Source organism: Pan paniscus, chromosome 11 (assembly GCF_029289425.2).
Source record: "Pan paniscus chromosome 11, NHGRI_mPanPan1-v2.0_pri, whole genome shotgun sequence".
In the NCBI taxonomy this organism is placed as follows: domain Eukaryota; kingdom Metazoa; phylum Chordata; class Mammalia; order Primates; family Hominidae; genus Pan; species Pan paniscus.
Window position 1 is genome coordinate 45,218,151 of NC_073260.2, and position 72,089 is coordinate 45,290,239.

Genomic DNA, 72,089 nt, shown 5'->3' on the forward strand with positions numbered 1-72,089 from the left:
AAAACAGCTTTCCAAAATGTGTATGTCAATTTACACGACCACATACTTGACAATTTACATTCCCAATACATGCTAGCCAACACAGATATTATTCAACTTCTGTAAACTTTGCTAATGGTTCTCAGCTCCATCAGGTCATTTAAGGACTTCTCTACACTGTTTATTCTAGTTAGCCATTCGTCTAATCTTTTTTCAAGGGTTTTAACTTATTTGCGATGGGTTCGAACATCCTCCTTTAGCTCAGAGAAGTTTGTTATTACTGATCATCTGAAGCCTTCTTCTCTCAACTTGTCAAAGTCATTCTCCAGCCAGCTTTGCTCCATTGCTGGCAAGGAACTGCGTTCCTTTGGAGGAGAGGAGGTGCTCTAGTTTTTTGAATTTTCAGCTTTTCTGCTTTGGTTTCTCCCCATCTTTGTGGTTTTATCTACCTTTGGTCTTTGATGATGGTGACATACAGATGGGGTTTTTGTGTGTATGTCCTTTCTGTTTGTTAGTTTTCCTTCTAACAGTCAGGACCCTCAGCTGCAAGTCTGTTGGAGTTTGCTGGAGGTTCACTCCAGACCCTGTTTGCCTGGGTATCACCAGCAGAGGCTGCAGAACAGCAAATACTGCAGAACAGCAAATGTTGCTGTCTGATCGTTCCTCTAGAAGCTTCATCTCAGAGGGGCACCCGACTGTATGAGGTGTTGGTCAACCCCTACTGGGAGGTTCCTCCCAGTTAGACTACTCGGGGGTCAGGGACCCACTTGAGGAGGCAGTCTGTCCGTTCTCAGATCTCAAACTCCATGCTGGGAGAACCACTACTCTCTTCAAAGCTGTCAGACAGGGACTTTTAAGTCTGCAGAAGTTTCTGCTGCCTTTTGTTCAGCTATGCCCTGCCCCCAGAGGTGGAGTCTACAGAGGCAGGCAGGCCTCCTTGAGCTTCGGTGGGCTGCACCCAGTTAGAGCTTCCCGGCCGCTTTGTTTACCTACTCAAGCCTCAGCAATGGCAGATGCCCCTCCCCAAGCCTCATTGCTGCCTTGCAGTTTGATCTCATACTGTTGTGCTAGCAGTAAGCGAGGCTCTGTGGGCGTGGGACCCTCCAAGCCATGTGCGGGATATAATCTCCTGGTGTGCCATTTTCTAAGACCATTAGAAAAGCACAGTATTAGGGTGGGAGTGTCCCAATTTTTCCAGGTGCCGTCTGTCACAGCTTCCCTTGGCTAGGAAAGGGAATTCCCTGACCCCTTGTGCTTCCTTGGTGAGGCAACGCCTCACCCTGCTTCGGCTCACACTCCGTGGGCTGCACTCACTGTCCTGCACCCACTGTCCAAAAAGCCGCAGTGAGATGAACCCAGTACCTCAGTTGGAAATGCAGAAATCACCCATCTTCTGCATCGCTCATACTAGGAGCTGTAGACTGGAGCTGTTCCTATTTGGCCATCTTGGAACCTCTGGCAGTTTCTTACAAAGCTAAACATTCACTTCTCATTTGACCCAGAAATTCCACTTCTAGGTATTTACTCAGGAGAAAGGAAACTTTAAAGACAAATGTTCGGCCGGGCGCAGTGTCTCACACCTTTAATCCCAGCAATTTGGGAGGCTGAGGTGGGCAGATCACCTGAGGTCAGGAGTTCCAGACCAGCCTGACCAACATGGTGAAACCCCGTTTCTACTAAAAATGCAAAAATTAGCCAGGCGTGGTAGTGCATGCCTGTAATCCCAGCTACCAGGGAGGCTGAGGCAGGAGAATCGCCTGAACCCAGGAGGCAGAGGTTGCAGTAAGCCAAGATTATGCCATTGCACTCCAGGCTGGGTAACAAGGGCGAAACTCCGTCTCGGGGGGAAAAAAAAATACTTGAATGTTCATAGAAGCTTTATTCATAGAAGTCCCAAACTGGAAACAAAATGTCCATCACCTGGTAAACAGATAAACTGATATATCTATAGATATGATATCACTTAACAATTTAAAAAAGGTATTGCAGAAAGTCCTCACTTAACATCAATAAGTTCTTGGAAATAACAACTTTAAGTGAAATGACATATAATGAAACCAATTTTACCATAGGCTAATTGATGTATATAAGAGTTAAGTTCCTATGGCATATTTCTGTCATTAAAACATCATGAAATATCTAAATAAAGACCTCAAATACTTCTAATATTAAACATTGAAATAGAAGTGAGCTATACATACATTTGAGAAAGATTAATAAAAACAAGTAAGATCATTATTTACACAACTTTTGGTGAATCAGTAAGTGACAGTGTTCATAGTGGTGGTGGATTGAATCAAAGAATAAATGTTTGCAAAGCAAAAATTATCAGGAGCATCTCCTACGACCACGCAGTTCAAAAACAATCACAAATACAGAGGGCTTGCTGAGAGCTTTCAGACTGTTTTCTTTGATGTCATGCATTTAGGATTATCATATACTTTACAGAAATTCTTTTAACAATAATTTGTATTCACTCATTCATCCACTTTCCAACCTGCTTATTCCAGTTCAGGGTTGCAGGTGGCTGGAACCTATCCCAGCAGCTCAGAGTGCAAGGCGGGAGCCAACTCCAGACAGGATGCTGTCCCATCCTGAGCCACACTCATACACCCAAGCTCACTCACACTGGGACCATGTAGATGTAACAATTAACCTAGCGTGTACATCTTTGGGGATGTGGGAGTAATCCGGAATACTCAGAGAAAATCAATCCAGGCGTGGGGAAAATGTGCAAACATCACACAGACAGTGGCCTCAGCAGGGAATTGATTTTTTTTTTCTCGTCAACATTATAGTAAAACAATGTTCGACAAAATATTATTCTAGGATCTGCTGTACTTTGATACATCATACATGCAACAATATGGATGAACTGCATGATCTATATGCAAAGTGAAAATATCCAGACAGAAAAGATTACATTCTATTGCATTTCTATGATATTCTGGAAAAGGCCACTATAATTATAAGGGCAGAATCCAGATCAGTAGTTGTCAGAGGCTGAGGTGGGAGTGGGGAAATTAACTGCTAAGGACCACTAGGGAACTTCCTGGAGTGATGGCAATGTTCTACATCATGATCGTGGTGGTGGTTACACAACTATACACATTTGTCAAACTGTACACTTAAAATAGTGAATTTTTATATGTAGATTGTATCTTTAAAAGCTGATTTTTAAAAAAGATATTCTTTATCTATCAAAATTACAGAGGCACATATCCTTGGGCCCAACAACTCCACTTCAAGAAACTATTCTTGAATAGTATACCCGTATAGTCTACGGATATACTTGCACATGTAAAAATAATATGTGGGGCTGGGCATGGTGGCTCATGCCTGTAATCCCAACATTTTGGGAGGCCAAGGAGGGGAGATTGCTTGAGCCCAGGAGTTTGAGAGTAGCCTAGGCAACATGGTGAAACTGTCTCTACATAAAATACCAAAAATTAGCCACGTGTGGTGGCTCATGCCTGTATCCCAACTACCCAGGAGGCTGAGGTGGGAGGATCCCTTGAGCTTAGGAGGTCGAGGCTGCAGTGAGCTGTGATCACGCTGTTGTAGGACAAACCAGGTTCTTGTCACACGACCAGGAACGATTAGGCTCACAGACACTTTGAAGGGTGAGGGGGAATGGAATTTATTGGGCAGAAAGGAAAAACAACTCAGTAAAATGAGATGGAGTCCTGCTAACAGGCTCTCCACCTGACTGATTGAATCCCAGGTTACCACATAGGAACAGCAGAGGCCAGGCCCCTCCTGCTACAAACGGTGTTAACTTCCCGAGGCCCCACCCAGTCCTCCCAGTTCGCAGGTGGGCAGTATTCAGAAAGAGTCAGTAGGGCAAAGGGCGGGCTTCATCTGGACCGGCAGTCTGGTTTTTCAGCCTTAAAGGTGGGTGTCGGGGGTCCGAGGGTGGGGGCGTGCCTTGGCTGCCTCCTGTCTCTATCAACGCCACTGCACTCCAGCCTTAAGACTCTGTCTCAAAATAATAATAATAAAGTGTACAAGCTTATCACAGCATTACCTGTGATGCCTCACTAAAGGGGAACTGGGTAGTTAGGATTCGTGGGGATGGGAAGCTCTGCTTTTGCATTTTGAAACGTGAATGGATTCATTACTTTGTAAACAAACAAACAAACAAAAAACAACGAAAAAATCCCCAATATTTTATAGGCAATTGCCTCGGTCTAGGTACGATACTCTGGTGGCTGGGCCAAGGCTGTCCTCACCTCAGGGCAGCTACGAATTTATCACATGACCCCAAGCTGGTGATTTCCCCTTCTCATCTCCACATCTGTGAAAGATTTCCTCATGTTACAGCCTTTCACTTTCAAATCTCAGGGCATGTAGATAGGCTTCTCTTCCGGGACTTTGCATCCTTTGCTCTGAACTCTAGGTTGAGGGCACCGAAGGGCGGGAAGGATGTAACTTCTGTCTTCATTGACCTCGACGGGGCCAGCCCAGGGTGGATGCCTGAGGAGTTATTTGACAAAGTAACCACCAGATGGCAGCATAGCTCTGTTTCCAGGAAGCCGAGTCTAAGCCATAAACTCTCCAATGAGGAAGCTATCAGCCGCCACATAGTAATGGCTATTTGAGTTCTTGAAATGTGACTTGTCCTAATTAAGACTATTTTCCATGATGTGTTTATGACACACACGGTACTTTGAAGACTTCATATAAAAAAACTCATTAATGTTTTAATATTGATTACATATTATAATGATAATATTTTAATATATGGGTTGAGTATCTCTTTTCTATGCTTGGGACCAGAAATGTTTCAAATTTCTGATTTTTTGCGGGGGGTGGGGAGCGGGGGGCTTGACACATTAACATTATACTTACTGGTTGAGCATCCTAATCCCAATATCCAAAATCTGAAATGCTCCAGTGAGCATATCCTTTGAGCATCATGTCAATGCCCATTTTGGGTTTTGGTGCATTTTGAATTTTAGACTTTCAGATTAGGAATACTCAACCTCTATTGGGTTAAATAAAATAAATATATTACAATTATTTTCACCTGCTTTTTATTCTTTTTAACGTAATTACCAGAAAACTTAAACTTACACATGCAGCTCACACTACATTTCTACTGGACAGTGTGCTCTTATAAAACCTTCCAGCAGAACCAGCACAGAGCCAAGGAGCTGATGTGCCTGCCTCTGCTACCAGGTGGAAAGTGACATGGCACATGGATGTCACAGAACTTCTTTACCCTTACAACAGAGCCAGTCCCAGAGGGATGGGTCACAGCAAGGGCCTAGAAAGCAACAAGGGAGCTTCTGACCATCCTGACTGCTCCTCCCCTTAGTTGAGTCTCACAGGCACCCACGTGGGAGAATCAGCCCCCATCAGGAGCTAATAGTGCTGGCCACCATGCAGCACTTTACCTGCATTATCTCACTGGCCCCTCACATCAACCCTATTTCAACAAAGCAACTGAGGATCAGAGAAAGGGAGGTGCTGCCCAAGTTCACCCCGTGAATGAGGAGAAACATGACTATCTGCATCTCCTTTGTTTCTTTCTCTGCATCATACTGCTCTCCTGGAGAGCTCACTGATGGCTCCCAGGAGGCGAAGGGAAGTACCTTCGCAGGTGCCTTCTAATGTACTGGAAATCTGAATCACCAGTTATCTGTGTTCTGTGACCACGGATTGTTTGTGTTTTCTGAAAGACATAAACTGAGTGGCTACTTCTCAGGTGATGCCCACACACTGGACAAGTCTGTGTATGGAATGTGCTGGAGGGAAGGCCAGGGCAGATTAGTGCCTATGCTATGCACTCTTCTTACATTATCTTACTTAATCCACATAGCACTCCTCTAAAGCAGGTGCTGTTATCTCCATTTTACAGCTATGAGGCATAGAGATTTCCATGTAGACAAGAGGAGAGAATGAGATCTTGTGGTCGTGTTGCATTCCAGAAGCTTTCTCTGGTCTTCAGGTTGCAGCATCTCAGTGGTATGAGACTGCTGATAGCACTCTTCTGATAGTGAGTGAGGCTGTGCCTCCCAGAGACCATGAGGGGAAGGACATGGGGTGGGAGTGCTGAGAGTCTACCCCAGACTAACTATGGAAACCCTGAGACAGTCTGAGTGAAAACTGAGGCAAGATGTCCTGCAGGGGCACAGGTGGCCATGTCCTTAGCTCTGACATCATGTCCGAGGATTCCTAATTGCCTATTAAACAGGAAGTAGGCATCTTAGACCCACACTCATGGCCTACACAGTCCAGCTAATGTTCCAGTCTCATCTTCAACTCCCCCTTTTTGTGTACCCAACATGCTGTTAGATGGACTGTTTCCTTTTTCCCATATACACCATCATGCTTACCTGTCCCCTGGTCTTCACCCCCATTATTTTCCCCCTGGGAAATGCCCTCTACCACCCAATCTATCAATAGCCCTCTCCATCTTTGTATGTGCTCAGAATTCCAGGCACAGCCAGGGCACTCATGGGCTAAACATAGCAATGAGGCATATTTGACACATAAGTTTTGTCTAGCACTGTTAGGAGGCTTGAATGTTAGCATAATTAATCTGGAGTGGTAGAGAGAGTCCCTGGCATTGATAACCAAACAAAGGTCTTTGGACAAGGGAGAGACCTTAAAAGCATGGTGTTTTGTTTTATTTTGTTTTTAATTATTTAAGTAACTCAGTTCTCTTGGCATCTTGTGGAGTATGTAACCAAGGTGAGGCAGAAAACTCAAGTAAGCTATTGAAAGACCACAGAATTCAGTGATCCTGAATGATATCTTTGGCATCACAGACTTGGACTCTAGCCAAGCTCTGATGTATACTGACCATGTGGCCTTGGGCAAGTAACTTCCGGTGTGCCAGGCACATACCATAAACATGGCATTTCTCACAACAACCCTTATGGAGTTATATACTATTTTTATCTCCAGTTTACAAATAAAGAAACTGAGATTTAGGGATGTTATATTATTTCTCCAACACTACAAAGCTAGTAAGAGCTGGAGTCAGGAATTCATAGACCATATTTGTGATAGGGATAGCACAGATGCCTAAAGTGCCGAGTCAGGCTATCTAGCACATAGAAAGCCCCAGGTGAGAAAAGATGGGCCCAAACCAGAAAGTGGAAGTACCAAAGGGGAGAAGACCTGGGTTCCATAGACAATGAGGCAGTACAAATAAACAAAACTTTTATCGTTAGTAATAACAGGTACATGCCAATGTACATTTTACAGAGCTCATTCACATTCATTATTCCAGAAGAATCTCCCAAGAGACTTGTGAAGCAGACAGGGCACATAATTTTATCTCCATTTTGCAAGTAAAGAAACTAAGGCATTTCTTGTAGAAGGCAGTGCCATTTCCTGCCTAATGTTTCCCTGAGGCTTTTCCCGTTGCTGTATCAATCAGAACACTTGGGGTTGCAATGAGGTATACCAGACTCTACCTAGCTTAAACAAAAGGGGAGGCTTAGTGGAAAATGGGGATAATTATGCCAAGAGAAAAAAGCCAACCTCAAAATGTTACATACTACATGATTCCATTTATATAAAACTGTTGAAATACTAAAATCATGGAGATGTATATCAGATTAATTGTAACCAGGGATTAGGGATAGGGAAGGAAGGAAGGTAGTTGTGGCTAGAAAAGGTTAGCATAAATGATCCTTCTGATAAAACTGTTTTATATCTTGACTGTGGTGCTGGTCACATAAATCCACACATATGACAAAATCACACAGAACTACACACACACACAAATGTAAAGCTCTTGAGATCTAAATAATAGTGGAGGACTGTATCAATGTCAATTTCCTAGTTGTGATACTGTTCTTACAGTTATACAAGATGTTACTACTGGAAAAAATGGATAAAGGGTATATGTGATCTATCTGTATTATTTCACAGCTGTATGTTAATCTACAGTTATGTTAAAATAAAAAGTTTAAGAAACAACAATACAAAACGTACAAAATACAGGAGAAAAATCTTTGTGACCTTAAGTTAGACAAAGGTTCTTGTTTTTCTTTTTTGTTGTTGTTGTTTTTTTTTTGAGACGGAGTCTCGCTCTGTCGTCCAGGCTGGAGTGCCGTGGCGCAATCTTGGCTCACTGCAAGCTCCGCCTCCCCCAGGTTCACGTCATTCTCCTGCCTCAGCCTTCCGAGTAGCTGGGACTACAGGCGCCTGCCACCACGCCCGGCTAATTTTTTGTATTTTTAGTAGAGACATCGTTTCACCATGTTGGCCAGGCTGGTCTGGAACTTCTGACCTAAGGTGATCCATCAGTCTTGGCCTCTCAAAATGCTGGGATTACAGGCGTGAGCTACAACGCCTGGCCAGGCAAAGGTTTCTTAGATAAAACACCAAAAGCATGATCCATAAAAGAACTAATTGATAAATTAGTCTTCATCAAAATTAAAACTTCTGATTTTCAAAAGACACTGTGCAGACAATGAAAAAGGCTAACCATTGGCTGGAAAGAAATATTTGCAAAGCAGATATCTGATAAAGAACTTATATCCCAAATATAGAAAGAACTCTTTATATAGTTTAACAGTAACAAGAATACTAACAACTTATTTTTAAAGTAAACAAAAGATGTAAGCAAAATTTTAACAAATAAGATATTTGGATGGCAAATAAGCACGTGTATAAAAGCTCAATACAATTATTTATTAGGGAGATGCAAATAAAAACCACAATGGGATACCAGTAAACACCTATTGTAATGGTTAAAATTAAAAACTAACCATATTTTTTGTTGTCAAGGACATAGAGGAACTAGAACTCTGATATACAATTGGTGAGAACTGAAAATGGTACAACCACTTTGGGAAACTGAGGCAGTTTCTTTATAAGTTAAACATATAATTACCATATGATCCAGCCATTCTCCTCTTAGGTATTTACCCAAAATGAAATATATCTCTATATAATACCTGTACACAAATGTTTCTCATAGCTTTATTTGTAACAGCAAACTGAAAACAATCCAAATGTCCATGTAATGGTGAATGGATAGACTGTGCTCTACCCATATAATGGAATACTACTAAGTAAAAACAATAACAGACTATTGATACATGCAGTAACATAGAAACATCTCAGTACAGGCTGGGAAACATCTTCTACATCCTTGACATACAAAATATGGTTAGTCTTTAATTTGAGCCACTCCAATAGGTAAAAGAAGCCCGACTTCCCAGTGTATATTATTCCATTCATACAAAACACTAGAAAATGTCAACTAATCAACAGTTATATAAAACAGAGAAGGGGGCCAGGCGTGGTGACTTACACCTGTAATCTCAACACTTTGGGAGGCCGAGGTGGGTGGATCATCTGAGATCAGGAGTTCGAGACCAGCCTGACTAACATGGTGAAACCCTGTCTCAACCCCATCTCTACTAAAAATACAAAAGTTAGCCAGGCATGGTGGCAGGTGCCTGTAATCCCAGCTACTCAGGAGACTGAGACAGTAGAGTCACTTGAACCTGGGAGGTGGAGGTTGCAGTGAGCCAAGATTGTGCCATTGCACTCCAGCCTGGGCAAGAAGAGTGAAACTCTGTCAAAAAAGAAAAGAAAGAAAGAAAGAAAGGAAAAAGGAAAGGAAAGAAAGAAAGGAGAAAGGAAAGGAAAGGAAGGGGAAGGGAAAGGGAAAGGGAAGGGAAGGGAAGGAAAGGAAAGAGAGAAGTCATTGTCTGGAAACAGTGGACTAGGAGAGAAAGTGTACAAAGGAGTACGGGGAAACTTTTGGAGGTGATAGATATGTTTACTATCTTGACCAGTGATGATTCCATGGATGTGTACATTTTAAATATGTGTGACTTATTGTATGTCAATTATTCCCTAATAAAGCTGATTTCAAAAAATGTGACAGAGTGTCTGTTACACGTATCTCTTTGAGATACGTGAGACAGAATTGAAGAGTTTAACTCATATGTGATTGCAGCACAAGAAGGAAGCATGGGACAGATAAATATTTGAAGATTTGATGGCCAAGATTTACCAAAATCAGTCAAATATATCTACCCACAAGTCCAAGATGCTCTGTGAACCCCAAGCAGGATAAATGCAAAGAAATCCACATATAGGCCCATTATCATCACCTGCTAAAAACCAAAGACAATGATAAAATCTTGAAAGCAGCCAGAAAAAAAAAAAAAAAAAAAAAAGACATAATGCACAGAGAGGCACAGTACAAGAAAAATGTCTGACATTTCACCAGAAGCAGTAGAGGCCGGAAGATAATGGAATGACAGTTTTGAAATGATGAAAGACAAAGATTGTCAGCTTACAATTCTGTATCCAGTGAAAACAGTCTTCAAAAATGAAGGCAAAGTAATGTCAGACTGACAAAAGCTGCTAGAGACAATTTTGTCTCTAGCAGACTGAAACTACACAGAATGATAAAAGAAATCCATTAGGGTGAAGGGCTGAAATGATACCAGGTAGAAACTCAATTCTGCAGGAAGAAATTTGTAAAACACCAGATAAAGTCTTTCTAAAAAACGAAGACTGTTATGTCAGTTGGGTCCCCTAGGAAGCAAATGCTAAGATAGAGTTAGGAGTGCAAGAGGTTTATTGAGGAGGGGAAAGTTAAAAACGAGGGTCAGAATTTGGCAGGGGAAGGCTTCAGACCACGATGTAAACTGAACACCTGTAAAAAGAGTGGAAAAGGAGGCAGAATTTGGCAGGGAGGGCTGACAAAATCTTAGGCAACCCAGTAAGAAGCTTCATAGCAAAGCAAGCCCTTTAGATGTAAACTGAACACCTGTAAAAAGAGTGGAAAAGGAGGCAGAATTTGGCAGGGAGGGCTGACAAAATCTTAGGCAACCCAGTAAGAAGCTTCATAGCAAAGCAAGCCCTTTAGATGTAAACTGAACACCTGTAAAAAGAGTGGAAAAGGAGGCAGAATTTGGCAGGGAGGGCTGACAAAATCTTAGGCAACCCAGTAAGAAGCTTCATAGCAAAGCAAGCCCTTTAGAGGAGTCTTGCATTGTGCCGAAATGGTCAAGCTCTAGTAAGTCTGCCATGCTCATTCATTGGCACAGAAATCATGTCCTCAGTTCTAAAGATGAGGCAGATCCTGAAAGCCCTGCAGCTGGAGGCTCTCAGGCAACTGCACTTGTCACAGGTGAACAGCAAAGTTTTTCTTACGTGGAGTGCTGAACAACACATGTCCCTGGGTGCCTCAACTGTTTAAAGTAAAAATAACAATATAACGTGGGGATTCTGGCATATAGGGTAGTAAAATATATGACAACAAGAGCATAAAGTTTGGGAGGGTAGCAATTGGAAGTACACTGTTGTAAAGTTCTTACATTGCCCACAAAGTAGTATCTTAAAAACAGACAATGATCCTGGCCGTGGTGGCTCACGCCTGTAATCCCAGCACTCTGGGAGGCCGAGGCGGGCGGATCATGAGGTCAGGAGATCGAGACCATCCTGGCTAACATGGTGAAACCCCGTCTCTACTAAAAACACAAAAAATTAGCCGGGCGTGGTGGTGGGCGCCTGTAGTCCCAGCTACTCGGGAGGCTGAGGCACGATAATCGCTTGAACCCGGGGGGAGGAGCTTGCAGTGAGCCAAGATCATGTCACTGCACTCCAGCCTGGGAGAGAGAGCAAGACTCTGTCTCAAAAAAAAAAAAAAAAAAAAAAAAGACGATGATAAGTTAAGGATGTATATCGTGACCTCCAGAGCAGTGGTCCCTAAATATTTTGGTCTCAGGACTCCATTAGATACTTAAAAATTATTCAGGACATAAAGAGCTTCTGTTTAAGTGGGCTAAATCAACAAATACTTACCATATTAGAAATTTAAAAAAATTAAATTGGTGGGGAGGGGGGAGGGGGGAGGGATAGCATTGGGAGATATACCTAATGCTAGATGACGAGTTAGTGGGTGCAGCGCGCCAGCATGGCACATGTATACATATGTAACTAACCTGCACAGTGTGCACATGTACCCTAAAACTTAAAGTATAATAATAAAGAAAAGATAAAAAAATAATAAATAAATAAATTAAAAAAAATAATAAATAACGAAAATAGCTGGGCATGGTGGCTCATACCTGCAACCCCAGAACTTTGGAAGGCTGAGGCAGGAGGATCACTTGAGCCCAGGAGTTCGACACCAGTCTAGCCAACATAGCGAGTCCTCATCTCTATGAAATTTAAAAAATTAGCGAGGTGTGGTGGCGGCGCATGCCTGTGGTCCCAGCTACTTGGAAGGCTGAGGTGGGATGATGGCTTGAACCCAGGACTTAGAGGCTGCAGTGAGCTATGATTACACCACAGCACTCCAGCCTTGGCAACAGAGGGAGACCCTGTCTAAAAAAAAAAAAAAAAAAGAGTAAAATAAAATAGCTAAAATAAAGCTATTGCATGTTAAGATAATATTTTATTTTAAAAAATACATTATTCAAAACAAAAATGGGGAGAAGAGTGGCACTGTTTTATGTATTTGCAAGTCTCTTTAATGTCTCTGGCCTAATAGAAGTAGATTTTCATATCTGCTTCTGCCTTCATTCTGTGCTGATATATATTTATGTTTGTTTGAAGTATATGATGACAAGACAGCCTCATCCAAATTTGTAGTTGGAAAAGGGGGCATTTTAAAACAGCCCTTTTAGGTAATTATGGATATTCATCTTTGACACCACACCAAAATTTAATAAATACTGGTTTCTTAAAGGTTAATTGCACTGTGGCATCTGAATACTAGTCAATACATTTTTCTCATTACATTTAAATCCATTAACTTATTTTTCACATTGAATATATATCTTTACCCACACTTAATTTTGTTTTCTGTTTTTTGTTTTGGTTTACAAATGATACTATTAGACTACTCAAAAGGTAATAGGCAAATCATTTTTATAAAAAGCTGCTCTTTTATTTATTTATTTATTTGAGACAGAGTCTAGCTCTGTAGCCGGGCTGGAATGCAGTGGCATGATCTTGGCTCACTGCAACCTCCGCCTCCCGAGTTCAAGCCATTCTCTTGCCTCAGCCTCCTGAGTAGCTGGGAATACGTGCTGCCACACCCAGCTAATTTCTGTACTTTTTATATTTTTAGTGGAGACTGGGTTTCACCCTGTTGGCCAGGATGGTCTCGCTCCTGACCTCGTGATCCCCTGCCTCGGCCTCCCAAAGTGCTGGGATTACAGGCATGAGCCACTGCTCCTGGCCAGAAAGCTGCTCTTTTTAAAATTCATTAATATTTTAAATTGTCAAATCATAATTGTATACATCTATGGGGTATAATGTGATGTTTTAACATAGGTATACAACATGGAATTATTAAATCAAACAAATTAACATATCATCACTTTATCTTTTTTTTGTGCAGAGACATCTGAAATTTACTGTTATTTTTTATCTATTTGTTTGAGGCAGAGTGTTGCTGTCACCCAGGCTGGAGTGCAGTGGTGCAATTTTGGCTCACTGCAACCTCCACCTCCCTTGTTCAAGCGATTCTCATGCCTCAACCTCCCAAGTAGTAGCTGGGAATACAGGTACGTGCCACCATGCCAAGTTAATTTTTATGTTTTTAGTAGAGATAGGATTTCACCATGTTGGCGAGGCTGGTCTCGAACTCCTGACATCAGGTGATCCTCCTGCCTCGGTCTCTCAAAGTGCTAGTGTGTCTGGAGTTGGTTCCTTCTGGTGGGTTTGTGATCTCACTGACTTAAAGAATGAAGCCACAGACTTTGACGGTGAGTGTTACAGCTCTTAAAGACCGGCAGGGACCCAACGAGTGAGCTGTAGCAAGGTTTATTGTGAAGAGTGAAAGAACAAAGTTTCCACACCACGGAAACAGACCCCCAGGGCATTGCCGCTGCTGGCTGTGGGGAGGGGGCAGCCAGCTTTTATTCCCTTATTTGTCCCCTCCCATGTTCCGTTTTGTCCTATCAGAGCGTCCTTTTTTCAATCCTCCCTGCAATTGGCTACTTTTAGGATCCTGCTGATTGGTGTGTTTTACAGAGTGCTGATTGGTGCGTTTTACAGAGCGCTGATTGGTGCATTTTATAATCCTCTTGCTAACTACAGAGCACTGATTGGTGTGTTTTACAATCCTCTTGTAAGACAGAAAAGTTCTCCAAGTCCACACTCGACCCAGGAAGTCCAGCTGGCTTCGCCTCTCACTGGGATTACAGGTGTGAGCCACTGCACCCAGCCAACTGTGTTGTTTTGAAATATTTAACATATTGTTGACTATAGGCACCCTGTTGGTCAATAGATCACAAAAGTTATTCCTCCTTTTATGAAACTTTCTACCCTTTGATCAATGACTCCTCATTCTCTCCCTCCCACCCCCATCATTCTATTCTCTATTCTGTATGAGTTCTCTTCATTCTATTCTCTATGAGTTCAATTTCATTAGATTCCACAGATAAGTTAGATTACATGGTATTTGCCTTTTTGTGTCTGCCTTATTTCATTTAGCATAATGTCCTCCAGATTCATCCACGTGTCACAAATGACAGCCTTTCTAAGGCTGAATAGTATTCCATTGGGGAATATATATATATAAATAATAATATATAAATGGATAAAGAAAATGTGATATATATATCATATATATGTCATATATATATATCACATTTTCTTTATCCATTCATCTGTTGATGAACACTTGGGTTGTTTCCATAGCTTGGCTCTTATGAATAATGTTATAATGAACATGGGAGTGAAGATATCCCTTTGACATATTGATTTGTTTCTTTGGATGTATACCCAGAAGTGGGATTACTGGGTTTTATGGGAGTTCTATATTTAGTTTTTTGAGGAACCCCCATGCTTGCTGTTTTCCATAATGGCTGTGCTAATTTGCCTTCCGGCTAACAATGTATAAGAGTTTCCTTTTTTCCACATCCTCTTATCCTCTTCAGCACTTTCATCTTTTTGATAATACCCATTCTAACAGGTGTGAGGTGATATCTCATTGTGGTTTTAATTTGCATTTCCCCCCAGTGATAAGTGATGCTGAACATTTTTTCATGTACCTGTTGGCCATTTGTATATCTTCTTTTGAGAAATGTCCTTTTAGGTCCTTTGCTTATTTTTTAAGTGGGTTTCTTTCTTGCTATTGAGTTGAGTACTTTATACATTTTAAATGTTAAACCCCTATCAGATGGGCCCATACATGATTTTGTTACACCATGCAGTGGTCATTTGGAAAATACTGGTTCACTAAAATATGCAGGGCTTTCCAATGTTAACACAATTCTTTTTTTTTTTTTTTTGGTTGAGACAGAGTCTCACATTGTTGCCCAGACTGAAGTGCAGTGGTGCAATCTCGGCTCACCGCAACCTCCACCTCCTGGGTTCAAGTGATTCTCTTGCCTCAGCCTCCCAAGTAGCTGGGATTATAGCACAATTCTTTATATAATATCAAAAATATCATTATCATTGATCTTATCAGCAACATCTTTAAATATTGAGAAGCAGATACAAATTTCCAAAATACTAAATTTTGCTTGAAAGCTCAAATTTTATCATTGGCAACAAATGCTATCAGAATGACAGGCTCATTTTATTAATTTTCGAGAAAACACCTGCCAGATATCCAAGTCTGAATATTCATATTTTTGTCTATCAGTAATTCAAAGAAAAATGGTTTTCCTACATATAAAAAAAATATCAGGTGGGGCACCATGTCTCATGCCTGTAATCTGAGCATTTTGGGGGCCAAGGCAGGAGGATTGCTTAAGCCCAGGAGTTCTGGGCAACATAGTGAGACACTGTCTCTACAAAAAAAAAAAAAAAATTAACCAGTCATGATGGCACACTCCTATAGTTCCAGTTACTTGGAAGGCTGAGGTGGCAGGATCACTTGAGCCCAGGAGGTCAAGGTTGTATTGAGCCATCATCATGCCACTGCACTCTAGCCTGGATGATGAGGGAAGACATTAAAAAAAAAAATCAGTTACCAAAGCTCACAAACTCAAATAATTGCTCAAATGCTTTATGCATGCTTCCCATTTTGTCATACAAAATATTAAAAACTCTTGTATGTAAGGGTGGAGAATTTTTTTAATTAATAAATTTACTACTTCAGCAAGGACATTCTTAAGTAAAAGTGGCGTTGTTTTGATTTTGTTTTTGTTTTTTGAGATAGAGTCTCACTGTGCTGTGGCGTGATTTCAGCTCACTGCAATCTCTGCCACCTGGGTTCAAGCTATTCTCCTGCCTCAGGCTTCCAAGTAGCTGGGATTACAGGTGCCTGCCACCACACCTGGCTAATTTTTGTATTTTTAGTAGAGATGGGGTTTCACGTTGGCCAGGCTAGTCTCAAACTCCTGGCTTCAAGTGATCCACCCACCTTGGCTTCCCAAAGTGCTAGGATTACAGGTGTGAGCCACTGTGCCCGTCCATTTTTTTTTTTTTTGTTTGTTTGTTTTTCTGAGACAGAGTCTCACTCTGTCACCCAGGCTGGAGTGCAGTGGCACGATCTCAGCTTGCTGCAACCTCCACCACCTGGGTTCACGTGATTCTCTTACCCCAGCTTCCCAAGTAGCTGAGACTGCAAGCATGCACCACCACACCCGGATAATTTTTTTGTATTTTTAGTAGAGATGGGGTTTCACCATGTTGCCCAGGCTGGTCTTGAACTCCTGTCCTCAAGTGATCCACCTGCCAAGGATTCCCAAAGTACTGGGATTACAGATGTGAACCACTGTGTCTGGCCAAAGTGGCTTTTTATTTTTATTTTTTAGACAGAGTCTTGCTCTGTCACCAAGGCTGTAGTGCAATGGCGGCATCTTGGCCACCTCACCTGGCTATTTTTTATATTTTTAAGAGAGACGGGGTTTCACCATGTTGGCCAGGCTGGTCTCAAACTCCTGACCTCAAGTGACCTGCCTGCCTCGGCCTCTCAAAGTGCTGTGATTACAAGCATGAGCCACTGCACCTGGACCAAAGTGGCTTTTGAATGATTCTTTGTATGGCAGTGAAGAAAAAAGTGACTACTAGTATAGTTTTGTACTACTGCTTTGATTCATGCTAAATGGGCCAGCAGTGTTACCTATCATTGTTTTTGGAGCATCTGTGCAAAAATTAACACACTGAAAAAAGTAAATAAGATATGAAATATTATAAAAATAATTTTAATATTTTGGATCCCCAAAAGAATCTTAAGGATCCCTGGGAGGTCCATGGACCACACTTTCAGAACTGTTGCTTGTCCCGTAATCAGGCAATGTGCCAGCTTTTTAGTTAGGGTTCTCTTAAACGTCAGTATTTGAATGTCTTTCTCTGGGGCAATTATTTCTACAGTCTCCTGCCAGGGGGAACTGAACTCACTTTACTTGAAGCAGAGTGCAAAAAGCGGTATACCCAGCAACACTGTCAAAAACAGTAGCAATCTAGGTAGCAAACAAATACGAAAGGCCAATGACTCAGCTACCCTGGGGTTGCAGTCCTGGTTGGGGGAAAGCAAGGCACAAGCAGACTAGCCAGAAATTTAACAAGGAGATGTTAAAAATGAGATAGACATAGAGAACCTTGATAGGCTCTCCATACGTCCCAAACTTATTGGAAAGCTGCATACACGTGTAGAAGAGGCCGGAGAGAACTAGAGCTATTCACACATTCCTGGATGACTGCAAGACTGTGCACACATGTAGAAAAGGCCTGAAAGGGCTCAAAAGAAATAAGAGCTAGGGAAGATTTGAAAGCCTAAACTTTGAATGCTTTCTTAGTCCATCTTTTACTTATAACAAAATACCCGAAACCGGATAATTTATAAGAAACAAAATTTATTTTTTACAGTTACAGAGGCTGAGAAGTCCAAGATCAAGGGACCACATCCAGTGAGAGCCTTCTTGCTGGTGGGACTGATATGGTTTGACTGTTTTGTCCCCTATAAATCTCGTTTCATGTGACCTCTGATGTTGGAGGTGGGCCTAGTAGGAGGTGTTTGGGTCATAGGGGTGCATCCCTCATAAATGGCTTGGTGTGTCCTCACAGTAATGAGTGAATTTCAATCTGTGAGTTCACGTGAGATCTGGTTGTTCAAAAGAGACTGGCAGCTCCTCCCTCTCTCTCTTGCTCCTTCCCTTCCCATGCCACACGCTGGCTCCCCCTTCAGCTTCTGCCACGATTGTAAGCTTCTTGAGGCCTCACAGGAGCAGCTGTTGGTGCCATGCTTCATGTACATCCTGCAGAACCATGAACCAAATAAATCTTTTTTCTTTATAAATTACCCACCTTCAAGTATTCCTTCATAGCAACCCCAAAATGGACTAACAGAGGGACTTTCTGTAGAGTTCCAAGGCAACATGGGGTATCACATGGGGAGGAGAATGAGCATGCTAACATGCTTGCACAGGTCTTTTTTCCTCTTCTTATACAGTCACCAGTTCCCCTCCCAAAATAACCCATTAATCCATTTACCCACTAATCCATTAATCTATGAATGGATTAATCCATTCATGAGGACAAAGCCCTCATAATCCAATCACCTCTTAAAGGCCCCACCTCTTAATATTGCTACATTGAGGACTATATTTCAACACAAGTTTTGAAGGAGACAAATATTCAAACCACAGCAAATACATTCTCCAAACCATACACAGATCGATCAGCAAAGAGTGGGGACCTAACTGGCTTGAGATGTTTGAACCAAACCTCTGACTAATCTTTGGCTGACAAAATATGCTGAAACAAGAGTAATTCTAGAAAGCCTCTCTTTAAAAAATGTGAGCGCAGACATTAGCAGCCTCACATTGTAGTGGAGACAAATTCCACAGAATTAGTCCAGACAAGTGTATCATACAAACAGCAACCCCCTTTGGGGCAAATCACAATGTAGCATTCCTATAACATAATGTGTACAATGCCAGTTTTTTTTTGTTTTTTTTTTTGTTTTTGAGACAGAGTCTCACTCTGTTGCCAGGCTGGAGTGCAGTGGTGCAATCTCGGCTCACTGCAACCTCCACCTCCTGGATTCAAGCAATTCTCCTGCCTCAGTCTCCTGAGTAGCTGGGAGTACAGGCGTGCTGGCGCCCGGCTAATTTTTGTATTTTTAGTAGAGATAGGGTTTCACCATGTTGGCCAGGATGGTCTCTATCTCTTGACCTCATGATCCACCCGCCTCAGCCTCCCAAAGTGCTGGGATTATAGGCATGAGCCACTGCACCTGGCCAGCAGTGTGTTCTTTACTTAGGAAACAAGTCAACAGAAATCATCTTTGAGTAATCCCAAACAATAGATTTAGCAAAGACTATTTTAAATATATTTCAAAGAAAAGAGATAACATTTAAATAAAGTAATAAATGATTACAAGTAGGGTTTATTACAGGCATGCATGGCTGTTTCAATATTTGAAAATCAATCAATCTAAACTACCATGTGGATAGGCTAAGAAAAATCACATTTTGTTTTGTTTTTCTTCCCAAGATGGTGGATTGGAAACAGTGTCAGCATGACTCTCCCACTTGGAAAGACAAAATGGTGAGTAGAAATTCATACTGTGAACTTTTTTCTAAGAAGCAATGCAGGAACTGAACAGAAAAACAGAAACCATAGACCCTTTGAAAGAAGCAGCAGGCTGCAGCCTACACCCACTGTGAGCCAGGTGAAAAATTGTAAGTCCTCAGAGTGTGACGGGGGAGAGACTGCCTCCAGGATATACATCCCCACCAGGTAACCTGGCAATTCAGCCCACAGGGGAAGGCCTTAACCATACCCAGCACTGGAACTAATATAGGGAGTGGTGGGGTAATATAAAAGTAGGAGCAGCAGCAAGCAGAGCCTTGCATGCATTCCTAGTCTCCAGCACAGACCGAGGGAAGCCACTCCTGATTCTACGTCACAGAGGGCCTCATGGAAGTCAACTAGCTCAGGCAGAGGTTGCAGGTTGAAAGAAGCTCCCAACTGAAATTCATATAATCTTGAGTGGGGATGAACTCCCTTGACCAGAACCAGTGGGTGAGTAAGAAGTGTGCTGCAGCCACAGGCACAGGAACCGGGCACTCTTGCTTTGCAGGTAGATTGGGAGGGGGCATGGCCTGAACACTGGTTCCTGTCTCCACAGGGAAGGCTTATGGCCTAGGGCAGTTTTGAGTTCTGAGCTTACACGGCCTGGAATTTAGCTAGTGGCTGCTAGTGAACACTACAGGTGAGAGACCTGCCTTGCCAAGTGCATGAGAGCTGGGTGAGGCTTGTGAACTCTTTTATGTGGCAGAGGCAGCTATGTTCCTTCCTGAAACATTACCCCAGTGGCCAGAGAAATGCCCCCTAAACCCCTCAGGAGCCTCTGCTTGCCCTGCACATGGAGAGCCAAAGCATGGACCTGCCTAACCCAGCCCCTACCTGGCTTTGCCCCTACACCAGCCCTGGTAGTTTACTACAAGGGACAGCAACTTTTGGGAGCCCTATGGCCATTGCCTGAGAATCCAGAGTACCTCTCTGGGGTAACATAAGGCAATTAACATAAAGCAAAGCAGTTAATCCCACCACTTCTACTGTAGCTGGTGCTCTATTGCAAGTACCACCTCCTGGCTGGAGGCCAACTGATACATTATAGCATCGTTGGGTAGAATAACACTGTGCCCAGGAAAGAGAAAACTTGTGCATGACCTCAGCTATCACCATCACCTGCACCACCCTGGCTAACCAGGAGGTCCTGACCTGTCCACATGACAGGTTCATTGCTACTACAAGCAGCATTTGAGACAGCCAATACATGAAGGCTATTTACAACCAAGGAATCTCACAGAGTCTACATCACTCCCCTGCGACCCGCATCAGAAGGGGTGTTGGTACTTGCTGCTGGGAGAATTAAGGACTGGTCACATCACTGGATCTCTTGCAGACACTCCCCAGCACCAGCCTGGAGTGTGGCAGCTCCACTAGGTGGCTAGACGCAGCAGAGCAGCAGCATTCACAGTGGTCTGTTTCTTAGGGAATCCTACTCCTAGGGGAAAACTTCCTAGGGGAATTGGGTGTGCACCACATCAAGGGAACACCCCATGGAACAAAAAAATCCAGATGCAGGCCTTGAGTCCTGGATCTTTCTGCTGATGGAAAGTCTCTTTCAGCAGAGGCACAGTTACAATACTGAGCTCAGCAGGGAAAGTCTGAAGCTCTACCCCAACACACAGGTAACCCTGGTGCTCATGAAGGGTCTTGGAGAAGGGGACTTCTTTTTCCCCTTGTCCACCACTGCAGAAACAACTGGGGCTTTTCCAGTGGGAGCATGTGTGGGTACACCATAGAGAGCCTTGCTGGAAAACTTCAGGGTAACTGCATCCCCACAGTAGAGAGCACCTTCTATGTTCAGACTTGGATGAGAGGTAGACTCACGATTCCTCTCAACTTGGAACATCAACGTTCCTGCAGACAAAATGAGGTGCCTGTCTGATCTGCATAGCTGGAACACTGAGTCAGGAGTGTGTCTGGGAGGTGGACTGCTTCCCTGCGCCTTGCGGGGGAGCTGATGTGGCTCCCAATCTACCCCCTGATAAGACCTCAGTGTGTTTCACTGAGAGCTCCACCTATCACCTATGTCAAGATTGGGACTTCAGCCTGCCATTGGGTACTGCATTTACCTACTACAATAACCACAACCAGTTTCTACCAGAGATGTCTCCCCTACTGGCCTGAAGCCTAAAATATTCAACCCAGTAAATAAAATACAGGGAAAATAAACAAATATAAGTGCACAACACAGGAGAACAAGGTAAGCTTCAAGAGACCTCTGCAATTCCAACCCCATTGGAGACAGTGAGCACAATGCTACTACAACCATTATCTGAGAAAGCCATCAAACAAAGACTTTCTATAACCAAGGAATTAATAGTCTTCACCTCTGAAAGCACCAAGAGTCGAAATAGGCTACAATAAAGTCACATCCTTAAGGGAGAAAAGATAAATAAAAAAAAAACAATTGAATAAAAAATAAATTCAAGACTAATTAGAAGGTATAGTCTACCCAAATGAGAGAGAGAAAAAAAACAGAAAAATAATTCTGGTAATATGAAAAAAACAGGATCCTATTACACCCCCAAAAGATCACACTAGCTCTCCAGCAATGGATCCAAACCAAGATGAAATCTCTGAAATGCCAGACAAAGAATTAAAAAGATTGATTATTAAGTTACTCAAGAAGATACCAGAGAAAGGTGAAAGCCAATATAAAGAAATTTTTTAAAACTTCAGGATATGAATAAAAAATTTTATAAAGAAATAGATATTTTAAAGAAAAGCCAATCAGAACTTCTGGAAATGAAAGACACATTTAGGGAAGTACAATATGCATGGAAAAGTTTTAACAATAGACTAGAACAAGTAGAATAAATAGTTTCAGAGCTCAAAGATATAGTTTTCAAATTAATAATCAGACAAAAATAAAGAAAAAAATCAAAAGAAGTGAATAAAGTCTCCAAGAAATATGGGATCATGTAAAATGGCCAAACCTAAGAATAACTGGTGTTGCTGAGAGAGAAGACAGCAAACAGTTTGGAAATTTTATTCGAGGGAATAATTGAGGAAAACTTCTCTGGCCTTGCTAGAGATATAGATATCCAAATAAAAGAAGCTCAAAAAATTCCTGGGAGATTCATCACAAAAAGGACTTCACCAAGGCATATATAATAATCAGTCTATCTAAAGTCAACATGACAGAAAGAATTCTGAGAGCAGTGAGACAAATGCACCGGGTAACCTATAAAGGAAAACCTATCAGACTAACTGCAGGCTTCTCACCAGAAACTTTACAATCCAAAAGGGATTGGGGTCCTACCTTTAGCCTCCTTAAACAATAACTGTCAGCTAAGAATTTTGTATCCAGCAAAACTAAGTTTCATACATGAATAAAGTCATTTTCAGACAAACAAATGCTGATGGAATTTGTCACTACCAGACCAGCCCTACAAGAAATGCTAAAATGAGTTCTAAATCCTAAAATAAAAGGTTGATATGCACCAGAAGAGAACCTCTTGAAAGCATAAAACACACAGGGCCCATAAAACAATAACAACATGAAGAAAACAAGTATCTAGGTAACAATGAACATGATGACTGGAACAATACCTCACATCTCAATATTCACATTGAATGTAAATGGCCTAAATGCTCCACTTAAAAGATACAGATTGACAGAATGGCTTAAAAAAATCACAAACCAAATATGTGCAGTCTTCAAGAGACTCACCTAACATGTAAGGATTCATATAAACTCAAGGTAAAGGGGTAGAAAAGATATTCCATGCAAATAGAAACCAAAAGTGAGCAGCAGTAGCTATTCTTTTTTTGTTTTTTTGTTTTTTGAGCCAGGGTTTCACTCTTGTGGCCCAGGCTGGAGTGCAATGGCACGATCTCAGCTCACTGCAACCTCCGCCTCCTGGGTCAAGCAATTCTCCTGCATCAGCCTCTCCAGTAGCTGGGATTACAGGCATGAGCCACCACACTGGGCCAATTTTGTATTTTTACTAGAGACAGGGTTTCACCATTTGGCCTGGCTGGTCTGGAACTCCTGATCTCAGGTGATCTACCCGCCTTGGCCTCCCAAAGTGCTAGGATTACAGGTGTGAACTGCTGCACCCAGTCAGTAGTAGCTATTCTTATATCAGATAAAACAGACTTTAAAGCAACAACAGTTTAAAAAAAAAAAGACACAGAAGGTCATTATATAATGATAAAAGGATCAATTCAACAAGAAGATTTTACAATCCTAAATTTATATGCACCTAACACTGGAATTCTCAGATTCGTAAAACATTTACTACTAGACCTAAGAAATAAAATAGCAACACAAGAGTAGTGGGAGACTTCAACCACTCCACTGACAGCACTAGACAGATCAAGACAGAAAGTCAACAAAGAAACAATGGACTTAAACTATACTCTAGAATAAATGGACCTAATAGATACTTACAGAACATTCTTCCCAAGAACTGCAGAATACAAATTCTTCCCTTCAGCATATGAAACATTCTCCAAGACAGACCATATGAGAGGCCACAAAACAAGTCTCAATAAATTTACAAATATCAAAATCATATCAAATATCTTCTAAGACCACAGTGGAAAAAAACTAGAAATCAACTACAAAAGGGACCCTCAAAACTATACAAATACACAGAAATTAAACAGTCTGCTCTTGAATGATTTTTGGGTTAATAATGAAATCAAGATGGAAAGTTTAGGCTGGGTGTAGTGGCTCATGCCTGTAATCCCACCACTTTGGGAGGCCAAGGTGGGCAGATCACCTGAGGTCAGGAGTTAGAGACCAGCCTGGCCAACATGGCAAAACCCCATCTCTACTAAAAATACAAAAATTAGCCAGGCATTCTGGCACACGCCTGTAGTCCCAGCTACTCAGGAGGCAGAGGCTGGTGAATCGCTTGAACCTGGGAGGCAGAGGTTGCAGTGAGCCAAGATCACGCCACTGCACTCCAACCTGGGCGACAGAGAGAGATTCTGTCTCAAAAAGAAAAAATAAAGGAAATTTAAAAATTCCTTGAAATGAAGGATAATAGTGACACAAGTTATCATTACCTCTGGGATAGGACAAAAGCAGTGCTAAGGGAAAGTTTGTAGCACTAAATGCCTATATCAAGAAGTCTAAAAGATCACAAATTGACAACCTAACATCATACCTCAAGGAACTAGAGAAACAAGAACTAAATCCAAATCTAGCAAAAGAAAGGAAGTAACAAAGATCTGAACAGAACCAAATGAAAATTAAATTTAAAAAAATACAAAATATCAATGAAACAAAAAAGCTGGTTCTTTGAAAAGATAAACAAAATTGATAGACCATTAGCCAGACTGACCAAGAAAAGAAGACTCAAATACACTCAATTAGAAATGAAACTGGAGACATTACAATGAACACCATAGCAATAGAAAAAAATCATTCAAGTCTACTATGAACCCCTCTATGGAGATAAACAGAAAAGCTAAAGGAAATGGATAAATTTCTGGAAACATACAACCCTCCTAGATTAAATCAGGAAGAAACAGAAGCCCTGAACAGACCAATAACAAGCAGTGAGACTGAATTAGTAATTTCAAAAAAGATTGCCAACAAGAAAAGCCCAGGACCAGATGGATTAATGGATAAATTCTATCAGACATTCAAAGAAGAACTGGTGCCAATCCTACTGAAACTATTCCAAATGACTGAGAAAGAGGTAATCCTCCCTAACTCATTCTATGAAACCGGTATATCCCTGATAGCCAAACCAGGAAAGGACATACAAAAAAAGAAAATGACAGACCAATATCCCTAATGAACATGGAGGCAAAAATCATCAACAAAATACTAGCTAAGAAAATCCAACAGCATATCAAAAATATAATACACCATGATCAAGTGGACTTCATCCGAGGAATGCAGGGATGGTTTAACATACTCATGTCAATAAATGTGATATATCACATAAACAGAATTTAAAACAAAAACTATATGATCATTTCAATAGTTGCAGAAAAAGGATTCAATAAAATCCAGCATTTCTTTATGATAAAAACACTCAACAAACTAGGCATAGAAGGGACTTATCTCAAAATAACAAAAGCCATATATGACAAAGCTACAGCTAACATCATGCTCAATGTGGAAAAAGTGAAAGCATTCCCCCCTGAGAATTGGAACAAGACAAGGATGTTTACTTTCACCAGTTCTATTCAATATAGTACTGGAAGTCATAGCCAGAGCAATCAGGCAAGAGAAAGAAATAAAGGGCATCCAAATTGGAAAAGAGGAAGTCAAACTATAGCTGTTTGCAGATGATATCATCATATAACTAGAAAACCCTAAAGACTCCTCAAAAAGACGCATAGATTTGATAAACAAATTCAGTTGGCTGGGCGCAGTGGCTCACGCCTGTAATCCCAGCACTTTGGGAGGCTAAGGCAGGTGGATCACCTGAGTTCAGGAGTTCGACACCAGTCTGACCAACATGGTGAAACTGTCTGTACTAAAAATACAAAAATTAGCCAGGCATGGTGGTGGGTGGCTGTAGTCCCAGCTACTCAGGAGGCTGAGACAGGAGAATCGTTTGAACTTCAGAGGCGGAGGTTGCAGTGAGCCAAGTCTGGGCCACTGCACTCCAGAGCAAGACTCCATCTCAAAAAAAAAAAAAAAAAATCAGTCAAGTCTCAGATTACAAAATCAATGTACACAAATCAGTAGCACTGCTACACATCAACAACGACCAAGCTGAGAATCCAATTAGGAGCTCAATCCCTTTTATAACAGCTGCAAAACAAACAAACAAATAAACAAAAAACCAACCTAGGAATATACTTAACCAAGGAGGTGAAAGAGCTATACAAGGAGAGCTACAAAACCCTGCCGAAAGAAATCATAGATGACACAAACAAATGTAAACACATCCCATGCTTATGGATTGGAAGAATCAATATTGTGAAAATGACCATACTGCCCAAAGCAATCTACAGATTCAATGCAATTCCTATCAAAATGCAAACATTATTTTTCACAGAATTAAAGAAAACATCCTATAATTCATATGGAACCAAAAAAGAGCCTGATAACCAAAGCAATCCTAAGAAAAAGAACAAATCTGGAGGCATCACATTACCAGACTTCAAATTATACTACAAGGCTATAGTTACTGATGTGGTTTGGATCTGTCTCCCCACCAAATTTCATGTCAAATTGTAATCCCCAGTGTTGGAGGTGGGGCCTGGTGGGAAGTGACTGGATCATGGGGGTGGAGTCCTCATGAATGGTTTAGCACCATCCCTTCGGTGCTGTTCTCATGACAGTGAGTAAGTTATCACAAGATCTGGTTGTTTTTAAAGCGTGTAGTGCCGGCTGGGCGTGGTGTCTCATGCCCCATGTGAAAATCCCAGCACTTTGAGAGGCCGAAGTGGGTGGATCACCTGAGGTCAGGAGTTTGAGACCAGCCTGGCCAACATGGTGAAACTCCATCTCTACTAAAGATACAAAAAAATTAGCTGTGCATGGTGGTGGGCGCCTGTAATCGCAGCTACTTGGGAGGCTGAGGCAGGAGAATCGCTTGAACTTGGGAGGCGGAGGTTGCAGTAAGCTAAGATGGTGCCATTGCACTCCAGCCTGGGCAAAAAGAGTGAAACTCCGTCTCCAAAAAAAAAAAAAAGTGTAGCACCTCCCACCTCTCTCTCTCACTCCTTCTCTGGCCACGTAAGATGTGCCTACTTCCCTTTTGCCTTTCACCATGATTGTAAGTTTCCTGAGGCCTCCCAAGAAGCAGAAGCCGCTATGCTTCCTGTACAGCCTATAGAACCATGAGCCAATTAAACCTCTTTTCTTTATAAATTACCCGGTCTCGGGTATTTCTTTACAGCAGTGCAAAAACAGACTAATACAGTACCAAAACAGCATAGTTCTGGTATAACAGTAGGCATGTAGACCAATGGAACTGAGTAGAGAACCCAGAGGTAAAGCCAAATACATAGAGCCAACTGATCCTTGACAAAACATACAAAAACATAAATTGGCAAATGGACACCCTATTTAATACATGGTGCTGGGAAACTGGCTAGCCACATGTAGAAGAATGAAACTGGATCCCCATTTCTAACCTTACACAAAAATCAACTCAAGATGGATGGAAGACTTAAATCTAAGACCCAAAACCATGCAAATTCTGGAAGATAACCTAGGAAAAACTCTTTTGGATATTGGCCTAGGCAAGTAATTCATGACTAAGACCCCCAAAGCAAATGTAACAGAACAAAAATAAATAAATGGAATCTAATTAAACTAAAAAACTTCTGTGCAGCAAAAGAAATAATCATCAGAGTAAACAGACGACCCAGAGAATGGGAGAAAATATTTGTAAAGCATACATTTGACAATGGCCTAATATCCAGAATCTACAAAAAACTCAAGCAAATCAGCAGGAAAAAAACCCCTACAAATCATCCCATCAAAAAGTGGGCAAATGACATGAACAGACATTTCTCAACAGAAGATATACAAATGGCCAAAAAATGTATGTAAAGATGCTCAACATCACTAATCATCAGGGAAATGCAAAGTAAAGCCACCCTACTCCTGCAATAACGGCTATTTAAAAAGCTAAACAACAATATATGTTGGTGTGGATGTGGTGAAAAGGGAACACTTTCATACACTGCTGGTGGGAATGTAAATTAGTACCATCTCTATGGAAAAGTTTGAAGATTTCCAAAAAAATTAAGAGTAGATCTACCATTTGATCCAGCAATCTCACTACTGGGTATCTACTCAAAGGAAAAGAAGTAATTATATCAAAAGGACACCTGCACAGGTATGTTTATTGCAGCACAATTCACAGTTGCAAAGATATGGAACCAACTTAAGTGCCCATCGACCAATAAGCGGATAAAGAAAATGTGGTATATGTATACCATGGAATACTACTCAGCCACAAAGAAGAACAAATTAATGTCTTTTGCAACAACATGGATGGAGCTGGTGGCCATTATTTTAAGTGAAGTAACTCAGGAATGAAAAACAAAATATCATATGTTGTCACTTATAAGTGAGAACTAAGCTTATAAGTGACAACGTATAAGTGGGTACATAAAGGCATACAGAGTGATATAATGGACTATGGAAAATGAGAAGCAGGAGGGGAGTGGAGGGTGAGAAATAACAATCTACATATTGGGTACAACGTACACTACTCAGGTGATAAGTGCACTAAAATCTCAGACTTTCTTTACCACTATATAATTCACCTATGCAACCAAAAACCATTTGTACCCCCAAAGCTATTGAAATTTTAAAAATTCATTGGAATAACATAAAAACAAAGATAAAAGACAAAAAAGAAGAGAAATTTCAAAATATATATTTTAAAAATCATATGATCATGACTATACTAATAAATACAGAAAATCATTTGACAAAATTCATAGCATTCATAAGAACTCTCAAAAAACTAGGAATAGTGGGAAATTTCCTAAACTTGATAAAGATTTTCTTAAAAATAACTATAGCTAACATACTTAACAGTGAAAGACTCAATGTCTTCCATGTAAGAACAAGGCAAGGATGTCTTCTCTCACCATTTTTTTCCGTATCTGTGCTGGAAGTTCTAAGGCAAGCAAAAGCAGTTAGGTGATGCCACATAAATGATGGAGTAGGGAGTTCCAATAATCAGTCCAGTCCCTCCACTGAAACATCCATTAAGCTGGCAAAATCTGACAGAATCAACTTTTTCAAACTCTGGATTCTAATACAAAACTGGCGGCAACCAGTGAAGTGCTTAATGAAAAAAAATTTTTTTGCTTCCTTTCTTATCAATTCCATTTCCCAGGTCACCAATAGCAATGGGAACAGGGATCTGCATTCCTAGTGTGGCTTTCTGATGCCAATAACCATGTTTCCCAAAAATTATGGCTCTGAGTTATTTATTTATTTATTTATTTATTTATTTATTTATTTTTTGAGACAGTATCTTGCTCTGTCGCCCAGGCTGGAGTGCAGTGGTGCCATCTCAGCTCACTGCAACCTTCACCTCCTGGGTTCATGCCATTCTCCTGCCTTAGCCTCCCAAGTAGCTGGGACTACAGGCACCCGCCACCACACCTGGCTAATTTTTTTGTATTTTCAGTAGAGATGGGGTTTCACCGTGTTAGCCAGGATGGTCTTGATCTCCTGACCTCGTGATCCGCCCACCTCGGCCTCCCAAAGTGCTGGGAATACAGGCGTGAGCCACCATGCCCGGCCTGGCTCTGAGTTTTGACCTGACAATTCCCTAAGGGACTGGTGCATAGGATAAGCTCTTTTACAACCCCTTCAGGCTAGAGTGGCTTTCCAGGTGACATCTGTCAAAAGCATTCAGACATATACTACACATAGCTGTCTGGATCAAGGTGTGGTGGATGGGGCAGGAGCTGGTGGGTGGTATACAGAATCAAACATCTGGAAAGAAGAAAGCTGAGGCAGAAGTTTCTTGGGAATTAATGGTTTTGAAGGGCTACTGCGTATACTGGAGAACCCAGAGTGCAATATGCATGCATGAGGCTGGGAACATGCTCATAAAAAAAGAATGATAGAACCCTAGGCTTGTACCTTTGGCTGATTTTTGGACTCTGTGCAAGTAGGAGGTAAAGACTAAGTCACAGTCATAGATAGCCTGGCTAAGCATTGAAGGAATCCCTCAGCTCAGATCCAATCTGCAAAGACTAGGAGAGTTTTTTGGTTTTGGTTTCTTTTTGGCCCCAGCCATTAAGGCACATCTCTGTGAAATAACTGACTGCTAAAATAAGAGAAGAGACTTCAGTGACCACACAAGACAAGGAATATAGTATTTTCAAATATAATTTGGAAAAGTCACTAAACAAATGGATGATGGCAAACACCTACAATCAACAACAGCAAACACTGGGGAGGTGGGAGAATCAGCTTTTCACATTATAATATTCCAAATATCCCCCTTTATTTTATTTTATTTTATTTATTTATATATTTTTGAGATGGAGTCTCACTCTGTTGCCCAGGCTGGAGTCCAATGGTGTGATCTTGGCTCGCTGCAACCTCCGCCTCCCGGGTTCAAGCCTACTTTCTCTTTACCTCAGCCTCCCATATAGCTGGGATTACAGGCACACCCCACCACACCTGGCTAATTTTTGTATTTTTAGTAGAGGCGGGTTTCACCATGTTGGCCTGACTGGTCTTGAACTCCTGACCTCAAGTGATCTGCCTGCCTTGGCCTCCCAATGTGCTGGGATTGCAGGCGTGAGCCACCATACCCAGCCCAAATATCCCATTTTTAATAAAAAAAAATTGTATGGCATACAAAGAAACAGGAAAGTATGGCTAGCCAACAGGAGTAAAGAAATTAATAGAAACCATCCTTGAGGAAGCCCAGACTTAATATAAAAGGCTTTAAATCACCTGTCCTAAATATGCTCAAAGAGCTGAAGGAAACCAAGAACAAAGAACTAGAGAGAACCAAGAATATAATATATAAACAAATAGAGAATATCAATACATAGATAGAAAATATAAAAAGAAATTCCAATAGCAATTCTAGAGTAGGTGTTTAGTCATGAGAGAGCTCCACCATCATGAATGAATTAATGACCCTATAAAAAGGGTTTGTGGGAGTGGATTTGCTCTCTCTTCTCCTTCCACCTTCCACTATGTGAGGATGCAGCAAGACCCACACAAGATGCTGGTGCTTTGATCTTGGACTTCCCAGGCTTCAATACTGCGAGAAACAAATTTCTGTCCTTCATAAATTAGCCAGTCTGTGGTATTTTATTATAGCAGCATAAAACAAAGTAAGATACCTCTTCTTACCACTTCTATTCAATAATGTAATGAAGATTCTAACTAATGGAATAAGGCAATTTTTTAAGGAGAAGGAAGAGAAATTGCATCCAGATTGATAAGAAATAGTAAAACTGTCTTTATTCACAGATGACATGATCCAAATTGTAGTAAACCCTAAACAATCCCCCCAAATACTACCAGAACTAATAAATGAGTTCAATAAGGCGACAAGACACAGATCAGTATATGAATGTCAACTGTATTTAGCAATGAACAATCTGAATATCAAATTAAGAAAACAGTATGTTCACAATATTATCAAAAACAATAAAGAGCTGCGCACAGTGGCAAACACTTGTAGTCCCTGCTATGTGGAGGATGGGGCAGGAGGATCACTTGAGCACAGGAGTCGAGGTTATAGTACACTATGATCACACCTGTGAATAGCCACTGTACTCCAGCCTGGGCAAAAGAACAAGACCCCGTCTCAAAAAAAAAAAAAAAAAAAAAAAAAGAATGTAACAGGAATAAATTTAATAAAAGAAGTGTAAGACTTATATACTGAAAACTCCAAAACACTGCTCAAATTATAGATCTAAAGAAATGGAGAGATCATTCCAGGTTCGTGGACAGGAAAACTCAGCATTGTTATCAATTAGCTATCCCCGTCAAAATCCAAGATTTTTAAGAAACTTACAGGCTGATTGTAAAGTTTACATAGAAATGCATGTAACTTAGAGTAGCAAAAACAATTTTGAAAAAGAACAACACTGGAGGACTTATACTACTCATTTCAAAACTTTATAAAGCCACAGTAATCAAAACAGTGTGGTACTAGCATAAAGATAGATATATAGATTAATGAAACAGAATAGAGGTCAAGCAATAGGGCCACCTATATATAGTGAATTAATTTTCAATTAAGGTGCCAGGCCAATTCGACTAAAAAAAGACAGTCTTCTCAACAAATGGTGCTGAAACAATTGAATAGTTTGATGGTCTGACAGTTTCCTAGAAGGTTAAATTTACCATGCAACTCAGCAATTCCACTCCTAGGTATTTCTCCCAGAGAACTGAAAACAGATGTCCACAGAAAGAATTGTGGACATTAATGCTGTGTAGCAGCATTAATCATAAGAACCAAAGCTAGAAAAAAAGAATCCAAATACCCACCAACTGGTGAAAGGATAAACAAGGCCAGTGTGGTGGCTCACGCCTGTAATCCCAGCACTTTGAAAGGCCAAGGCAGGTGGATCACCTGAGGTCAGGAGTTTGACCTCAGCCTGGCCAACATGTGGAAACCCCATTTCTACTAAAAACATAAGAATAGCCAGGCGTGGTGGCAAGCGCCTGTAGTCCCAACTATTCCAGAGGCTGAGGCAGGAGAATGGCTTGAACCTGGAAAGTGGAGGCTGCAGTGAGCCAAAATCATGCCACCGCACTCCAGTCTGGGAGACAGAGCGAGACTCCATCTCAAAAACATAAAAAAAAAAAAAAAATTAAAATTAAAAAAAAAAAAGGCCAGGTGCGGTGGCTCACGCCTGTAATCCCAGCACTTTGGGAGGCCGAGGTGGGCGTATCACCAGGTCAGGAGATCGAGACCATCCTTGCTAACATGGTGAAACCCTGCCTCTACTAAAAATACAAAAAATTAGCTGGGCGTGGTGGCGGGCGCCTGTAGTCCCAGCTACTTGGGAGGCTGAGGCAGAAGAATGGCGTGAACTCGGGAGGCAGAGCTTACAGTGAGCCGAGATAGCACCACTGCACTCCAGCCTGGGTGTGCAGAGCGAGACTCTGTCTTAAAAAAAAAAAAAAAAAAAAAAAAAAAAAGAAGATAAAGAAGATTTGATATCTATACAAGAAAATACTACTCAGAAATATAAAGAAACAGTTGAGCTCAGGAGGTTGACACTGCAGTGAGTCAAGATCACAATGCTGCACTCCAGCCTGGAAAACAGAGTGAGAACCTATTTCAAAAATATATGTATCACACCAAGAATGAACCTTAAAAACAGGCTAAATGAAAAAAGCCATATTCAAAGGTCTACATATTACATGATTCCTTTAGGGATTAAGTCACCATTTCCCCCAATCACAAAAGAAGGATGTATCAACAAGATATTATTATTATCATTATTATTATTATTTTTTTGAGATGAAGCCTCACTCTGTCACCCAGGCTGGAGTGCAGTGGTATGATCTCAGCTTACTGCAAGCTCCGCCTCCCGGGTTCACGCCATTCTCCTGCCTTAGCCTCCCGAGTAGCTGGGACCACAGGCACCCATCACCATGCCCGGCTAATTTGTTTTCTATTTTTAGTAGAGATGGGGTTTCACCATGTTAGCCAGGATGGTCTTGATCTCCTGACCTCGTGATCCGTCTGCCTCAGCCTCCCAAAGTGCTGGGATTACAGGCGTGAGCCACCGCGCCCGGCCAGATATTATTTTTAATGCAGTTTTCCAGTCACAGGTTATTTTTCCCAACTATTTAGGCATCTTGTGCTCTGCCATTCACCATACTCTGCCCTTCTTTCCCCTATATTGAAGTGCCCAAGATAATAAAATAATCATAAGACTACTTAGGGAAACTTATTTGCAATCTTGGGAGATATTAGACAAATGTATTATACCTGAAACCTTGTGCATCTTTTCAGATTTTCTCAACCACCTCATTTCTCATTTTGGTCAGTGACCCTCTACTGGGTCACTCCTCTGCTTTCAGACCTAGTTAAAACACCACACTTCAGGGTATAGTATAAAAAGCTTCCTAAGTAGCTGCCAATGGGCTGGATGATACAACCTGAAAGCTTAGAGAAGTTCCCCATGAGGACCTATGACCAGTATTTCCAAGACTAATGAGAAGACAAAGACATAGAAGGGTGCTGGGCATATTTTAAGAAGGAAAGGGTACATACAGCATACACAGGGAGTTCTTACATTTCATGATACCATGCTAATGCAAACTTGTTCATACTGGAGCCTTGTTCTTGCTTTGCATAGTTCTCTACCAGGCAAGGCAAAGCAAGGACATGGTTCTTATGTGCATGAATTACTGTAACAAGATGCCAGGCAATGCAAGGACTACACACACACGCACACACAGACACCACAGACACATACACGCACACACACTTGCATTTAAGAGCCTGTCATGTGAAATGTGCTCATATTCAGTACTCTGGACAATATACCTAGGTAGCTAAAATGAGATCTTGGGTTTAAGAAACTTAGGCTACGTTACTTAAGTGAGATAAGCTATACAGTTTTCTTTTAAACATGTTTCTATATCAGTATTTCATTGTAAATCATCAAAAAGTCTATAAATAATAAGTTCTGCATTAGGGTAACTGCAGAGGTTCAAAGTTTGCAGTTGCCATTCAAGAGAGCAAAAATGTAACAAAAATTTTTGTTGCCGAGTATCTTGAGCCCCCATGTCTACTAATGGCAGAACACTGAAATTTCATCCATTTAAGAGAACTGTCTCGATTTAAAGCAGTTTTTAGGAGCGTTAGTTTATCAAATTCAAGAAGATCTAAATTTCCAAAGGGCTTAACTCATGTCAGCACTAAGAAGGGGTGTCCTTACTGTTTGGTCCATACTGTCTTGAGCTTGGTCCTTGCTGCCTGCCACTTGTAAGATCCCAGTTTCAGAAATGTGGTCTTGCCATCAGCCTCTTACCACTTCATGTTCATGCTCACGTTCAGGGTCCTGCTACAGATGTCAGAGATCCATTGTCTACCATCCTTATCTAAGCCATAGGCTTCTTCCTGATAGCCCCTTAGCACCTTTCCTCTTCCCTCACATTTAGGGGCTTTCCCTGGACTTCCCTATGTGGGATCCTGTGAGGAGAGCTTTTCCCTGCAAGTCTCATAACCCCCATTCACTATAAGGTAGTTCATTTTTCTCATATAATACAAAGTGTAGAGGAGAGCAGATGCTGGCATTGACTCAACAGCTCAATAATGTCAGAACTCTTGGTTGGTATTATTGACCTAACCTACCCTTCGTGGTCACAAGATGGCTGCAGCAGCTCTGATCATCACACAACCACATTCAAACCTAAGCATGATGCAGGCAGGTGCAGTGGCTCACAGCAGTAATCCCAGCACTCTGGGAGCCCAAGGTGGGAGGACTGTCTGAGCCCCGGAGTTCAAGACCAGCCTGGGCAACATAGCAAGACTCCGTCTCTAAAATAGAAAAAAATTAGCCAGGCATGGTGGTGTGCGCCTAAAGTTCAAGTTATGTGGGAAGCTGAGGTAGGAGAATCGCTTGAGTTGGGGAGGTCAAGGCAGCAGTGAGCCGTGACCACGCCCCTGCACTTCAGCCTGGGTGACAAAGCGAGACTCTGGGGTGGGTGGGGGGAGGGAGAAGAAAAGAAAGAAACCCTCTCCCTACCACTGCTTTTTACATCTCACTGATCAAATCTGGTCACATGCCTACCCCTAGACAAAAAACTAGGGTAACTTTCCTGAGATCCATACCTCAACAAAATCAAGGTTCTCCCAGCAAGGGGATATTTGGGTAGGCAAGTAACAGTGCCTGCCACAGCACCTCCGTGTCTTTAGCCAGAGCATTCTTCAAGCCTCTCACTGCTGTGGGGCCATGATGTACACAACCCTTCCCTAGAAGCTTTGTGGTCTCAGGTTATGCCCTGGGGAAAAAATGCAGATCAACCATCCCCTGACCCTGGACTCCCCTTAATCCATACAGGTAGTCCTACCATGCCCATGCCGGAGTGTGCACAGGGACCGCTTCTCCAGCACTCAGCAGTCTGGTTTCATTTCCTCTCATCTTACTGCTTGCTAGTAACTCTTCTTGGACGGAAAAAAAGACATGGTTGAATATGCATCTTCCTCTAGTCCACTGCATATAACTCATTGTTTTCAGCAATCCAGGTTTACCTCTTCTAATTTATGCAGAACTCCAAAAAATCATTTTCTCTGAAGTAACTGCTTCTGTCATTTTCAGCCAATTTTGGCCTCAAAGCTAAAAATACGTTGCTTGGTCATTGCTGAGTTATTTGTCCTTCCTTCCATGGGGCAGTAAGCTAAGACTTTTAGCCTAACTCTCATGATGGAACAACTTCAAAGAAAAGGGAAAAACAAACCGCTTTATTAAAATGTACCATTATGGTCAGGACTTCAGTAGTGAGGAAGGCAGTGTGCATAATAAACAGGGAAATATATGTGAACACTATACTTTCTGCTCAATTTTGCTGCGAAACTAAAATTGCTCAAGAAATTAAATATTACTTTAAAAAATGCTTTATTGTTCCAGTTCTGTACCATGCCCTGTGATAGAAGTCATATACATTGTAGGGTCCAAGTAATGTGGGAAGCCTCCGCAACTAACCAGCTTTCTTTGCTCCTCTGCTTGAAATTGAGAACAGTCCCACACAACTCTGGCTGAGCCTCATCAGACTCCCAGTGAAAATTTCTGAAGCCCAGGGTCAGGAGGAGTGCTGCCTATCTGAGGCCACTTGGTGTTTTTATGCGTGTGTGTTTTTCTTTAAATGGCAGGAGTGGAACAGAGCTTGTCAGTCTTTGTCAAGTTTTTTTTCCTAATGCCGATTACTGGAGATAACTATCTGTGTTATTTCCTTTCTCCCCTCCTTATTAGTGGGACCCTGATTGTATTCAGCCTGGCAATCAGTCCTGCCAGGACCACTTTCCAGGATTCCTTGGTCTAGTCTGTGATAGTTCCAAGGGATTACACGTAAAGGAGTCACTAGGTGGCATTTCTTGAGAAAACTAAATGAATTCAACCATAAAAGTGTCCCTTCTGCCTTTTCCTTTTTCCATCTTCATGAATGGAAAAACGATGTGGCCAGTTATAGCAGTCAGTTGTTACAGAGGTAACCTTGAGAATGGAAACCATGTGTTAGGGCTGGAAGAAAAGCTAGAAACAATCCAGGACATCAGTCACGAAGCTTCCGTATCACTGGGGTACCTCATTTCTACCCGTGTTTCTGATGTTAGCAGTTCAATGCAGTTACACCAACCCTGCATGCTTACTTATGGATCGTTTTTAAGTCAAACTAAAATAAGTTATGGGTTTCTATCAAGAAATAGGATTTCAGAATCCCAAGGAGTCTGATGCTTCCTTCAGGTCAGCCATTCAACCAGCAAACAAAACATTGCTCAGAACAAAGATTGATGACCAGTCCTAAGAGGGCCCAACTCCTTTCCCAGCCCTCCCCATAGGACCCCAACAACAGAAAGCAAAGTAGGAAATAAAATGGGGGGAGAGCAAGGAACCTAGAAAATTACTTCAACGCTGTAGGAAAAAGGCTAGCTGATGTGACTCAAATACTTCAGTAAAAATGGTTAGACATAAATTTAGAATAAGTGAAACTAGAAACACTTTTTTTAAGACAGTCTTGCTCTGTCGTCCAAGCTGGAGTGCAATAGCGCAATCTCTGGTCACTGCAACCTCCACCTCCCTGGTTCAAGCGGTTCTCCTACATCAGCCTCACAAATAGCCCACCACCATGCCAGCTACTTTTTTTTAGTAAGATGGGGTTTCATCATGTTGGCCAGGCTGGTCTCGAACTCTTGACCTCAGGGGATCTGCCTGCCTTGGCCTCCCAAAGTGCTGTGATTACAGGCGTGAACCACTAGGCCAGGCAGAAATACTCATTTTGAAATTACCCCAATCCTATCACACCTCATTTCCTTGCTCTTTTCCTATGCATCTTCGCCTAAATCAGTGCACATGAAATTGATGCAATTTTGCCACAACTTAAATCTTCAACTTTAAAGAACTGTACCATGTAAGGTACCTTAGAAAACATACCCAACCATCTCAATTCATAAAGGAAATTTAAAGCCCCAAGTATGAGAACATCCCTAGATCACGATTCCTTCCTTCCACTGGAGCAAGGGGCTGGGCAGCAGAGGGGCAGGATGGGAAACTCCACTGAATTTCCTTTCAACTTTCTCACCCCTGGAGACTTTTAAATGTATTACTGCTCATGATCAGGCACGGGTGGTTCACACCTGTAATCCCAGCACTTTGGAAGGCCACGGCCGGTGGATCACTTGAGGCCAGGAGTTCAAGACCAGCCTGGCCAACATAGTGAAACCCTGTCTCTAATAAAAATACAAAAAATTACCTAAATCCTGTCTACTCTACCCAGGAGATGGAGGTTGCAGCAGTGAGCTGAGATCACACCACTGCACTCTAGCCTGGGAAACAGAGTGAGATTTTGTCTCAAAAAATAAAATAAAATAAAATAACTACTACTCTTCATAGTAGTTGGAAAAAGATGGAATGCTAATGCACAAATTCCAGTCTCATTCCTAGAATGATAAATGCTCAAACTAGACTAGTGAAATGAGAGATAAGAGTTTTTACAAGGTAGTGTCTGCCTGAGCAAACTCAAATAATTACTCAAGTAAAGAAAGGAGGCTGTCCTGGCCAGCACTTTGGGAGGTAAAGGCCAGAGGATAATCAGGAGTTCAAGACCAGTCTGGGCAATATGGTGAAACCGTCTCTACAAAAATAAAATGAGCCAGGCATGGTTGTGTGCACCTGTAGTCCCAGTTACTAGGAAGCTTGAGTCCGGGAGGTCAAGGCTGCAGTGAGCTGTGATCATTTCCCTAAACACCAGCATGGGTGACGGAATGAGACCATCTCAAAAACAAAACAAAAAGGAGGGTGATCCTGAGCAGTTAATTGTCTGTACAAAGTCACGCAAGTGTTTACAAAAATGGAAGAGCTGGAAATTGCTTGTGTTAGCTTTATTAAAACATCTGTAAATGACCATCCAATCACCAAATTATTGCTAATGAAAAATGAAACTAAGAACAAATCATAATAATTACAAATGAAAAATGCATCTAATACTGTAAGGATGGGGATAAGGGTTAAGGATGACTTAAAAAGCACAAGTTTTGAAGTATGCAGTGTTTTTATTTAAAAGATGTATAACTTTTAACAAAATATGTAACACCATTACCCAGTCAAGACAACCACTTTCATTTTATTGACCTTCCAGTTCTTGTACATATTAAACAGACAAATCACTGTTACATACCATAATGAGCAGCAGCTCAATTACCCATTCCCAAACCATGCAATTCCACCCCAGCCGCCCCAAATTTTAAATCCAGAAGACAAACCTAGAAAAGCAGCAAGATATTTACAAACACTGTAGAAAAACAGCAGTATTTCAAGTTTTGTTAAATTCTTTCCTTCAGACATAATGTAGACATAGAGGAGGAACAGCTGAGAGTCTCTGCATCACAGAAAGAGAAACCTGAGCAAAAACAAAACCATGCTTTCTAAACTTTCCAGTGACACCAAAAGGGAGAGACACTAGCAACTAAGTGTACTTCAGAAGTCTCAAATTCTCATTAGTTGACTTTCAGTTATCAATGTCAGCACCATGCTGCAGTTTATATTCACTAACGCAAACACTGCTCTCTTTGATATTCTTGCAATGTTTTCATTTGAAAAAACCTACAGAAAGAACTCTGCTTACACCAAAGCAAAGTAGCAAGGAAACAGGTTATCGGTGAATAATAAGGCCCTAAGAAAGGCAGCAGGTCGTATAGTTACCTCCTTGTGGGCAAAATCCCTGCCCTAAAACTATGCAACCTACTACCTCTTCCTAGGAACCCATTTTTTTTTTTCTTGCTGGTCTTCTACTTGGCAGATGCGCTTCAAATTAACCTGTTAAATTAGGTCATGTTCTTTGAGTTTTGTTTCAAATTCAAACTAATCAGAATTCTTTAACTAATGCTTTTGAAAAGTTATCTGGCCATATGATCTTGGTAAAAAGCCACAAATACATTTGCTTAAAATCCAACCTCAAGTCACAAACGAACAAGAAAGTAATGACATCAGAGGATGTAAGCCAGTTGTCTAATACTCAGCCCACCACGTATTACTGGAGTCGCTGACTTTTAACATTTAATTACCAATTTTTTTTTTGGACAGAGTCTCGCTCTGTCACCCAGGCTGGAGTACAGTGGTGTGATCTCGGCTCACTGCAACCTCTGCCTCCTGGGTTCAAGCGATTCTCCTGCCTCAGCCCCCAGAGTAGCTGGGATTACAGGCGGCCACCACCACGCCCAGCTACTTTTTTGTATTTTTAGTAGAAACAGGTTTTCACCATGTTAGGCAGGCTGGTCTCAAACTCCTGACTCAGGTGATCCGCCCACCTTGGCCTCCCCAAAGTGCTGGGATTACAGGCGTGAGCCACCACACCCGGCCTAATTTTTGTATCTTTATTAGAGACTGTGTTTCACCAGGCTGGTCAGGATGGTCTTTAACTCCTGACCTCAGGTGCTCCACCCGCCTCAGCCTCCCGAAGTGCTGGGATTAGAGGTGTGAGCCATGGTGCCCAATCCAGTTACCAACATTTAAATATCAAATTTCATAAAATCTCCAGCCTCTCCTGTTAACTGGAAAAGTAGGTGACAATGTATATAAACCCTGCTTGTTACCTATCAACCAGAGCAAATTAATTTACTATATTTGCCAGTTACAGCTAGCCCCTCCTGGGCCTCTGATGGTATTTCAGTTTTTGACCCCTGAATTAAAGTAAACAGAAACAAATTCTGATCATGAATTTTATCATCATTAAAAACAAGCTTTCAGAGATAGTCATTCTCTCCATAAAGGCATTTTTAAAGTTTTATTTCGATTTACTTACTCTGCTTAGCTAATAACAATGTCCTTATGTAATTAACAAAATATATAAATTAATTTTTCTCCAGGGCTTAATTATTAGATAAGGATAAGTTTCCAACTGAAGGTGGCAACGTTATGCTGGAAGAACATGTCAGGAAGACCACAAAATTTCATGACTGTACTTGCTACACTTTCAGCAGAAGAGTTATACATATTTTCAATTCAACAAAGATTAAGCCAAGAAGAATTCTTAGAACATTCCCACTCTTCTTTGGCACATCAAAAGGCAACAAATGTCATTTTCTCCCATGTTTTTATGTGCAGTTTAGAAGCAGAAGACCAATTATCTATGCAGCTGTCCACAGTGGATAAAACAAAAAGCATACATTTGGTCCAGAGTTAAGTCACCTGAGTTGGGCCCATCCAAGGAAGTTTGATGTTTCTACTCTCATGAAAAGTACCAATGGCACTGCACAGTGATTATCTTAGATATTAAGGATAAACACAAATTTCTCCTTAAATTTCCATTTATTGGAAATGATTGGAGGGAGGGAACTTCTCCCTCACCTCCACACTGCCTCTTTTCCAACTCTTCTTCCAACACAAAATAAACAGCAAGCACTTAGAGAGCTTTTAGCCTTGCTTGTTGATTACAAGGCCCAAGTTAGTGTATGGTTTGCCCATCGGAGGAAAGCTAAAACATGGGCCTTCATGGGTATTAAAATTGAAGAAACCTTTTCCAGCATTTTTTCTATTTTCTTTAAAGTAACAACCTATGGACTTCCCCATCTGACATTTTCGAGTGATCCCACTGTGTGAATGAAGGACTACTTCAGGGTTTGAGGGCAAAGCTGAAATCTTAGCAACTTACCAGTGAGCAAAGGTAGAACCCAGAGCCCATCTCCCCTTTTCCAGGCTGCTGAGTAAAGTCTGGCTCAATCAACCTATCAATGAAGCAGTGCTTACAACATTCTCCAAGACCACCCAAAACCCTAACTGGAAATAGATCATGACTAATCTGACTCATTTTGGCTCACACAGTGCCCTTTCAATTTGTATTTACCTTTACCACCCAGGATCTCACCTTGGACATGTGTACCAGAATGTAAGGCAATAAACCTATTCACAATTCCAAAAGGGCCTGGTCCTCTATGAAGATTTCCTGAAGGCTACTTACTTTCTCTACTCATTAAAATTTTTGCTTAACTTCAAATTTCTGAAATATACCATATGTGAAAAATTTAAATGTTAATCTGTGCCTACTGTACTACTTGAACAGAGAAAATTAACTGACAAACTGTAAATACAAAATGTCAAAATTAATTCTTCTGAGTTTTAATATCATCTAAATAAAAAGAAAATAATGCAGCAAGTCTACTCCTCAGGGAAGGCAATAGATTGTATAGTTATCTCCTGAACAGGGTAAAATCACTACCCCACAACTATACAATCTACTACCTCACTCTGATAGAGCAATGTTTTCTTCTGGAATGGAAAGTACAATCTCTTTCAAAAGAAAATTTCAACATAAAATTATCAGCATAAATCAAAATAAAAAAATACATTTATTCTGACACAGAGAAATAAGACAAGCAGCAAAAGGTTTCCCCACCCCCATCCAGTGTACTTGCTACAGACTTTATCTCTAAATTAATTTATTTCCAGGCCATAAACAAATGCTGCACTACATCTCTTTAAGACAAGTTAATCTTAAATATTGTACAATTAGTTAACTGACTTTCTATCAGACCGCCTGGATGCAGACTTTTCTATCACGTTAGGAAAGACAGTAGATTGTATAGTTATCTCCCAGTGGTGGGTGTGACCCTAAAACTATACAACCTACTACCTCATCCCACAGTGAAGAGAACATCCAGGGTGAATGATGAAAAGGAATCACAGTTGAGCACCACAGGAAGGCTTTTTTTTCCTCCTCGGTAATCCTGGTTTCCTGTGTGAGTGATAAGAAAAATAGTATTAGACCATTTTCATTCACTTACGTTGAAAATGAAGTTTAACTGAACATTTTGGCTACATGCATAATCTATGCTGTGGTTTCATTTCCTGTATTTCATTAATAGTATTTTAAATGCTTGGTTATCTGAATCCGCTCCTAAAACCATGTATTTACAAGATTCAGAAATCACCCTCTTACCACCACCTTTTACTATTATTAACTGCTGGTTTTCTTATAGTTCCTACAAATGAAAACGCATGAAATAACTTATCCTTCAAGAAACAACAAAAAATCATTACAGAAAAACATGACAGCCTCTAATTAAAAATCCAATGACTTCAAAACCCAAAGTCCTGTACATCATGCATAATCCAAATGCACTAACATACAATGAGATAATATAAAAAACACACACAAATAGAAACTAATTTTTAAAGGAACCTACTCATTTATCCCATGCGAGCAAACACTAAGTGGTTTTATTAGGACTAAATCAAAGATAACCACCTGGATCTGATTCAGGGTCAGGATCCTTTCCTTTAGATAGAAAGGTAATATGCGGATTGAAGGCAGAGTCCAAAATCTTTAATAAACCCAAGTAATCTAAACTGTATTATTACTCTTTAATTTACAGACTTCATATTTAGGAGGTAGCTACTACAAAGATTATCTTTTAAGATAGGGACTAAATTTATTTTGTAGTGATTTAGTAACCAAAAGCACTAATTTTTAAAATTACAAAAAGTAATGAAAAACATACGGCTCAATATAATAGAATTTAAAGTCTAGAAATAAACCCATACATGGGTCAACTGATTTTCAACCATGCCAAGACAATTCAACTGGGAATCGTTTTTTCAACAAATAATGCTGAGATGGCTGTATAGCCACATGCAAAAAAAATGGATTTGCATTCTTTGTAAATTGGTGTGCAAAACACACATTAAAGTAACTTAAAACAACCTAATTTAATGGTAAACAAAATATTTAAATAGATATTTCACCAAAGATATGACTCATAAGCACAAATGGCCAACAGGCACATGAAAAGATACATTATTCATTAGGATGGCTAATAAGATTAATAAAAGTGTTGATAAGGATGCGGAGAAAATTGGAACCCTTAGATTGCTGGTGGGAATGTGAAATGGTGCAGCTGCTTTGGAGAACAAAACTTGTAGACAAGTCAAACAGTTGTTGTTAAGTGGAATCAGAAATACGTATTTCGTCTTTGTCTCCATTTGAAGATCCTGGCTGGCATACAGCTCCTAAAACCCTCAGAATTTCCTAAGTGATGAATGTCTGTTTAATGCTACTGAGTCGATTGGTGGCTCCTGTAGTTTCAGGAGGGGGATAGTCACCAGAAAGACCAAGGTGTGACTAGAGGGGTGGAACTTTCAGCCTCACCCCCTCAACCTCCAGGTAAAGCAGAGAGGACAGAGAGTAAGCCAATCATCAAAGGCCAATAATGTAATCAATCATGCCTAAGTACGAAACCTCCATAAAAACCCCTTAAGTGTCAGGGTTTGGACAGCTCTGAGTTGAAAAACACATCTTCATGCCAGGAGGCTGGTGTAACCCTAACTCCATAGATACAGAAGTTCCTGTGCTAGGAACCCTCCTGGACTTCAGCTTAAGGACCTCTTCATCTGGCTATTCATTTAAATCCTTTATAATAAACCAGTGATAATGAGTGTCTTCCTGTGTTCTGTAAGCCATCCTAGCAAATTATAGACCCAGTGGAAGAGGTTGTGAAACCCCCTAATTTATAGCTGGTTGGTTAAAAATTCAGGTAGAAACCTAGGACTTAAAACTAGCATCTGAAGCGGGGGCAGTCTTACGTGTTTGAGCCCTCAACCTGTGAAGTTTGTACTAACTTCAGGTAGTTTCAGAATTAAATTTAATTGTAGGACACTCTGTTGGTGTCGAGTTGAAGAATTGATTGTTGGTGTCAGAACTGGTTAGTGATGAGTAAAAAACAGTTCACCATATGACCCAGCAATTCCATTTCTAGGTATATACTCTAGAGAACTGAACATGGCTGGGTGTGGTGGTGCAGGCTTATGGTCCCAGCTGAGTTACTCAGGAGGTTGAGGCAGGAAGATTGCTTGAGCCTAGGAGTTAAAGGTTGCAGTAAGCTATGATCACACCACTGCACTCCAGTCAGAGCAAGAGAGTGAGACCCTGCCCCTCCCCGCAAAAAAAAAGGGCAAGAGAATTGAAAAAACGTGTATTTGAATGTTCACAGCATTACTCATTTGGAGTCAATAAAAACCAGGGTTCAAATCCTGGCCCTACTACTAATTCTCTGCCATTGAAATCTTGCAAAAGAAATTTAGCCGAAGTCCCTCAGCTTTCCTAGCTGCAGTATCAACACGTCTGTAAGAAAAAGGGAAAGATTTATTAATACCATATATCCAAAATATGTAAGGTCCCACTACTTCATCATCTCTAGATGAAAACTGGTGGTAAGAAGCTTAATAACTTGCCCCAAATTAGAGACAGTACTGCATCACTAAACTATACTACATTTGAGACCATTTCAATTCTCCAAGGCCAGGTTATGCAAAGTAGGAACTCACAGACACACTTGTCCCTAACGTCAGGCCCTTTATAAGCCAAAATATTTCCCATGAATCAGCACTGTGCTTACTTTTATTTTTTAGAGACGAGGTCTTGCTCTGTCACTCAGGCTGGAGTGCAACGGTGTGATCTTGGCTCCTGAAACCTCCGCCTCCTGGGTTCAAGCGATTTTCCTGCCTCAGCCCCCCAAGTAGCTGGGATTATAGGCGTGCACCATCACGCCCAGCTCATTTTTGTATTTTTAGTAAAGACGGGGTTTCACCATGTTGGCCAGGCTGGTCTCGAACTCCTGACCTCAGGTAATCTGCCTGCCTGCCTTCGCCTCCCAAAGTGCTGGGATTACAGGTGTGAGCCACTGCACCCGGCCTAGTCCTTACTTTTAAAACAATAACAGCCAAAAAAAAAAAAAAAAAAAAACCAAAACCAAAACCAACCAAACAACAGCAACGAAAAAAAAAAACAGCTAAAAGAAAAAGCATCTGGTACTTCTACTACAATCCTCAACCTCCTACCGATTTTCTCATTTAAAACATGTTTGAATCCTCATCAAACACTCAAAAACATATTTTTTTCCAACCTTGGCGTCACATGCTTACTTTGTATTATTCTTTCTCAATCCAGCTATGTAAATAAATACCATATTGCTAGAAAGCATTCTGGTAATTTACATACCAAGTGCTATTAACATGACCCTCAATTTTTTGAAAAGTATATGTATATAAGTAATCCAATAAATAATATTGTTCACAAATCAATACTTACTCTAATATGTTATTTTATTATATACATGAACTGATTTTATAATCTAATGGTTCCCGGCCTGCAGTTTAGAAAACACTGATTACAGCAAATGGTGGAAACTAAAACCAAACAGCCGAGCAATGTTCAGTTAGGGCCAGCTCTCATAAACACTGAACATAATCCATGAATTTATGGACTACAAGAACCCATGGAAATATTCATTTGGAAGTTAATTAAAAGCCCTAACTAACTAATCACAACTATGTAATGCTTGCGTACTGGGAAAGAGTGGGTTGATAGCTAGTATACATTTAGGACTTGAAGTTTTTCTGTCTACAGTTAATGCTGGCTCCCCATTTACTATGTCCTTGGACATATCATCTAATTTCTGGGCCTTTGTTTACTTCTTAGGTAGGATACTATTAGCTAAAATTATCAGAATTTGAGCCTTCTGATAATTCTTTCTTAAAAAGTAACAAAAATACTTTTATATCCACTTTCTATCCCTATTCACATACTACCTCAATCTGTAGCTGGAACTACCCTCTCATTAAAAGTTATGGCAAATGGCCAGGCACGGTGGCTCATGCCTGTAATCCCAGCACTTTGGGAGGCCCAGGAGGGCGAATCATGAGGTCAGGAGTTCGAAACCAGCCTGGCCAATATGGTGAAACGCCCTCTCTACTAAAAATAAAAAAATCAGCCAGGCATGGTGGCATGCGCCTGTAGTCCTAGCTACTTCGGAGGCTGAGGCAGAAGAATCGCTTGAACCTGGAAGGTGGAGGTTGCATGGAGCCGAGATCACGCCACTGCACTCCAGCCTGGGCAACAGAGCAAGATGCGGTCTCAAAAAAAAAAAAAAAAAAAAAAAAAAAAAAAAAAATTACGGCAACTGGCCAGGCACAGTGGCTCACACCTATAATCCTAGCACTTTGAGAGGTCCAGGCGAGTGGATCACCTGAGGTCAGGAGTTTGGGACCAGCCTGGCCAACATGGTGAAAACCCATCTCTACTAAAAATACAAAAATTTGCCAGGCATGGTGGCAGGCACCTGTAATCCCAGCTACTCAGGAGGCTGAGGTAGGAGAATCGCTTGAACCCAGGAGGCAGAGGTTGCAGTAGACCAAGATCGCACCATTACACTCCAGCCTGGGCAAGAAGAGCAAAACTGTCTCAAAAATATATATATAATAATAAATTATTTAATTAATTTATGGCAACTAAAAGTCAAAATTCAACTTACACAAAATGTATCTTCATTTCATTCAGCTCAGCATACCAGTACAGGAAAATGGTTAAGGGCAATGGTTTCAGGGTCAAGCAGCCAAGCAGCTACTTAGTGGCTGTGTTCTCTCATCGCCATTTGGGGGAACTGTAACAGCCCACACCTCATGGGGTTGCTGTCAGGACTGGGATACATGCAAAGATATTGAATGACTGAGAAATTAACTCAACAAATGGCAACTGTACTTAATAATAAATTAATTTGACAAACTATCCTAACAGGAATTTTACCTTTCCAGATATACTTGTGATAGTTAAAAATATTATCAATTTAAAGCATGCTACAAAGCAGGCAAATCTATTAGTTATAGACTTGTCCATATCTACATTTACATCAAGTAAGTTTTCATAACTTAGTTATTAACATTCACATTCCTAATTTCATTTTTGTAATGAATTTGTTTCAAATTGACATAAAAATCGTTATTTTTATGGTGTACATAAAATAGGTTTATATTATAGCTAAATCAAGTTAATTAACGTATGTACTATCCCCACAGACTATTTTCTTATGGTGAAAACACTTAGGAACACATTCCTAACTTCAAAATATTTTTTAAAATAGCCTCTAATTTCCTAAAACACTCTAAACTTTAGTTGAAATGCAAGCATACTCTACCTTTTAAGCACTTAATATCTAGTAAGTTTAAATTTTCTGAGCTAAGACATTTCCCTACACTTTTACATTAATTTAAATACTCCTAAAACAAAGTAGCTCAAAAAGTTCACAAGTAAACTATTTCCTCCAGTCTCATTTTTGTTTCATACGCTGTAATCAAATACAAATCAAAATTACAACACTGGCTACTTTAACAGATTTCTTTCAATCTCAAATAGTTGAATTATCAACAAAATTATCCGACAATGATGCAGGCTGAGTATTACATTAATAAGCAAACTCTCCAATAGTATTTTGCTCCTTCGATAGAGCATGTGCAACACATGAGATAATAAATTCTTTACATTTATAAATAAGTTTCTCTAAAGAAATTTAACCTAATTCTAATTTAAGATCTTATTTCCTACTCTATCAAACATCACATTAAGTCTGAAATAGCTAAGTACTAGGTCAGGTTTCCCAAAAGGACTATTCCTTATTTCCTTTCACTCTTAGACACATAGCAGACACTTAAGATAGTCTTGAAAAATATCCAACTTGGCTGGCTTGTTCTGCTTACTGACCATTATACATATACCATTATTTCTCAACCCTTTAAAAATCTTCTGCCTTCCTATCCTCCATTATACTGTTATGTTCCTGGGTTGAAAAAACCACTATGTAGTCTACACATCCACAAGCCAAGAAAAAAAAGTAGGGTGTAATTATTTAATCTAGATTCCACAGTTTACTATAATTAACTGTATCCTTAGTAGGCAATTCACAGTCTATACTGCACAACAGTGAAATCATTAAGAAATGAATTCTAAGCATTCAAGAATTATACATTTGGCTAATAAAAATATGGGGTGGGTTTCTCAGGTGACCAGAAAAGTACTGTAACTTCCTGTTAATGAAAAATTCACACAAAGTAGAAAAGTATCCTCAGGGGATTGCCTCCAGGATACCTCCTTCTCCCAGAGGAAAATCCTCAGATGCTCAAGTCCCTTATAAAATGTGGTGTCATATTTGCATGTAACCTACACATATCCTCCTACATAGATTACTTACAATACCTAATACAATGTAAAAGTTATGTAAATAGTCGTTATACTGTATTATTTTTGATCATATTATTTTTGTTGTATTACTTTTTTTCCCCCAAATATTTTCCATCAGAGGTTGGTTGAATTCAAGGATGCAAAAATCCTTGGACAGGAAGGCCAACTGTGCTTAACAGAAGAGCAAAATGCTCCCAACTTGTATTCATTACGTTATGGTAGAACAAATGATCCAAAATGTCTTATTCTTAGAGAAGCAAAAGAGACTTAAAGGTATAGCTGTCGGCTGCCTCAAAATACTTAAACCTTGTATTTAGAAAGGGCCTAAGAAATCACCTGATTCGGCCAGGAACCCGGTGGCTCACACCTGTAATCTTAGCACTTTGGGAGGCTGAGGAAGAAGGATCACTTGAGCTCAGGAGTTGGAGACCAACCTGGGCAACATAGTGAGACGTTGTTTCTATTACTAAAAAAAAAAAAAAAATCACCTAATGCAATTTCTTCACAATTGAGATGAAGCTGTGGAGAGACAGAACATTTTTGGCTGTTTATCTGAAACTACAACTATTCAGCTAGAGAAATCTAATTTTTAAAAAAAATCTAATTTTTTTAAAAACAGTGCACTAGAACTGCACTGTTCATTTGGCAGCTGTTAGTCACATGTTGCTACTGAGCACCTGAAATGTGATTAGCCCCAAGTGTATGTGCTGCAAGTGTAAAACTGTCTGGATTTCAAAGACTTAGTACCAAAAGTAGTGTAATGGCTCTCATATTTTGTCTGTTTATTTAATGAAGTCCATTCTTAAGTGATTATACAACGCTTAGAACACCTACACAGGCAAAAAGCATATAATGATCAGTCCTGAGGTCACATTAAGCAATGCTGACAACTCATTACTGGGGATTCGGATTCTTCTAGTCTCATCTAGACATGGATAAATAATTGGCAATAAATATTATGGGATGGAAAAGACCTCTTATGGTCTAAAGAAAAGCCCCACAGGCTATTAAAAATACTATGATTAAAACGCATACTGGTCCTGGATGGCAAATTTACTTCCCAACTTGTGAAACTAAAGTGAGTGGCTCATGTTCCACCAAATATAAACAGCCCATTTAATACTCGTTAAAAAATATTAAACTATAATACTTTACACAATGCTATAAACAAGAAAAACACCCTACAGAAGAAGTTTTTCAACTTTTGACACTCAGCTTCACAGGATTATTTTACAGGAATACACATGTGTCGAGCTGAATCAACATGCTATTTTGTATTCAATGGAATATTTTCTACTTTTTAAAAAATTCGGATCACCACCCACTAAAGTGACTTCATGACCCTATAACTCAGGACCTACAGTTTGAAACACTAGTTTGGCGCTCTTAACACTCGGTAATTCCCATATGAGTAGTTATTATACTATCTTAGCTATTAAAAGTACACAATGTCTTGTGTGCTGCTCTCTAAACCAAGATATGTCTAGTTAATGATAACAGGAATAAAATGACCTTAAGATATAAACGTTTGAGACTAACTTGTTTAATACTTATTTCTTCACTGTGTAAAACTGAACGCAGTTATTTACACATTTTCGTTTTAGAAATGGTTTTGTTTCACTCCACTTTTCACACTTGCAAGATTCTTAAGTGTCTCAAGTTCAACAGAGCTTCAATTTAAGTGAGGGGAACCCACAGCCTGTCTACACATAAAAATACTCTCTTGCTGTCACTGCAATGTAACTATTCAAAAAAGTTAACTTTTCCCCTCACACTGTAATTGCACCTAAGTGATAAATTTTAAAATGCTATATAATACCACTGAATTTACAGGACGTCAAGAAATTTGTCTATTCTCAAAGTTGAAGTTTCAAAGTAAACTTCTAACAAATATGTATAATGAATCAAACATTCTCACAAAACCCGAAGTAACTTCCAAGTTTTTACTTCCCTAACTACACATACTTCCCGAATATACAGTAAATAAAACCAGACCCCGCCAAACACCACAAGAATTCTGGATATAAACAATTATTTCCTAAACTACACATAAATTTGGAATTTGACATTCAATGTTCTTATACTTCAGGCCAACAGAAATAAATGCGAAGGAATGCCACATGATGCTTTAACTTTAGGAACTGTATGCCAAGAAAGCAGTATTTATCAATGAAGTTAAAAAGCAAAACTCAACCAGTCTCCTGATTTACCTCAAAATTTTAACATTCACTGTCTTCCCTGCCTTTTTCCTGTCTGCCCGCCCTCTCGTTAGTCAATTTTTTAAAAACCGGTAAGTTGAAGAATACATACCATTACCTCTGACACAGAATCTACTGTAAAAAGTTGAAAGACCGAAGGGCATTACTGGCCAAGGACATACAGGTTACCACATTCCTCACACTAGAGCCCGCCCGGGAAGTTTATTAGCAAGCCTTCTGAGAGGCACTCGGTTCCAAGAGTTTGCAGTGTCGACTCAAAAAGCCAGCGCTGTTTCCGGTGACACCGAGTCGCAAATCTCCAAGCCCCGTCCCCCGGGATACGATTTCCTCCCGCTCCCGCGTTCCCCTCCCCCTCGCCAAGGACGGCTGCCGCAGCGGACCTCCAGCCGCAGCAGCTGCTTCAGGAAGGGAGGCTGCACTTGGCCGCGGGGAGAAGGGGCATGCAGCCAGCCACGACTCTCCCGCCCTCCCCGCCCGCGCCTTCCCGCCCTGTCCCCCCGCCCCTCGCACTTCCTACCTTCCCTCCTTCATCCCAACCCCCAAGGCCAAGGTCTCCCCGGCCCACAAACATGATAGCGGAAGTGACGTCAGAGGCACCTGGCGGCGCCTACAACCAGTCACGCCACAGTCAGAGGCGGCGCCGGCCAACAGGCGCCGGCCGGAAGGCGGGCCTTCCGCCCGCCCCAAGTTTGATTGAAGCGGGGGGAAGGGCGGGGTAAGGAATGTGAAGAATGACCCCCCTCCCCCGCCCTGTCGGTGAGGAGCTGGGCGGGAAGCGGAGGGGGTTGGAGCCGGCCCCGCGGCGGCCACGCGGCACCCCTCCCCCGTGCCCCGAGCGCCCGCGACCTCCGCTCGCGGCCCGCCGGCCCCCCCGGGGCCACCCGCCCGCTGGAGGGGGCAGGCCGCCCCACCAGTCCCAGCCCGCGTTAGCCGGACAGGCGCGGGCCGGCCCACGGCTCTCCCATTCTGCCCACCCGCTGCCGCGAGTCTCCGCGAAATAAAATGGCGACGGACCCGCGCTCGCTGCCGCGTCCGCCATACCCACCTCGCGCTCGCGGAGAGGGCCGTCGCCGCCGTGGGAATGCCCCGGCCCTCGCGCCCGTCGCTGCCGGGAGAGCAGCGCGCCAGGACCCGGATGGAGGCGCGGGCGGGCGCCGCCGCGGCGGCCTGAGGGAAAGCAGCGCGGGCGCCGGGAGGCCGATGCAGGGGCGGGCGCCGCGGAAAGCGCGCAAGCCCATTGGTGAAGCCGTCTGATTGAAGTGCGCGTCGCTCTTACGCCTTGGCCTAGCTGAGCTCGTCCGTCCCCTCACTGGAGGGCGGCGGCTGGGCCCGCCTCGCGCGGGGTGGCCACCGTGGGGGAGGCGGGTCTGGCCCGCCCACCAATACCATCTCCTTCTTTCCTAGTGGAGGGCTGAGAGAGTGGCGGGCGTGGTGTCCTCCAGGCCCTGCCCTTTGCGCGTGATGGGCTGGCTGTGTCACGTGGCCGCTGAACGCGCTGCCCGCGGGGCGGGGCGGCTGCTTTGCTCTCTCAGGCTCCTGGGGGCAATTTACACGTGCGCGACCCGGAAGGTCCGAACGCTGTTCAGCGTGCAGCCTCGGGCTCTTTTCCGTCAACTGACCCTGTTCCCTCCAGGAGGCCTTGGCCAGGCCTCCTGGAGTTCTGTGCCTCAGTTTGCTCATCTGTCAAATGGAGGAGTTGTGTCCGCCCAACGTTTTACTTTTATTCCTTGACGTTTTGGGGTCTGAGGGTTTTTTTGTTGTTTGTTTTTTCGAGACACGGTCTCTCGCTCTTTCTCCAGGGCTGGAGTGCAGTGGCGCGGGTCACGGCTCACTGTAGCCTCGACATCCGGACTCTAGAGATCCTCCCACCTCAGCCTCCCTGAGCTTTTTTTGTTATCTTTTCCAACCCATGTTTTGAAGATTTTTGTCTTCAAACGTTTTTCAAAGCAATCCTTGATTTTGTTGTTTTAAAATTAATCCAAAGCCCAGTTCCTCCATCCCCATTACAACTTCCACATGCTAGGACTCTGAAATCACTAGTTAAGGTGTCGTTTGAGGTCTCTGCCAGTTTTAAGATTTTGTGGCTGGGAACCCCAAGACCTGGGCTGTAGCTCTGCTTTTTGTAATTCATTGTGACTTTGTGCAACACTTTTTAAAAAGTGGGTCCTTGTCTGTAATAGAACTATGGGAAATGGTACTTGACATGCTGTATGTTTACATTTATGATCTTAGGTGGTGGTAGCTCCCCTTTTAGCACTCATATTAGTGTATGCAATAAGTGCCAAAGGAGTTTGTTTCGTTTTGTTTTTAATGGGGACTTTATTTTGTGAGCTAAAGTGAACAAGAAACTAGAGCGGGGGAAACTTGAGCTTGAGCCATGGGTAGGATCTGGGGAGGACTTCTTGAGGTTGGAAGATGTATTGAGAAAGGAGAGAGCAGGCCCCAGAGCTAGATCGAGTACAGTTCAGGGGAAGAGTGTGGTTATGCTGCAGGGGATGTGGAACTCTTCAAGGGCAGAAACTGTTTTGTTCCTGTCTATGCCAAGTACCTAGCACAGCAGTAGGGTAGGATTAAATGATATCTAATAATGATGAAGTAGGCTGAAGTGGGAAGAAAGCATTAGCAAATAAACCAGGATATTGTTGGATATCAGAGTTAAGAGGTACTGTGAGCTTCAATTAGAGGTTGGTAGTAGAGGCTGGTGGGCCAGTGTGTTTTAGAAGAAATAAGAAGCCTTATAGCACTATGAGCCCTTCTGACATTTTCTTCATATGTTCATCAGAAACTTCTTGGTGAGTTTGCAAAAGTGCATATGACATACATTACCCTTTACCTTCCTATCTGTGCTTCATTTTTTACCCTTGAAGGTCAACTAAATGACGCTAAAGTAGAATCCATTTGGAAAATGTTAATGGATTTGACAATATAAATGAAAACTGAATTTTAAAAACTTTGAAGTTAAAAGACAAAAATTGGAAATATTGTAAAAGTCTAAAAAAATCTGTAAGAGACAAAACATTAATTTGAATGTCCAGTGGTTAAAAGCAAGGATCTGGAACCAGACTACTAAGTGTGAATCCCAGTTCTGCCTCTTCCTAGCTGTACAACTATATACTGGGCAAATTGTATATCTTTTCTGTGCCTCAGTTTCTTCATCTATAAAATAGGGATAACAGTACTTACCTTACAGGCTGTTGAAAAGATTAATATAAACATCTTAAGAACTAAGAACAGTGCTTGGTACACAGAAGTACTACATAAGCATTTGCTAATATGTTATCCTTAAGTGGTTTTTTTTTTTCAAATCAATAGGATAAAGTGAACACTCCTATTAAAATATGGACTGTTTAAAAAGGATGTGAACTGACAATTTACAAAAGAAAATGGCCAATAAATATGAAAAGATGCTCATCCTCACTAGTAATCAAATAAAGACAAAGTTTTAAACAGTGAAAGCTTTCTTATCTCTTAGTTGATCAGTGGCATTGTAGAAGGAAACACTGGAGGCATTAGTATAAATTTCTGCAAGTCTAGGGGCCAATTTGGCAGCAAGAATTGGAATCTTTGAAAGTGTTCCTTAATCCAGCATTTTGCCACTGCTAGGAATTTATGCCTAGAAAATAACAGGACAAACATACAAAGATCCTCCACAGGCTGTTCATCATCTTGTTTATAGTAGCCTCAAATCACAACCATCTACCAGTACAACATAGGTGACTGCATAAATTACGGTCCAAACATGCCATGAAAAGGTATGATCGTGGCCAGGCGTAGTGGCTCACGCCTGTAATCCCAGCACTTTGGGAGGACGAGGCGGGGGGATCACTTGAGGTCAGGAGTTTGAGACCAGCTTGGCCAACATGGTGAAATCCCATCTCTACTAAAAATACAAAAATTAGCCAGGCGTGGTGGCGTGCGCCTGTAATCCCAGCTACTCGAGAGTCTGAGGTGAGAGGATCGCTTGAACCCAGGAGGCAGAAGCTGCAGTGAGCTGAGGTCATGCCATGGCACGCCAGCCTGGGTGACAGAGTGAGACTGCATCTCAATTGAAAAGAAAGAAGAATTTCAGCTTAAAATGTTCTTACTCCTTCAATAGAACCAAGATACTAATGGTTGACAAATATCTACAAGTCAAATCAAAGCATTTGTAAACAACAGGGGAAATAAAATTCATTGAGCTGGAACTTTGTCTTGCTCTCTCTTGTGCACCCAGTCACCACCACAGGGCCTAGCACCTGACAGACATCCAAGAGATACAGACAAATAAGGCTGAGGCAGGAGAATCACTTGAACCCGGGAGGCAGAGTTTGCAGTGAGCTGAGATTGTGCCAGTGTACTCCAGCCTGGGCGACAGAGCGAGACTCCGTCTCAAGGGAAAAAAAAAGTTCTCATAGTAATGTAGATCTATGTTTATTGATACGGGAAGATTATCAGGATATACTATTTTTTTTTTTTTTTTTTTTGAGACAGAGTCTTGCTCTGTCGTCCAGGCTGGAGTGCAGTGGCACGATCTTGGCTCACTGCAACGTTTGCCTCCCGGGTTCAAGCAATACCCTGCCTCAGCTTCCTGAGTAGCTGGGATTACAGGCTCCTGCCACCATTCCCAGCTAATTTTTGTATTTTTAGTAGAGACAGGGTTTCACCATCTTGGCCAGGCTGGTCTTGAATTCCTGACCTCATGATCCACCCACCTCGGCCTCCCAAAGTGCTGGGATTACAGGCATGAGCCACAGTGCCCGGCCAGGATATACTATTAAGTGAGAAGTAAGGTTACAAAAAATTTGTTTGTCTTATAACAACAGTTAGCTCTGGAATTACTCCTAACCTTTATTTTCTTTATATATATATCTGGATTCCTGGTAGTATGTATTGCTTTCATAACTAGGAAAAAATATAAAAATAAAAGCCATGCCAGTGACCGATAGTTGTTCCCCAATATCCAATGTCTCCTTTTTCTATAATAAACAGAAACCCAGTTTTTTGGTGATGGTAGACTTAAATTACTCCATGACTGTACCTGTGTGACTAAGTTCTGGCTGGTGAGCTGTGAGCAGGATGGAAGGGGGTTCTGGATTCCCTCTCTCTCCCGCTTTCTGATTTCTAGCTACTTGGATGTGATTGGGGTGTGGTGGAGAGCCACTATGTCCACCAGTTGCAAGCAGCAGTGAAGAGCTAACCTGAGTCCCCTGGTAGCATCACAGGGCACCCTCTACACAAGCTTGGACTTTAAGTGAGAAAGACATGACTTCCATCTCATGTAAGCCCCTGAAATTTGGGTATACTTCTGCCGGAAGCTGGCCCGATGTGGCAGACATGCATGTAGGCATTTTGTGGAGAGAACATGCAGCCTTTGGAACAGAACAAACATGAGTGAATGTCCAGCAACTCCGTTTCCTAGGAACGGAGTTCCTTTGGATAGAGACTCCGTATTTCAGCTAGATCATACCTAGGAAAGTGATTTGGGATTGCTGAGTGATAAACAGCCTGGTTGTCATTAATGATCATTATTTGGCAAGGGTTAGGAAGAGCATGCATTTCGCTGTTTGTCTGGGGTCAAACAGAACAACCTGCTTGCAGAGCAAAGCAGCGCATGGTATTCCTTGGGTTCAAGTCCGAGCTTGCTCCCGTGTCCAGCCTGGGCCTCCCTCTCCATTCACCACTCCTGCCACTGCTCAGGTCACCTGGCATGCTTGTCCCATCTTCGTCTGGCTGGTCCTTGTCACCCAGATGGCACTTGAACCTCCCCTATTTAGGGAGGACTTTGCTGGCCACCCAGTGTAAATCTCCATCTTTAATGAGATTTCACCACTCTGTTTTTGTAACATTGTAACATTTTGGCACTCTCTGGCTCCATCTTGCTTGTTTTATTGATGTTCTACCCCCATGAGGGCGAGGAACTTGTCTGGCATGTTTTCACTACTGTATTTTACATTCTAGAACAGGGCTTGGCAAACGCAGTAGGTACCCAATAAATATCTCTCGAAGCGTAGAATTAAAAGTGAAGAGATGGCCAGGCGCGGTGGCTCATGCTTGTAATCCTAGCACTTTGGGAGGCTGAGGCAGACAGATTGCCTGAGCTTAGGAGTTTGAGACCAGCCTGGGCAACATGGTGCAACGTGATGAAATCCCACCTTTACTTAAAAAAAAAAAATTAGCCAGCCAAAGTGGCACATGCCTGAGTAGCCCAGCTACTCAGGAGGCTGAGGCACAAGAATCACTTGGGCGCAGGAGGCAGAGGGTTGCAGTGAGCGCAGTGAGCTGAGATCACACGACTGCACTCCAGCCTAGGCGAGAGAGGGAGACTCCACCTGAAAAAAAAAAAGTGGAGGCTGAGCTTGAAGGACACAAATAAAAGGAATGGCCACAAGGGGAGTCTAGCTCATGAAAGTCAGGACTCACAGAAAGTATGAATAAGTTGAGGGAGAAGCAGCTGACTGGGCCCAGGAAGAAAACTGGGCAGAGATGCTGAGTAGTGAGTAGACCAAAGTCCTGCAGCTGAGGTTCCTAGAGTAGCCAAACTCCAAACCACAGCCAGAGGCCCCTTGTCCCTAAGGCCCGTGTCCCAGAGGCCTTGCCATCTCATGATTGCAACTCTACCTGTCTATCTGTCTCCATGCAGCCTTAGGACAGAACCCTCCCTCTACCTTTCTGAAACTGGACAAATGAGTCTGTTTTCCTTGTAACCAAGACAACTAAGGTAAAGCAAACACATACTCCTGGAAATTGTGACCTTCACCCTCCCTAAGCCCCTTTCTCTAGGAGAGATTTAGTGTTCTGCCTTTGTGTAGCTGCTCTCCTCCGGCCCTACACTCATCACATGGTGTTGCAAAGATGAGTTTGCCTCTTGGTCTCCCAACTATTCACAGGTTAGACTTCCTGCTCTTATTCCTGAATGTGATAGTTTTATGTGTCCGCTTGACTGAACCTCAGGGTGCCCAGATATGTGGCCTAGCATTATTTCCACATGTGTCTTTGAGGGTGTCTGGAAGGCAGCAGCATTTGAATTGGTGGACTGAGGAAAGCAAGTGGCCCTCCCCAGTGTGGGTGGGCAGCATCCAATCCATTGAAAGCCCAAATGGAACAAAAAGGTGGAGAAGGGTTGAATTTGCACCACCTATTTCAGCTGGAATATTGATCTTCTCCTGGTCTCAGTGCTCCTGGCTCTCAGGCCTTCAGACTCAGACTGGAATCTACACCATCAGCTCTCAAGTTCTCAGGCCTTTGAACCACACCACCAGCTAGCTTTCCTGGGTCACCAGCTTGCAGATGGTAGACTGTGGGATTTCTCAACCTCCATAAATCACACAAGCCAATTCCTCATAATAAATCTGTTTATATCTGGATATATCTCCTCTTGGCTTTGTTTCTCTGGTGAACCCTGCCTAATACACTGGGTCTTCTGCAACAGTCAACCCAGGTCTGTCTTAGCACAGAGCATGGTGGATGTGTTGACCACGAGGGTGATGTCTGGATAGTGCCTTCCAAAACCTCACCTAGGAGCCTCCCATTTTCTGTGTGCTCAGAAGAGCTGCCTTTTGAAGAGTTACAGCAGAAAGAGAGAAAACCCACAGCTGGAGGCTCCAGGCATAGTGAATCTCCCCAGGGAGCATTCCCGGGGTGGAGTGGACATTTATTATATTTTCTACCTACAACCAGGGGTTTGCAAACTGGTGATGGCCTGGGGGTCACATCTGGTTCACAGAAGTGCCTTCTTACACCCACGCAATGTTTTAAAGCTATTTTTAACTAGCTGACAGCATGCAAAAGAATCAAGACATTTAACAGGAAAAAAAAATCTAGATTTCTTGCTTCTCTCAGAAAAAATTGGCATCTCTGGCTACACTCAGCCTACATTCCAACATGACAATATTTTCTTTATGTGCAGCGTGGGCTCTGCTATTTGTCACAGTCCCCATTGAGCCTGCTTCATTCTTACTACAAGCCTGGCCCCTGAAGTCATCTAAATTTGTGTCCTCTGGCCTGGAAGCATGCCTCTTCTTTTGAAATACAGCTCCTGCCCCACTTTAGTTGTGGGGTTGTGGTCTCAGCTGTTAATCACAGTACCTTAACCACAGAGGTGAGTGGGTAACACACACTGGTAAGTCCTATAAGGGGACAGTACCTCAATAAGGCCAGTGTCCCTTCCTGGAAATGTAGTAAACATGGACTGGGAGAAGGAAGTCCTCTTAGCTGCAGATCCCAAGCTGTAATGACATGTGAGAAGAAGTCAGTCCACAGCAGAAAAAGCAAAGCAAGAGTCAAGAAACAGAGTCAAGGCTGGGCATGGTGGCTCACGCCTGTAATTCCAGCACTTTGGAGGCTGAGGCGGGTGGATCACAAGGTCAGGAGCTTGAGACCAGCCTGGCCAATATGGTGAAACCCCGTCTCTACTAAAAATACAAAAATTAGCCAAGTGTGGTGGCGGGCGCCTGTAGTCCCAGCTACTTGGCAGGCTGAGGCAGGAGAATGAATCGCTTGAACCCAGGAGGCGGAGGTTGCAGTGAGCTGAGTTGGTGCCACTGCACTCCAGCCTGGGTGACAGAGCGAGACTCTGTCTCAAAAAGAAAAAAAAAAAAGAAAATGAGACAAAAAACAGAGAAAGAGGTCATGATAGCAGCTGAGTCCCCACATCCAGGCATCCTCAAGGACACTCCATCCCTTCCCCGTTGAGCATCAGAAGCTGTAAATTTCCCTCTTTTCTCACCTGGAGCTGGATGGAATTTCTGTCACATGCAACCAGAGATGTTACTAATAAAGTGGTTAGGAGGAGGACTGGCTTGAGAGTAACATCTAGAATCCACATTTCTACCATGCTATTTGCGATTTTCGACAAACTGCTGATCTCCTTTCACCTCAGTTCATCTGTCTGTTCGTTCGGCACTAGGCACTCTAATGCTTACCTCCTCAGGTGGAATGGAGTTCTCATAACGTATGTAAAGCATTAAACGCAGTGCTTGTGCATGATAGACATTCACAAAGTAATTCATAAACACTGAATTTTAAGATAAATGTTTAATAAAAACTAGTGGACTGGAAAGAAGAGTGAGTGAACTTCTGGAGAATTGTAATAGTGGTTTTTTTTTGAGATAGGATGTCACTGTCACTCAGGCTGGAGTGCAGTGGCACGATCATAGCTCACTGCAGCTTCGAACTCCTAGGCTAAAGCTGTCCTCTCACCTTAGCATCCCAAGTAGCTGGAACTACAGGTGGGGGATACCATGCTTGACCATTTAAAAAAAGAAATTTTTTTTTGTAGAGACAGGGTCTTCCTGTGTTGCCCAGACTGGTCTCAAGCTCCTGGCCTCAAGTGATCCTCCCGCATTGGCCTCCGAAAGTGCTGAGATTACAGGCGTGAGCCACCGCGGCAGGCCAGCAGTGTTCTTTAAGGTGATGTTTCCAAATCAGTACTGCTTTCAGAGACTTAGGAATATCCTACAAGAAGTCAGGCCTCACCCAGATGGACTTGAATTTGTTTTACGGCTCACTGTTTAAGTAAATATGTGATCCTAAACCAGTTATTTACATTTTTTGACCCTGAGTGTCCACCTATAAGGTGGAGATAATAATTCTCAGCTCTTTTAGTTATTTTGAGAATTAAATTAACTCATTAATATAAAGGGTGCATAGTAGTCTATGGTAAGCATTTAATAAACTGTAGTTAGGACTGTTGTGAAGGAAAAAGAACAAAATCCATGGACAAGAGCTAACCAAAGGCTTCATTTCTGTGGAGTCATTGCCGTTGTAATGTCTAGTATTTGAAGCTCAATTGAGCTGAAATTGCACAGTAAGTCATCAGAGCATGATGCTGTTCTGTTCAGTTGTGCCAAGAACTCACCTCCTGCACCACCTCCAGCCCAGCCAAGCTCAGCATCTCCCACTAGTTAAAGCCCTCCTATGTTAGCTTTCAGCAACAAGCTTTTAAAGCAGGTTTCCATTAAAAATGGGAAAAAAAACACAAACTTTGGATGATTAATTAGCAGCAGAATAACCCAAATCAAGAGAGAGATCACAATGTGGAAAGTTTTTTTTTTTTTCTTTTTAAGAAGTGAAGTCTAGCAACTTTCAAATTACAGGCAAAATGATCAAAGTTTTTGACATTTTGAGGCCAAAATATGACTTTACGCTGTTGATTCCCTAGACTTAAGCCCACTTCCTTATGTGGAGAACACACCAGTGGAGGAAGTGGAGGAGGAATAACATGGGTCCCCAGGAAGCTTTGCCTCTTTGTTCGGTTTTGGCAGCAAGCCCAACTCTGACTTGCATAAAATCTCCTGGAGCGTTTGTTCCAACAGTTCGCTCTGCGTGGCCCTGCCCATCCTGCAGGCCTCGGGCAGCCTGGCCACGGTGGCCAGCGCCTGGGCTAACTCAGGCAGGACCAAGTCAGCAATATCTATTCCTTTAATGAGCTCTTGAAATTAGTGCCTGATAGACACGTTGTCCTTTTCAGGGACGTGGGGGACCATGCCATCGTGCATGAGCCTCTTCATCTCCGTCCTGAACTTTTTGTCCTTTCTCACAGAAACTGTATCGCATTCTGGTGCTGCTGCAGGAGCCTCAGCATCTGGTGGCAGAGCTGGCGGGGGACTGCGAGGTCCCAGGCCACCCACTGCAGCCTCTCCAACTCGGAGGCATGCTCCAGCTCCTGCTTTGAGGTAACCATGTGGCTGCGGCTGTGGATGCCGCTGATCAGGCAGTTTCCGATGGTTTTGATCATGGTCCTTGTGCTGGTGGTGCTGGTGGACAGGTCTGATGAGCCTCTCTGTGTCCTGCCAAGGGAGCACTAACACACACTTAGGCAAGCCCTGCAGGGAGGCCCTCCAGCCCACAGGTTCTGCTCTGCCCAGGCTTCCACCCTGAGGCAGGGAGGCCCCAGGCCTGGCAGACACTGCTGGTTGCCAGCCCACTACCTGTTTTTGACCACTTTTCTACCCAAAGAACTCTGATTCTTTGGGGGAACCAATGTGGGCAGCTAAAAATACTACATTCATTTCCTGCTTCCCTTGACATTGGGAGTAACCAGGTGTGCAATGGAAGCAGAAGTAGAATCCAGTCAGGTGGGCTTTTAGGAAGCTGCTTAAAAGTGGGTATGTGCCCCTGGGACCAGTCTTGACCCTTCCCTTTCCCTTTGCCAGGATCATGGACAGGATGCCTATATGGGACAGCCATCCTGTGACTACGTGCTGACAAGAGCACCTACCAAATGGCTGAGAGAAAAGGGCTGGAGCATCACGGCTCACAAGCCAGCCAGCCTTGACTTCCTACCTTGGGACATTTCATTAAAGTAAAAAAATAGAACCCCTAATTTTTTAAAGCCACTGCTCATGGACTTCTGCTACAGCCAAATGCAGATCATTGTTGAAAGAATAGCCACATGGAAGAAATCACCGAATAATTTAGAGGGAAATAAATGAAATATCAGATGCAACCATTCTAATATTTCTAGAAAAAGTCAAGATCTCATACTCTGGAACTGGTGGTCTTCAGTTCACCCCTAAAGCCCAGCACCAAGCTGGGCACGGCAGCTCACACCTGTAATCCCAACACTTTGAGACCCAAGGCAGGTGGATTGCTTGAGCTCAGGAGTTTGAGGCCAGCCTGGGCAACATGGCACAACCCCATCTCTGCAAAATATGCAAAAATTAGCTGAGCATGGTGGTACATGCCTGCAGTCCCAGCTATTCAGGAGGCTGAGATGGGAGGATCCCTTGAGCCCAGGAGGTCAAGGCTGCAGTGAGCTGTGATTGTGCCACTGCACTCCAGACTGGGTGACACAGCAGGACCCTCTCTCAAAAATAAATAAAAGAAATAAAACCCAGTACCAGCATCACCCCATGATCAGGTCTTTCCAGATGGGGCAGCAAAAAGTAGGGGAAAGCACACCAATGAAGAAGCCACACAGACCCAGCAGAATCTTGGTTCTTGCTAGCTGGGCAGCCTTGGATCTCAGTTTCCTGCCTTCTAAGAAAGGGATCCTGGCCAGGCACAGTGACTTACACCTGTAATCCCAGCACTTTGGGAGGCCGAGGTGGGCGGATCATGAGGTCAGGAGATCGAGACCATCCTGGCTAACACGGTGAAACCCCGTCTCTACTAAAAATACAAAAAATTAGCTGGGCGTGGTGGCGGGCGCCTGTAGTCCCAGCTACTTGGGAGGCTGAGGCAGGAGAATGGCGTGAACCCGGGAGGTGGAGCTTCCGGTGACCCGAGATTGTGCCACTGCACTCCAGCCTGGGAGACAGTGAGACTATGTCTCAAAAAAATAAATAAATAAATAAAAATAATTTAAAAATTTGAAAATTTTAAATTTTTGTTTGAGTACATAGATGTAGATCTAATTTGAATATTTTTATATTTTCTGTCTGTAACTTTCTGAAATATGGAATATAATTATAATAAGTTTCAGTGTCTTCATCTACTAATTCTAACATTTGTCTCAGTTCTGATTTGATTTTGATTGTGTGATTATTGTCCTCATTATAGACTATGTTTTCCTGCTTCTTTGCCTGCCTGGTAATCTTTGATTGGATGCCAGACATTGTGAATTTTACTTGGTTGGGAGCTGGATATTTTTGTATTCCTATAAATCTTCAATTTTGTTATGGGATGCAGTGGAGGTACTTGGAAAGAGTTTGATCCTTTCAGGTCTTGCTTTTATTGTTTTTTAGGTGGGTCCACAGCAGTGGTCCATCTAGGGCTAATTATTCTGACTACTTGGAGGCAAGACCTTCTGAGTGCTCTTCCCAGTGTTCCATGATGTATGAGTTTTTCCGGTCTTGTGGAAATAGGCATTGTTCCTTGTCCTGTGCAAGCATCAGGTGCTCTTCCCTCAATATTTTTATGTTTCCTTGTCTGACCTTGGGTAGTGTCTTCACAGACATATGCTGATCAGTTCACTACTGAGTACTCAAGGAAGACCCTTGACAGGTCTCCAGGATCTCTGTTTGTGTAACCATCTCCTCTCTGAACTCTGTCCTATGTACTCTAACTGCTTTGGTCTCCCTAGACTCTTAGCTCCATCTTCTGAACTCAGGGAAGGTAAATTAATTGGCTATTAACTGTTCATTTTTTGAAGTCCTGAAAGCAATCAGGACTGACCCAGTTCTTAAGGTGCACATTTCAAAACTTGGCATGTTTCAGGACAGACTCAAGGGGAACCCGTCTTTGGAGAATGCAATCTATGATTTCTCCTTTGCATTTATACACTACCTTTGTTGGCCTAGTGCTCTGAAGAGAAAACTGTTGAAACCAGAACCAAACATTGTCTTCCTGTTAATGTGGGGACAGGAGAGGAACGATTCAAGCCATACCTCCGTTTCCTGGGCTGTGCTCTCAGATCTCTGCAGCACCTGCTGAATGTCCTCAGCAAAGCTAGCTTTCCTCTCTGTGTACACATCAGCAATCTTGGCTACCTGGTGAGAACTGTGGTCCCCAGAGAGCTTGAATATCCTGCATATTGGCTTTTCATCACTTAGGCACAACTGATTGAGAGAAGAAAAGTCAGTGAAACTTTCTTTCCTTCCTTTTCCAACCCTATGCACTAGAGACCTGCCCTACCCAGGCTGATGACATTGTGAATGTGTGAAGCAAGTATTAAAAGTCAGTTGCACAGGACACCCTGGTGTGTGTAGAACAGAGGTGATGATAGTACTAGGATGGTCTGGTGGTGATTTAGTAAGTGCATGTTGTTATTTCACGGAATCCTCACACGACCACCCTTTGCTTTAGATAGTATGGTTTTTGTTTTGTTTTGTTTTTGTTGTTGTTGTTGTTGTTGTTGTTTTAGACGGGGTCTTGCTTGGTCACCCAGGCTGGAGTGCAGTGGTGCAATTTCAGCTCACTGCAACCTCCGCCTCCCAGGTTCAAGTGATTCTCCTGCCTCAGCCTCCTAAGCAGCTGGGACTACAGGCACGTGCCACCACACCCGGCTAATTTTTTGTATTTTTAGTAGAGGCAGAGTTTCGCCATATTGGCCAGGCTGGTTTCCAACTGCTGGCCTCAAGTGATTTGCCCGCCTCAGCCTCCCAAAGTGCTGGAATTACAAGTGTGAGCTACTGCACCCAGCCTACATAGTACGGTTTTATGGGTGAGGAAGCTCAGAAGGCTGCAAATAACTTGCCAGGAAGGGACAGCACTGGGATTAGAAGACAAGGTCCTTCTGAGTCTAAGGTCAGAGCTTTTCCCACATTACCACACCACCTGCCTCATAGGACTGCCATGAGAATTAAATAGGGCGATGCACGTAAGATGCCTGGAGTAGTGCCTGACACGTGGATGACATTAAACCCCTGGTAGCTATTGATAATATTACAAGGACCTTCACAAACAAAGTGAACCCCACTACGGGACTGAAAGCTGAGCACATTTCTAGATGGAGGGGATCAAAGAGGAGCCATCCCCTCTGCCTGCTTCTTCTGCTTCCACCCCTTCCTTACTCAGTTCAGGGGCAGGCTCTGAATGAACACCATAGAGGTGACTGCTGAAGATGAGGCAGAACCATAGCAAACTTGTGAAAAACTAAACCAATTCTTAAAGGCATAGTCTAAAGAGGAATATATAATTGCACCTCAGGGGCTTGACCTAGCCTGTCCCAAGCAGCGTCATTGATCTCAGCAGAAGTGCAAGCTGCAAGGAAGAGAGGAGTGGCTCAGGCGGTGGCCCAGGTAGCTGGTTGAGGGTAGAGGATCTCAGGGAGACCCTGCCTCACCGCGGCAGACTTGATTCAGAGCTAGGAGACCCTCTTCCAGAGCCTCTTTCAGAGCCACATCTCTGCTTTTGGAGTTGGCTTCAGAGTTTCAAGTTAGGGCAGAATTATGAAGTCTCATGAATACTTTTGACTTCTTCCAAGTAAATTGTCAACTTAGGGGGCCGGGCACGGTAGCTCATGCCTGTAATCCCAGCATTTTGGGAGGCCGAGGTGGGCGGGTCACCAGGTCAGGAGATCGAGACCATCCTGGCTAACACGGTGAAACCCCATCTCTACTAAAAATACAAAAAAATTAGCCGGACGTTGTGGCGGGCGCCTGTAGTCCCAGCTACTCGGGAGGCTGAGGCAGGAGAATGGCGTGAACCCGGGAGGCGGAGCTTGCAGTGAGCCGAGATGGCGCCACTGCACTCCAGCCTGGGCGACAGAGAGAGACTCCATCTCAAAAAAAAAATTGTCAACTTAGTTTACACCTGATAATGAGCAAAGACGAAGCAACCTAGATGAGGCCCCTAAGGCTGGTGGCTGATGCTACCTAATCTATGAAACATGGAAACTCTGCCTTCTCCTGCCCCTCCGGGGTTGCTCGGGGAGTCAAGTAGGCTAAAGGTTGTAAACGTGCTTTGTGAACAGCAAAGAATTAAAGCCTTTTAAAGGGGTATCCCATCTGACAGAAGGATCCATCCTAAAGTCAGTGCCAAAGGGGAAAATTACCTCAAAATTCCCTTTGAAGATCCCTTAGCAAGGGAATGTGGAGTGTCTTGTAGAACACATCTAGTTTTGTACAAGGCACACTGTAGATATGTGTGTAGAAATGTACAATGTACAGAGCATTGCACAGAAACAACCAAGGGTTCATATGGCACACTGTGCGGAAAACGTGTGCTGAGCATCCAAACGCCAGAATTACACTCAGCTCTCCAAAGGAGTCACTCCTCACCAACCATTCAGGAGGCAACAGAAGGAATAGCCGGTTCACCAGTCTCATCCTACTGCACCCTCTCTCCGAGATGACTGAGGGTGGCTGGAGTCTCATAAATCTCATAAATCACTGTACCTGTTTGAGCCCTTCTACATGTGACCCCTTCAACCCCACTGTGGGCTGCAGGGCTGAATACTGCATGTGTGTGTGTGCGCGCACACACACATGCACCCCCCCTACACATGCACCCCCTCACCCCCCGCACACACACACACTTTCGTCCCTGGGCTCCACGTTACAAATCAAGAATAAAGTTAGCATTGGGCTGTGGATTTGGAAAGTAATCCTCTACTATACTCCTGAGTAAACATCTGGTTTCAACTATGTAGGGTTACCGAGTAATTTGACAGATTGGGCAGCTAGGCAAAAAGAAAATTTTAAAAAGTATAATTTAATACCAGATTCATGATTTTTCCACGCTTTTCACACATCTGAGCGAGCTGGTTTTGCTCCCCGGTGTGAAGTGTCTCAAGTACTTCCTTAAGCTTTTCCAGGATATTTTCAGCCAGGATGTTTCCCTGCAATCCATTTGTTCCCCTGCCCTTCAAATAAATGTCCTAAAACACAGAGATCACATGAGTTTGTGGCAAATTCCTGAGGCCAAAGGCCACCTCATCTTTGGGGGAAGTTGAAATATGTCCCTTCCTGGTCACTAAAACACCATCTGGGAGGAGGAAAGAACTCACATTCCACCCTGGGGAAGGCTGACAAGACCTGGAGAGGGAAGTGACTGTGAGAACCCTGCACGATGACACTTCCAGGCTGGCCCTGCTGTGGGCCTGTTACCAGTATCTGTTGTGAAAGTCACTACAAACTCCATCAGGTGAAACTGGAATCTGCGTTCCTTCAGTCCGTTGAGTTTTGGTTAGGACCTACTCTGTCTTCCACAGAAAATCAGTCCAGTGGTAAGACAAATGCTCACAGTCAATGACTGCACAGTTGGATATGCCAGTGGAGTGCAGAGAACGAAGGACCAGGTCTCACTGTGTCTTTTATTTTCTGTATTTTGATGTTTTGGCACCTGGGGCCTGCCCTCCCAGGGTTAGCCAACTCCTAGACAGAGTAAAGGATCTCACCTGGGACTGTGCTTTTCAGATGCAAACCAACCAACCCAGATCCCACACCCCTAACCATCCAACCTTCTCACACGAAGGCCACTGTTCATCTGCCCTAATTACTAGAGAGCAAGGCACAGCTCCTATGCCTCAGAGCCCACTGAAATGATTCACACTAGCCAGTCTTTAGCCTGCTTACCCTCCCCTCCCCATTTCTTCCTGTGGAAACCACAGCAAAGGCCCTGGACCACAGTTCCCTGCCATTCCTTTTGCCTCCTGATCAACCCTGGGGCTTCCCCATGTGGCCCTGCGTGGTGGGGGGCTCCCTCCTCTTGGGAACTCTGAGTAACAAACTACCTTTTCAATGGCAATCATCTCCTGATCTTTTGGCCCCAACAGAACCAGTGCAGGGAAGTGATTTCTTTTCCCTGGTGCCTCGGAAATGAGAAAAGAACTTGTCTTGAAAAGAGGTGGACCTGGGTTTGAATTCCAGCATAACACTCACTACAGAATGCTGCTGGTGTATAAATCTTTTCCAGGATTCAGCAGAATGAATACTCCAGGGAAGATGAATGGGCCGGCGCCTGGGATCTGGGCCTTTTTTCTTTTCAAAGAAAACTGAAGAGCACTGAAAATGTCCCAGAGGGTCTGCCTTCAGAGCTGGGCACACCAGTCCTCTCCCTCCCTCCCTTCTCAAATCTCTGCCTCTACTCAATCAGTCCAAAGCTCTTTCCCGCCCTTCTAGGCCGCAGGTGCAGCCAGTATCCCAGCCAGCACTGTCCCTCTGCTCAATCCTCTGTGTTCTGTCAGGGTGAGGACGCACAGCTACTCCTGCTCAACCCTCTTGGGACCGCACCTGCACGACCTGCCCAACCCCCAAATCCAGGCTCAACAAAATTTCTGCGAAGACCTCCAGTGTACTTCCTGTGCCCTTTGCAGGTTCCTTATGGGCTCCTGGAGTCTGAGGAGCCTGTGTGTCTGTCACCTGGGAGCAGGAAAGCCAGAGAGCAGGGCAGGGGACAAGGACCACCTCCCTTACAAAGTGGAGCTTCAGAGGGTGCCATTATCTCTAGTTGCTTGGTGCATTAACTTAAAATCACAATAGAGAAATTAAGGTTGCCATGGACCTGCTCAGGGAGGGAAGATGAGGAAGGAGCTGTGCACGAGAAGCTCAGTCGTCGGAGAGGCAGCAAATGCCAGTAGCGTCTAAAACCAGTGGGTGAAGAATGGTGAGATAAACACATACTCAGAGCTATGGTGGTGACTGCAGGAAGAATGAGGTAGAAAAAGTTAGGAGAGATTGCCTCTGGAGAGTGGGACTAGGGGTGGGATGGCAGCATTGCTTTTCATTATAAACTCTTTTCTACACTATTTCTTTGATATGATTTAAAAATAAACATACAAATAAGTGAAAATTCCAGGTTGACAAAATGATCCATCCAAATGTGTGGTGCTTCTGAGCTGCTGCCCCTGTCTCTTCAGTCACCTCATGGCACCCCTCCCCCAAAAGCCAGGTGATGACCGCCTGCCTCTCTCCCTGCCCTCCAGCCCCTCAGGATTCCTCTGCCTGCAACCTATTCCTTCTAGATTTTCTTCCTTCCTTCCACAAATATCCAAAGGGCCTGGGGCAACACCAGTCATGATTCCTACAGTCCAGCTGGCGAAATGTTACACAAAGAATTTCCATGAGAGCATGTGACATTGTGCTTTCAGAAGTCAACGTTATGATGACCCTTTCCAGGTTAAAATATGTCACTAGCTCCCCTCTGCTTACAGGATAAAATGCAAAGCCCTTTGCTTGATGTGTAGGGCCTCCTGGAATATGTCCTACTTACCCTTCGGGTGGGTACCCTAAAGCCCCAGGTGTCTCCCACAGCACCTTATGCTCAAGCCTCTGTGATCTCTGGGCCAGGCCCTTAAGCACCTCCTTTCTTAGGCTCTCTTTCTCGGGCCTTGCTATCTGCCACTGTCTCTTCCTAGATTGCCCTCTCCATCAGCATCAGTCCTACTGTAGATTCTACGCAGCAGTGCCTCCCCTGTGGCCTTCCTGTCCCCTGCGGTGCATTGCAGACCTGCACTGTGGGGTCTCCCATTATATGTGTGGTCTATCTCTCCTTAAAGGGTGAAGTCTGAACCCTCATCAGCTCTGCTTCTCTGGTCTTCCACCACAGTGACAAGGCACCTAGCAAGTGCTAATAAATGGCCCTACCTACCCCAGCGCATACTGAACAAGCTGTTCTGTAAGAAAGTTAGTTCTCTCCAACCTTAGGCCACAATGTACATCCTCCTGTAGCTCCTCCCTGTGGGTCCCGATGGATCTTCTAAGCCTAAAGGAAAAGCCTGTCCTCCCCTCCTCCCCTGCCGATGCCCTCTCACAACCCTTCAGAGATGTGGGTCTGCCTTGCTGGTCTTCATTTTGGGGCCCAAAGTCCCCAGTTTTCTCATGGGCTAGAGTTCGAAGAGTGCAGACCAGAAAGAAGTCTGCTCCCTCGTGGAGTCAAAGGGCCCTGATTTTCCTCTTACTTTCCTACACACTGGACAACAGAACCATCCCTGGACCTGGGTGCAATTCTGGTAAACCAAGATCAGCTCCAGGCAGTGTTTGCAGAAGTTGTGGGAACAGGACAGCAGCAGTGCAGGCAACGTAAGCAGCTCCATGCACACGGGCAGGACAGTGCTGCACCCAGCGGCTCCATGGCTCTCAGGCTGCCGCCCTGGCCAGATGCTAGAACAGGCCTGAAACTGCTCTGGGAGCCACGTCACAATAGCGCCATGGCCAGGCCTGGCTTTCCTCCAGGGGATGAAGCAAGGAAGCTCCTTGAGTGCTTTGGGGGTGCCAGGACATGTCGGGGAGCCAGGCAGCCAAATCCAGCTGCAGCTCCTTTCTTTGCAGCTCGTGTGCCAAGATGGTTCTTAGATTTTTTAGACTCTTTTTTTTTTTGAGACGGAGTTTCACTCTTGTTGTCCAGGCGGGAGTGCAATGGCGTGATCTCGGCTCATGGCAACCTCTGCCTCCTGGGTTCAAGCAATTCTTCTGCCTCAGCCTCCCGAGTATCTGGGATTACAGGCATGTGCCACCATGCCCGGCTAATTTTGTATTTTTAGGAGAGACGAGGCTTCGCCATGTTGGTCAGGCTGGTCTTGAACTCCTGACCTCAGGTGATCTGCCCACCTCGGCCTCCCAAAGTGCTGGGATTACAGGCATGAGCCACCGTGCCTGGCCATTTTTTAGGCATTATATAAAACAAAAAGCGAAAAACAAAACAACAAAAACAAAGATATGCAACAGAGTCCACGCATGACCTGCAAAGTCTTAAGTGTTTACTTTCTGGCTCTTTACTGAAAGAGTCTGTGGTCCTGTGTAATTGAGAAGATGAACCTACTAAAATCCAGCTACTCCTAGGCACAGCATCCTGGCCTCAGGTTAGCAGGGAGGAGTTGGGGGATAGGGCCACCACCCCACCACAGCTGGACCATCTGAGGCAGGTAGCCCCTGGCCTCTCCTGTTCCTTCATTCACGTGTGTTGAACGAGGCCATCTCTCAGCCCTTCCTCTCTGATCCTGGGCATCGCCAGTCTGTGGACTCTGACTTGGCCTTTCCCAGCCCTCAGTGCCTGTCTCGTCTGCCTGCCTGGGGGTTCCTGGAGGATCAGCCAGTCCAAACAAGGGGCACTAGTTGAGCACCCATGTTGGGCCGGCATTGTCATGTGTTATCTCTTATTTCATCTCCACAGCCCTAAGAGGCTCAAGAAATTAGCTTTCATTAAGTCAGAGAAACTGAGGCACAGAGAGGTAGGATAACCTTTCCAAGGCTGCAATGTGTCACGTTCCATATGACTCTTTCTCTTTTCCTGGCAAGCTATGTTGCCTCACAGATGAGGTTGTCCTATAGATGTGAAGGTTCATGGTAAAATGTATGGGTGTGGCTGGGCGTGGCGGCTCATGCCTGTAATCCTAGCACTTTGGGAGGCCTAGGAGGGTGGATCACCTGAGGTCAGGAGTTCGGGACCAGCCTGGCCAGCCTGGTGAAACCCCGTTTCTACTAAAAATACAAAAATTAGCTGGGCCT

General features: G+C 42.9%; 1 protein-coding gene, 1 long non-coding RNA gene and 1 other non-coding gene across 3 annotated transcripts; all 3 read right to left on the reverse strand.

Annotated features, from left to right (window-relative positions):
• Window positions 1–15,196: 15,196 nt before the first annotated feature.
• On the reverse strand, window positions 15,197–52,451 carry LOC134728574 (uncharacterized). Its single transcript, XR_010109122.1, has 2 exons — window positions 52,328–52,451; window positions 15,197–18,131 (listed from the first exon to the last, which is right to left on the reverse strand). It is a non-coding gene; the product is annotated as an uncharacterized LOC134728574 (long non-coding RNA).
• Window positions 42,224–42,301, reverse strand: MIRLET7F (microRNA let-7f). The gene has a single exon (NR_163103.1). It is a non-coding gene; the product is annotated as a microRNA let-7f (primary transcript).
• A 9,344-nt stretch (window positions 52,452–61,795) lies between the features above and the next one.
• Window positions 61,796–71,741, reverse strand: LOC130541785 (tripartite motif-containing protein 54-like). Its single transcript, XM_057303113.1, has 4 exons — window positions 70,544–71,741; window positions 67,364–67,522; window positions 64,489–64,760; window positions 61,796–62,048 (listed from the first exon to the last, which is right to left on the reverse strand). The coding sequence occupies exons 1-4, from the start codon at window positions 70,676–70,678 to the stop codon at window positions 61,796–61,798; spliced, it is 819 nt and encodes a 272-aa protein (XP_057159096.1). The 5' UTR covers window positions 70,679–71,741.
• Window positions 71,742–72,089: the final 348 nt, after the last annotated feature.

Bases quoted from the DNA above. Each gene is read 5' to 3' on its own strand.
- LOC130541785 (XM_057303113.1), bottom strand. From the start codon at position 70,678: ATGGAGCTGCTTACGTTGCCTGCACTGCTGCTGTCCTGTTCCCACAAC. The intron at 64,761-67,363 runs GTATTAAATTAT...TCTCTCAATCAG, and splicing joins GTGGAAAAATCATGAATCTG to TTGTGCCTAAGTGATGAAAA. The intron at 62,049-64,488 runs GTAGTGTATAAA...CTCCCTTGGCAG, and splicing joins AGAGCACTAGGCCAACAAAG to GACACAGAGAGGCTCATCAG.